We start from the raw sequence: 72,089 nt of genomic DNA, 5'->3' as shown, positions 1-72,089 counted from the left end.
TTTTCCATCAACAGAGTCCTTGCTGTGTCGATCACCCAAGTCGAGGCTGAGCCACGGATCCCCCAGCATCTCCAGGAACTGCACCAGTTTGCCAGACCTTTGTGCCATAATGCAGAGCAGGCTAGAAAGCTGGTTATCCTACTGACCAAGTATGGGTCAGTGGTTAGCACTGGAGATGACGATATGGGTAAGACATCGCTGGTGGAGGACTTTATACTTGTAAAAGACAGGACCCAACCTATTTGTCAACCCCTTCATCGCTTAGGACGTGAAAAAGAAACGAAGGCAAAAAGACAGGTACAGAACTTGTTGGCCAATGGGTTAATTAAGCTGGCTGGAAGAGAGTGGAGCTCGCCTATTGTGTTAGTCAAGAAGAAAGTTGAAAAATGGTGATTCTGTGTAGATTACCAAAGGCTTAATATGGTAACAGAGCAAGACGCTTATCCCCTTCCTTGGATAGACGAAAGTCTGCATGCCTTGGCTGGAAGCCAATATTTCAGTACCCTCGATCTCGTCAGCAGATACTGGCAGGTTCCGCTGGATGAAAATGCCAGGGAAAAATCAGCCTTCATCACTCGCTTGGGATTGTGGAAATGGAGATTATTTCCTTTCGGACTGACTTCTGCCCCAACCACCTTCCAGTGATTGATGGAGAGAGTGTTGCACAGGCCCCACTGGCAAACGTTACTATTGTACCTAGATTATTTGATTGTTATTGCACCTGATTTTAAAGCCCACCTCCAGCAGCTGGAGGAAGTGTTTCAGCGGCTGCGTCAAGCTGGACTCAAGCTCAAACCAGCAAGGTGTGATCTGCTACAGTCTCAAGTGCGGTACTTTGGTCACATAGTAAGTAGCGAAGGGGTTGCCACGGACTCAGCCAAAGTGGAGGTGGTGTAGAAGTGGGCAGTTCTACGTGGAGTCCGAGAATTGCAAGTGTTCTTGGGTACTGTTGAATACTACTGGCAGTACATCCTTAGGTTCGCCACCATTGCAAAACCCCTCCACCGACTGGTGGAGAAGAAAGAGTCCTGGAGATGGACTGGCGAAGATCAGGCAGCATTGAACACCCTGCGCCACAGCCTCACCACAGCACTGGTGCTGGGGTATCTGGATCCAGGGGACGCCTATATCTTAGACACGGATGCCAGCGGTTGCGATGTAGTAGCTGTGCTGTCACCGCAGTATCGAGACTAGGAGCGAGTGATTGCTTACTAAAGCAAAACACTCACCGCTTCGGAGCGAAATTAATGCGTGTCCCGCAGAGAGCTGTTGGCAGGGGTCAAAGCGGTAAAACGCTTTTGCCAGTACTTATATGAACAGGAGTTTTGGCTTTGCACAGACCATGCTTTTCCGCGATGGCTCTGCTGCAAGAAGGAGCCATCCCACCAAGTGGGGCATTGGCTGGAGGTGCTAGCCAAGTTTAAATACAAGCTGGAACACCGCGCAGGGTTAAAGCATGGCAACGCCGATAGATTAAGCAGACAGACCTGCAAAGACTGCCGACAGTGTGCCCAGATAGAACACCGCAATGAGGGTCCAACTTGGCTGGATTTGGACCAAGAATATCAGGATGAGGCTAGGGTGATCGGGAGAAACCATGTTCTGTCAGGGATCGCCAGGCCTGCGTGCGAAGCAGCCGTTTTATGGGTACAATCTCCTGTTTCTACTAAAACAGACAAGGTCAACCTGGAACCGGTCGAAGCCATTCTGGGATCCCCTGACATTGAGCAGGTGATGATTCGAAGCAATACTGGTCACCACCAGGAGCCGCGTAAGAGCTGGGCAGAGGTCGCCAGGCCCGCAGATGAGATGACTGGCCATACGGTCCAGCACCCTGCCCCCACAGGGACACTGGCCGGCTTGAGGTCGGTCAAGGCCACCCTGGGATCCAAGGCATTGGCTCAGCTAACTAACCAGTTGGCTCGGCTGCGGAGTGAGAGTAACAGTGCCATAGCCATAATGTACCGAGCATGCCGGAGCCACACCGGAACAGTTGGAGTTGGGGAGCCAGGAGTTCAAGGTCTTGCATCGCAAGAAGGAGTCCCTGAGAATCAAGAAGGATGGCATGCTGGAAGCCAGGGTGGCCTCTCATGGTCAAACCTGGTGGTGTGTCGTGTGCCCCCTGACTATGAGGGAGCCAGTTATTTGGCAGACACATGCTGTGACCAACTCCGTGGTTGGGAAGGACGGTAAGCCGTCTCAAGCTTACATAGTACTGGCTTAGATGAACAGCCGCTGTCCACAGGTTAGTACGAAGCTGTGAGGTGTGCCAGGCCGCCAAGCACAAAGGGACTAAGCCAGCAGGAAGCTGGCAGCGGTTACACGCTAGCCCACTCTGGCAGAAGGTTGCCGTCCACCTGGTAGGCCCTTCCCCACCACCCCGAGGGGCAATAAGTGGATCTTAGTGCTCTCGGACGACTTTACCCGGTGGCAGGATGCCGTTGTCATTCTGGAAGCCATGGTTCCAGTGGTGGCCAGTGCCCTCGATGAAAGAGTGTAGTGCTACCTGGGGCTTCCAGAGCAAATATATACAGACCAAGGTGCTCAATTTGAGAGCCAACTGATAGAGGAGCTCTGCCAGCTCTGGAAGGTGAGCAAGACAAGAAATACTCCTTACCATCCCTGGGCCAATGGGATCATAGAGAGGAACAATCGATACCTAGGCAACTTTCTGAGGACCATGTTGTTAGAACGAGGCCAGGAGGAACGGAATGAGCTCCTGCCCCAGGTCATGCGGGCGTATCGAGGTACCCCCCTCTCTTCACCGGGACAGGCGAGACGGCCAAATTCATAATGTTCGGCAGGGAGTTGCGTCTTCCTGACCAGTTAGAATGTCACCCTCTTCCCACGGAGATTCAATCTGTCAGCGACTACGTGCTGCAGAAGCGGTAGAGGCTAGAAGAAGCACTTGAGACCCTCAAGGAGGCGCATATGAAGACTAGGCAAGCAGACCAATAAGAGCCACTGCTCTTCACACTTGGGTAGTGGGAGTGGTTGGTCAACAGGCGGCGGCAAAGGGGGCAAATTCTAAGCTACAAGCTAAGTTAGTGGGCCCCTAATAATTCATAACTGCCTTGCCCAACCACAACTATGTGGTGGAAAAACAGGGCCAAACCTCGACTCAACATCAGTCTAGGTTGAAACCGTATCATGCCTACCCAGTGAGTTGTTTAACACTTGAGCCTCAAAGAGGGCCAAATATGAAAGGAGCCAGGAGGGCTCGGCCTCGCGAAGAAACTGGCTGCAGCCTGATAAATAATTAATAGAGTTCCCTTCCCAAATGAGTTCAACTGATAAGCTCGAAAAAATGGGAAAGGCAACTATTTTGACCAATGCCGGAAAAGAAAACTTGCACAAGGGTTCAAACTCTGGAACTCCTGCAGCACCTCCCTAAAGAGAACTTAGAGTGGAAATAAACCCTTTCCCACTAGAAAGCCTCGGTGAATTAGCTATGAACCTGAACTCTGGTCACTTAGCAATGTCTCCCCAGGCCGTGGAAAACCCCATCACCGATACAGAATATCTAAATCATTGTTCATCCTGCACTAGAAAAAAGCCGGAACGATACGGTGATTGGCTCTATCAGACAACAAGAGGGTACGATGACCTAGCCACAGACCAAATGACCCGGGAGCCTAGTCCAGACCACTGGACCACTCTACTAGGACAGCCTCCAGCTGGTCACCCGTATTCAGGCCATGCCGCGATAACTTCAGGAAGAAAAGAAACAGTTCCAAAAGGCAGCCTGCAGTACCAGAAAGAGGATACACCAGCTACTGACGACAAACATTTGATTGATCAAAGAATGAGCCGCCTTGAACACTACGTCAAGCAGCTTGAGATGTTGGCTCTGCTGGTTGCTCCACCTTTTGTGTATTAGTTACATAGGTCTCTAATGGAAGGGAGTGTGTGGTGGACGCCGAGCAATGACATTGTAATTTGCGTAGATATGTTTTTATGTTATATCTTGCAGGCTGTGTTTTTCTTTTTACAATATCGTTATTAATTTGGCCATATATTATATCGCTATTATGTCCTCGTTTATCGCTGTATTATAACCATGCCAACGGATTAGCGATTCTGTTTACTACTAATGTTATATGAGTTTGCTCGGTTTTATTAGGAGGAATGAGCGAGTTTATCTACTATATAAACGGCAATCGTTGTCGGTCCGCCTTAAAGAGCGGTCTTTCCTTTTATCGTCGTTCGAATTTCGGTCGTACGAAGTGAACAGAATTAATATGAGTAATTGAGTATTGACAGTAAATAAATTATGAGAGCGGTCTTTCTTTTTCCATTCGGTCGTACGAAGCCAACTTAATAAATACGAGTAGTAAATATCATAATTTCGGACTATTACCCGCTACTTTTGTCTGACGATCTGAGCCAATCGGCTTATATAGAGGTGCAGCAATTCTGTGGTTTTTCTTTCACCACTAGAGCGCAATAACCGAAATCTCCGGTTAGCACGTTTTTTAAACAGCTAACTTGCTGCCGTGTTAAAAGGCACTGTCCTGAGTTCCGCGGCCTATACAATGGTGTCTATACAGTTATACAAATGTACTACTCATTAAATAAAATAAATTAACGAGTAGTGATTTACATGCAATTAATATTTACTGCCAATGTGTACCGCGAAAGTCACGTAAACATCGGAAAAAACGCAGTTCTCACCTACTAAATTCACACATCAAAAAGGCAAGTACTTTGTATACAATGTTGTATTGCCTATGAATTGCAACATTTTCAATACATAACTCTTTCAATTGCGTTCATGTAAAAATTTAGCTATCGTATACAAATGTATACAATATTTTTTTAAATTTCAAACTCCTTCTAGAACGTTTTTTTGGTTATATATTTCCTTTTGCCAACATATTAACAAGTACTGCTCTGTAAAAAATTAATTGTATCTATACTTTGTGCATTGATAAAGCGATGGGAAGCTACAAAGCTAAAACGATCATCTACAATGTTCCTTATTCTTACAAAACCATTACTTTCTCCACCATCAGAGTCATTGCTGCTATTGCTATTTTAATTAATTGTGTAAACACAAAACTCTGAATTGGCTATACTGTCATTGACATAAGTAGTTAATTGTTTTCTAACTTGGAAGCCTTTGATGAGCTTACACAAAAATGTTCGTTTCAAGTTGGAAGTCCCCTAACAAAGATTAAAATACTAAACTTTAGGCTAATTTTATAGAAAAATCTTAGGACAACACTGTCACTACCATAAAAGCCTTAAAGAACGTTGGTTATGTTATCAATGAATAATAAACTTCAGTTACTAGCAATTGCTGGTAAAATCGCAAAAATGCGTCTACGCGGTCGACCATAGAAAATGAATAAATGAGTCTACTTCAGTGAAAGGGTTAAAAACGTTAGATTTGCTACTGTTTGTGATAGTAAACATGTTCATTTCCTTCCGCAGCCGAGTTACTTTTTCTATTTTTCTAGCTACGAGTACGCAGAACTACAGCTACTACAGAACTTGCACCGGTACTGCTACTGCGTTTTACCTACTAAATTTCTACTTCAAAAAGTAAGTACTTCTCATTCAATGTTGTAGTGTATTGTCTATGAATTGCCACATCTCAACTATTTAATAACGTTGGATTTGCCGCTGTTCGTGATAGTGGGACATGTTCAGTTCCTTCAGCAGCTGAGTTACTGATTTTTTTCCAGCTACGAGTAGGCCTACTGTAACTTACTACTACAGAACTTGCACGAGTACTCCAAGGGTTGCGATAGGCGATGGTAAAAAGTAAGAGAACAGCTGCTATCGACTTACTGTCACCCTGCTTTGGCCATGACCAGCTGTACGTCGCCTGCTCAAAGTAGGCACAAGCCAAAAACTGTTTGTTCATACACCCAACAGAAAAACAAAAAATGTTGTCTACCGCAAGTGTTGCGTTGAACTAACATTGTGTTATTGTTATGTTCTTCATGTTCTGCTATACCACATGCATCATTTTCTAACTTGGCGATTGATTGCGAGGCGATTGGTTGCGAGTGCGAGGCGATTGATTGCAGACGTATTGCAGATTTACATTGTTCTAACATATTTTTCAGTATATATATATATATTTTCATGCATTTGTTTTCCTTATTGTATCTCATACAAAGGCTATCATGTTGGCGCTATGTTTTATTATTGTAAGGTGCTAATGCTGTATCTGCCTTGACATCATACTGTCTGTCCTATTATACATCTAAATTTTACTGACACAACCTCATTACTGTTTGGATATACCATGTCAAAACACAGACGATAGACAAAAAACTGGTGAGCTATGACTAGCGTTTTAAGAATCTAGAAGTCTCCATTCAATAAATGTTAGCGATAGGAAAATATGTTGTATAATTTTTCAAAAGATGCAAAACTTTTCAGTACTGCCAGTTTGAAAAACTTCAGTTTGCCTAGCAATGTCAATTTCATTATCAGTTCTCTGTACACAAATAGGGCAACTCCGATTTGAGTGGTTTGACACTGATGCATTGTTGACTAGCTGTAAAACGTATTGCAGATTTACATTGTTCTCCCCAACATTATTGACATATATGACTGCATATGTGTATGCATAGTGTGATCAGGGCCAAAAATTTCAGTAAACTGCATATTTGGAGTTGTTTTACAGTATGAAAGACAACTCTCAATAAACCTCTTGCTATACATGAATCTGTTCCAGGAACGAGCAATGCATCTAGCGGTTTGGGGCCGTGGTGTCACACGGGGATACGCAGGAAACCTTTTTCGCCCCGTGTGAAGCAAGAGTATCCAGGTGCGGCTTTCCGGATGAATGAGTTGGCGATTGCGAGGCGATTGATTTCGAAGCAATTGATTGCTAGCCAATTGATCGCGAAGCAATTGAGTGCTGGGCGATTGATTGCGAGGCGATTGGTTGCGAGTGCGAGGCGATTGATTGCAAGGCGATTGATTATGAATGCGAGGCAATTGATTGTGAGTGCGAGGCGATTGATTGCAAGTGCCAGGCAATTGATTGCGAGTGTGAGGCGATTGATTGTGAGTGCGAGGCAATTGATAGCGAGTGTGAGGCAATTGATTGCAAGTGCAAGGCAATTTTTTGCGAGTGCGAAGCGATTGATTGCGAGGCAATTGATTGCGAGTGTGAGGCGATTGATTGCAAATGCAAGGCGATTGATTGCAAAGCTATTGAGTGCGAGGGGATTGATTGCGAGGCGAGTGCAAAGCAATTGTTTTTGAGGCAGGTGCGGGCTGGTTAATTGCGAGGCGATTGATTGCGAGGCGAGTGCAAGAGCGCGATGGTCAACTGCTCAACGGGTAAAGACTGGTCAGCCAAGGCCGGGGCTCTGCGGCAGAAGTGCCCGATCGTCAATTGCCAATATAGACGGGTATGAATGGATGCATAAATCTAGACACATGAATCTAGAGTATTTACTAGAATTTACACGCATCTAGCTGTAAAACACATTGCAGATTTCCATTGTTCTCCCCAAAATTTTTGACATGTATACGCTTATGCATATTCAAGGCAACAATTTGTATGAAAGACAACTCTCAATAAACCTTATACTGCACGTGAATCTGTTCCTTTAGGCAGGTAATGCAGGTAGTTGTATATAAAGGAGCGCGATCACTCAGTTAACAGAGCAGATAGCTGTACGCTCATCGGCTAATGGAACTTCAATCTATAACAAACCTGGAACAAAATCATAGGCATTTTATTTTTTCAAGAAATAGTCTAGATCGTGCCAAATAAAGGCCGGCAAATTCCTTCACAATAATAGCTATAGCTGGACAATAAAAACAATGAATACACAAATACATGAATACACATAATTATGACCAATTTTGAGAAATATAGATATATATATATATATTAATATAGCAAAATTGTTGTGTGCAACCTCTACTGAAAAGTGCTTAATGCTAGTTAAAGCCTATGTAAAATGTATTAAACCGTCAAACTAAAAAGTTGGCAGCATTTTATTACTATTTAGCTTTGTACAGTTAAAACGACTGCACTCATCAGATAAAATTTGCCAAATTTGCAAACTTTATCTGATGGGTGCAGTCGTTTTAACTGTACAAATCTAAATAGTAATAAAATGTTGCCAACACTTTAGTTCTACGGTTTAATACATCTTATATATTAATATATATTTTATATATAGACCTATATATGAATATATATATATATATATATATATATATATATATATATATATATATATATATATATATATATATATATATATATATATATTGTTCTTCTGTACTCATCAGGTGAATTGTGTTAAATGACTGATAAAATTGCCTTTCTAGTGTCGTTAGAGTTATTCGTGGCTCCGTCTCTTCCTTGATCGTGTTGGCTAAGAAAGATCTGTAGTTTATCTCACTTATTTTGTTTAAGATGGCTGTTTCCTGGCTGCACATAATGTAATACTTTTCAGTGAGGCCCAAACGGCATTTCTTTGTTTGGTTTGAATAAGTTTTAGCTTTTTGCATAATTTTTCATTAATCCTGTGGCTTGTGTTTTCATTTTTAAGTTTCCAGATGAGCTCATTGAGTTCTGTGCTGTTTTGTTGGTCGCTATGCATGAATGAGGCAATATGTTTCTATATCTATATTTAAAGTCGGTTGCGCATAGTTCTATGTAGGTGCTCTCAGTGACTGTGTCCTCTCTGGTTGTGATGGCTTGGTATATTTTGTTTTTAGTTAGGCAGTTTCCGTCCAGTGGGCACCCGTTGCCTACTCTACAATTGCAGGCCCTACTTGCAGTCGTGCTCTGCTGGTTGTTCAACAAGCATATGTTGTTCACATAGCATCTGAGCTTATGTGCTGTTTCATGTTCGGATTGCAAGAGTAGCTGATTTTCAGTGTATGTCTGTTAAGTACTTGGTGTAGCAAATGAGTAGAGGGAATCATATATCTATAATGTTTATAAGCTTTCTGTCTATGCTAGTCTGTACGTCGACGTTAAAGGTGGGTTGTACCATGTCATATGTTGCTTACGCCTTAAGCCAAATATAACATGGTACATATATGTTTATATATAGTTTTTGTATGTATGTACAAGCATATGTGCGTATATCTCCCAAAATAAATATATATATATATATATAATGTGTTAGGAATTGTAAACTTTCAAAACTATTTACTACTTGAAGTTTCATGATTGTTACCATTATTCAGGTAAAACTGAAATGATCTGAAGCTCATGTGACTGTATGCAACAACATATTAAGTAGCCTAAAGATTAAAGCCTACAATATATAACACGATAACGGTGCATCTTAGGTCGGTACAACACGCATACCAGGCATGTGCAACACACATACAGGGCACTTGCCACGCACAAGCATTGTGGACACAACGCCGACACAAGTAAGTGACAACGCATGCGGCACAACGTGACACTGGTAACACATTAATATTATAAATAATATTGTGTAACTATAATAAAACAATAATAGCAGTAATAACATTATATTATTCAATATTCCATTTATATTTATAATCTGTTAATAAAACAGGTCTAAAACATTACACAAAGTATTATATTTATTTTGAATTGACTGTTGTATGTGCATCGTGATGATAGTGTATGCGCGTTGTATCCACAATGTTTGTGCGTTGCAAGTGCCTTGTATGTGCATTGCACATGCGTTGTATGCGTGTTGTACCGACTTAAGATGCACCATTACCCATAACACTATAATTTTTTGATGTGACAGCATTCCAGATCAAGTGCTTATTAGACTGTGTGCACTTTGACTTTAACTTTTTTTGTGAGTTTAAACTTGCAAGCTCCGGTTTGTTTATATTAAAGTATTTCTCCTCTTGCACAAGTTACAGCCTTTACTGGCTTAATTGTGAAAACTGGTTTTCTTCATCATACTCCACTTGATGTTGTACTGATGGACCAATATTTAAGCTGCCAAATAAAACTACTGAGCTCAGTTGATGCTCGTTTTGATGGATTGTTGAAACTGCAACGATGGTTGTAGTATCTTATCTTGCATAGGCCCTTTGTTAGGCAAACGTATGTTTGACTGGATGCATCAGGTTCATTAGCCACATATGTAGCCTGATAGATTACATAACTGGACATGCATGCATTTGGCAACAGGCATGTATTCTTGTCTCGACAGTTCCATGTTGTTGTTGGCATTTTGGCTAATAGTTGCGCTTTGTTATTCGCAATAATTTGTCCAATATTCCTTTTTCAGCTATAGCTAAGATTTATCTTGTTTCTATCAAATACTGAATGAAGTTTGAGATTTTTGAGAAATTCTTCATTCGGAGCATTGAAGAATAGATTTCCCAGATTAGTGGCATTGTGTTTAGAGAAAGAGAGGTTATACCAGATCACCAATCTTTCTTGAGCTTTTCAGTCTGTTTAGCAGTTGTTCTCACTGCGCCAAGTCCATCATCTCGATATAGTCTGACAGTCTGTTTTGTGATCTGGTTTATTCGATGTAGCATAAAGAAGCCAACTGCTTCCCATATTTCTGTTTCGTCATAAGAACCCATAGCCGCATTGAAGCAGTCTGAATGTCCTGATTTCCCCAATGCTTCATGATCTGATCACTATATAGAAGGGTATTTTTGGTATGCAAGATAATTCTGTGGCCATCATGTATTATAGTCTCTTAATTGGTATGAAAGTCTAAAGCTAGAGCTAGAAGCTCAATAGATATAGAAGGACAGAACTCAACAGCATCAAAAGATAAAAATCTATAATCGCTTTTATTGGGAAAAGCATTGAAGTTATATATATATATATATAAATATATATATATATAAATATATATATATATATATATATATATATATATATATGCGTGTGTGTGTTGTGTGTGCCTGCGCGTGTGCATGCGTGCATGTGTGTTAGTTAGTTGTTTGTAAATCGAAACTAAAAAAAAATACATTTTTGTAAGTCTTAAATACAGGTATTATTTACATATATAATTTTTACTTTGCTAGACCTGCAAGACCTAGAGCTGTGCTAAGGTTATCTGCGTTCTTTTATTTTGTAAGATGTAACTATGCGCTCTGATTGCAAATGATTTTCAACCTCTTTACCTATGAATGCTATAGGAGCTATCCATCCATCCAGTCTATTGTATGTTTTCATATATCCATGATGTTGCAACCATAAATCGATCTATGCAATTGTACCCATTCATCTATCTATGCTATTGTTCCCATTCAGCTATCAGTGTTGCTTTAAAAATTTGTCTATCAAAGCTATGTGATACATTCATATGTTAGTGCTAATCGATTAGCCCAATTCAAAAAGTTAATCTACGACCAACTGAATTATGCATGCTAGTAGCCTATTAAAGAGGAAGTTATGTTAGGAGTGTCTTGCAGCATAATTAGTAGGTTATATTACTCTCTTACACTTTTTGGAGTAGAGACCGATGCTAAATTAAGTTAGAGACAGGTATTTAGCATGTATATTCTTGCTGTCATCACACTAGCGTTAGCTTCCGCAGCACCTCTACAGGGTAAGTCTATGAAAGTCAATCCTATCACCCTTCTTTTTTTGATAATTTGAGGTGTTTGTTAATGAGAATTTTTAGTAATTATCATAGCAAAATCTGGTTAACAAAGTAAAAGATTCTGACATGCAAAGTTATTCATGTTAAGAGAAGTGATCGGCTGTAGCCTCAGTTGTTTGCCGTTGTATCAGAATTAAAGATTATCTAAAGTTGCAGCGGCTAATAAAACAGTTAACACTCAGAAATTGATGAATTAGCCTTGTAGTATACATTGCGCGCATGTTTTGTTTGTACCGTGGTAAATTGCAAGTCTACTTTATGGTTTTTCTTATACTGTTAGACCAAATTTAAAGCATACTAGGTGTAAATATTACTACATGCTATAGCTGTGGAACCCAATAAAAGGACTTCTAAAAGAGGTAGTACCAAGGTGTAATATTATACATGATTATGCAGTAAGAATCTGTTAATGTATTAGTAAATTAATAACTTTTCTGAATACTTTTTATTGTTCTATAAGCATTAAAACACTTTCTGCATAGCAGACAACCACATTTGATTACCATTAAATGTGTGCATGTAACTGCGAATAAAATACAGAGAAAAAAATTAAACAGAAGAAAAATTAAGTAAATATTTTGCCTCGTAACATATTATACGTATTTACTTGATAGTAAGGTGCCTAAAGTTCGTTAATCAACTTTAATCTTGCCGAAAAGAGCTACAATGAAGTGAGTCTCATGTGATAACAAAATGAAATATGTAGCAAAATGCTCAGAATCAATCTGAGTCTGTTATTTTATCTCCTCTTTTACTCAAACCTAATGTCAATTTTTGAGATAAAACACAAAATCAGCTTAATGTGTAGCTAATATGCAATAAAAACCAAGTAGCCCTACTTAGAAAAATGTTCTTTACTTTAAACTTTGTGTTTATTGAGTTATAGATTTCTAAGTTTCAGTTCACTAGAATAACTTACATTTGTTATTAATACTTCTAATGTTAAATATTATTTTAAGTCACGCAAGACATTAAAATATATTTGTTAGCTATGGTGAGAGTTAGAGAGAGAAAAAGCAAATTTGATAATTGCCCCTAAGGCTTATGCTTATTAGGTTTTGCTTAACATTGGCTTGTCTTGGTTGCCACCTGATGTGATTAGTTTCTAGCTAGAAAATATGCTTTTACTAGTGGAATTTTAAAGCATGCGTGACATTGATATGAGGTTTTAGAAAACTTTCTTACTGACTGTGAATTTAACAGTTTTTTGTGGCTGTTCAAACAAGGTGATTTAAGTCTTGATGTTTGAGCATAGATAAGGGGACTCTGAATGTCAGTGTATGTTGTGTATCTAATGCATAGATCTGAATAAGAACTGCAAAAGTGCAGCATCATGGACTTCAAAGAAAAAGTGTGGTACTGCCCAAATCATTCATGAATTGCTTATGTGCTAGTAGAACAAGAGAAATAGCTATCACAAAGCACAAACAGAACATCAAAGGGCCCTCACTGTTTACAAAGGAAATTCAGTGACATTAAACCAAAATAGGTTTTTACCTATAGAATGCTGTATTTTCTAGATCTAAAGAACATTATTCAATCACCTATAAAAATAATGTATATACATGTATATATAGAGATATTCAACTGCCCAAATTTCTTAAACAACCATCTATCGACCAACGTTTGCTTTTATCAACTAACTCTATTATAGTTGAAGATGTGAAATGTTCATTATTTATTGTCTATTAACAAATAAGGTGATTGTATTGTTACATAAACAACTGTCAATCACTTAAAATAAGAAATAATGTTATTATGTAGAACGTTGTGGTTTATCTGACAATTAAAGATGTAGATTTATTGTTGCACTAAACCACACTAACAAAACAGACAATCTTTTTTTAAATTGCTAACATCCTAGAACAGCATGCTAAATGGTAGCACTAAATGACTCTTTGTAGTGTAAAAGTACATACATGTATATAAGCTAGTTTAGCCGGTATGCACTATTGTCAGCTGGCTTAAGATTAGCAGTTTTTTTAAAATAAAATACTTACTTTTCTATTACCTTCCCAAAGTTATCTTGAAAAGCTGTGTAATCGCTTTCCAATTCATCGCAGTAAAGAACCAGCTGAAACGGCTAGCCAAAAATCCTTGAAATTTATTTTCAATTTCAAGCCATGAAATGCAATTACAGCGATGTTTTCCTATTATAAACTAACTTGCATGGCCTTTATAACGTCTTACGTATTATTTAAAACAAACTTTAATCAGTTGTAGCAAGTTAGTATGTAGTAATAGTCTTTGATAACTGTGCAAGTCACATAGTATGTTCATCTAACAACTTTAAAATTCTCTCTTTTTAACAATAAAATGATTGTTACTAGTTAAAATTGCATAATGGAAACGCTTTTTACAATTTAATTACTCTGACTGATGTTGCTTGCCTCAACCAGTTTTGTCACTTCAAACAATCACTTCTACATTTCTCCTGACTCTCAGCAATGTACATGTATGTTGCTAATTAATTTCATCACCCAAAGCAGGCTGCAATCAAATACTCTCCGATGTAAAGCTTGTTTTTAAAAATTTATTAAAATGTACCCTAACACACGAGGATCTTCCTATGACAGGCAAAAAACTGGCGAAAGATGCGTTTTAAAAGGTCATATTGATGAAAGTTTCAATATTGTAAGACAAAATTGCTGTTCCTTTATACAGTATACCACAATTGAAATTTTGACCACTTTAATATTGCTACAGTTTTCATAAAATATTCTGAATTTTTGTTACAGCTAACATCTTTTTCATATCAATAGCAACAATCATAGAAACTAGTTGAACATTTTATCTTGCTATCAGAAGATCACATAGCCTTATTGTTTAGTTTTGTATTGCAATTTTTCGTCTAACTTCTGATTAACTTAATAATAAAAAGCTAGTAGTAAATGCAAGATTCCTTTTGTGTCAAAATACTTATAGTCTAAACATTATAATGAAACGTCCTTGGCTGGTAAACTATAGCTTATAGAACACAATTTCATCCAGGCATCACTTATTCACTGATCGCTTTAATTTTTAGTTGATCAGTCCTTACCAAACTGTCCATATCAGAAAACCTACTTTTATTTCCTAGTAAACTGTTTTTGCAAATTGTTTCAATATAATTGTTTCAGTGGCAGGCACCAAGTGATATTTTAACATATTTTAGTTATTAAGTCCAATATATTACAGCTGCAGCTAACTTAGCTCTGAACCGACCAGCACAACAAAGTAGTAACCAAAGCAGCTACACAGCGGACTTAGCGGTCAATGGAGAAACAGGAGACTTTACACACACATTATCATCAAATGAGGACAAGTGGTGGATGGTGAATCTGCAGGCTAAATACTCTGTTGGTAGAATAATACTCTACAACAGAAATGGTCGTGTATATTGTAAGTGGTGACAAAAATTTAACCTTTTGATCAAAATTCATCTTAATCCATATTTACATAATTACCTTTAACCAGTAATGACCATTCAGCTTCATGAAAATGGCTTAATAATTGATAGTATCTGCGATATCTATTTAAATATGTGCCCAATGTAAATTTACCATCATTGGCTTGTTTAGCACACTTACAATATAGCCTTCAATTTTGCAGCAATTAGATAGATGGGTCATTTTTTGGAAAAAAATGTGCTAAATGGAACTTTGAATTCTTAAACCATCTGTACTACTTGATTGTGTAAGAGATTTTTATTGCGTGACCAAAAATTACACTAATATTCTTTATTTTTACCCTTTTACTGCAATTGTATGCACGTTTATGCGAATTTTCCAGCAATTAGGTAATAACTTAGTTTTATTATTAGAAAACGTAACCAATAATCTTTAGGACCTTTATGGTATTGAAAGTGTAGTCCAAATATTTCTCTATAAATTTAGCTTAAACTCATAAAGGAATTTTTTTTCAGACATTCAACTTATTTAGTGTTATTATGGTTTTCGCACATACCTCCCAAGTTATAAAACAGAAAATTACTTATGTTGATGACATTATGGTCAAAACAGATAATTTAAATACAAGAAAAGACTGTAATAGTGGTGAAAGTAATAGTTATGTAAGAGTAAGGAAAATTATAACGGATCATTTTAGCATTGTAGCAAACGTAGCTTCACGTAGCTTTAGCAGTGCATAAAGTATAGATACATTGATTTTTTTGCATAGCACTGTTTATTAGTATGTTGACAAAATATAATAATTAACAAAACAGTTTTAGAAAAAGTTTGAAGATGATAAATATTGTATACATACCATTAGGCATAATCAGCAATTTTCTGTCAAATGGCTAGCAGTGGGCTGATAGCTAAATTTGTACATAGATGGCAGTGAAAGGGTAAAAATTCCATTCTGGTCACATAATTATAATTTCGCTTATGAATTTTTGAATCACACAGAAACTTCGTATCTATCAGTATCCTTGTGTATGCGCTATCAGCTACTTATAAACATTAACACCAGTGAGTCCTTATTGGACCTTTTGTATTTATTACGTGCAAAATGAATAGCAAAACCGAATTATTTTAAAAATGAACTTACAGAACATTTTTTGCAGATTTATCAGCAAATATGTTTCTATCATTTTCTTTTGATTTTTAAGGCAATCTGATTGCCAGGATCATTCAAGGATAAAATCAACTAAACTTGATCACAAATGAATTGCTTAGATTAATTAAAAGTGTAATTGAATGCCGATAATTGCAAAGAGACGGACAGAATAAAGGCACCTAACGCATCAATTTGAACGTAATATCGGATGTATACTATTGCAGCAATAATAGCAAGTGACGTCACCACATTTTTTAGCATATGAATCATCATCACATTTTATCAAGGTTTATTTAGAAACATCTTTGCAATCAGATCACTTTAAACATAAAAAACAGTCTCAAATGATAAATAAAAACCGATACTTTCAGATGAAATCTACAAAATATGGTGTTAGCCCATTTTAAATCAACTTGCAGAAAGCAGCCAGCGAAAATATTTAATCCCAAAATAAATACTCGGTGGTAAAGTTACTTTAAATTGCTTGCTATAAGAAAATAAAAAACAATTTCCTTCGACAGGTTTTTTTGGTGATCATTTAAAACTTTAAAAAAAGTAAAATAAAAATAACCATTACAAAGTATTGTTAAGTAGTTTAAATTGCTGTAGTGTTTGAAACAAGCAGTATTCATATTTGTTTAGTTTGGGGTCAAATTTCTGTTCCAACCGGTTTGAGTATTGTAATCAGGCTTGATCAGATTGTGCAAAACAATTAGGGCTCCTACCACCTTCATAAATCTTTCAATATAAACTGATCTGTAGATACGGGTATGTTTCAGTTGAGTAGATTATTCAGTAGAAAAACTTAACAATAAGGTAGGCATTTAAAGTGATTTACGTCAACATTTATTAACCTAAACCAGAGTGAGTTAGATAACTTTGATAGCTCTGATAACATCTATTGTTGAAAACTTGAAATGAACACTCTAGTGTGCCCATACTTTTAGACTATCATTATCTTTTACATTGTGTTGTTTCAAATTCTAGTCTTAGAAAAAAACAGTTCCCTACTTCACACTAAAAAATTTAGTTACAAAGTATCTTCATATAAAATATTTTGTTTGGACTAAATGTATAGCATCAGTTGAATAATGATATTAGGCCCTTTGACTTTTTACAATTCCAAAAAGTAATAATTATTTAAAATAATGATTTGACTTTAGCTAATTGCAGCATACAAAAATGTGTGTTTGAATTGCTCTACGACTAAACATGTGTAAAAGTGAATCATTAAGAATTAAAAAACTACCTAACTACTGTGTTTCTACATGCTTTTGTTAAAACCCGAAAATCTATATATCTATAAACCTAAGTGCCTGTCTGTAGTCATATGTCCAGTTAGTAGCGGTTGTTGACAATTTGCACTCTGGAGGTTCAACCATAAATGCCCAGGAATATGCATGAGCCCTTGCACATTTCAAACATAGCAAGGTAGCTGCATGGTTTAGTCCTAGGGCACTTGAATTCACATCCGTGCATCCAAATTAAATGGTTCGATTTCCGTGAGGGCGGATCTTTTCTCTTAACGCTTTTAGCTGAAATACTTCTTATCATACTAAATATTAAAACATTAGCTTAAGTTTAATTAGAAATAAATTTCCTATGCCAAAAACTTTTATTACTCATTTAAAACCAAGCATTCATGAATGCTTAGTTACAGCTAGTTGCAGCTAGTTTATACACAACTGTTGCTCAATTGGCAGTCTGCAGTGAAATATTTCCAATTCCAAAAAATAGAGCATGGTATGCAGTTTAAATATTCAACTGATATTGGTGAGCAGCTGTGTTGATTTGCTCCCATGTCTAACTTCCAGTATCTGTTAGAAGCTTTGAAAAGGTTTGCTAGTGTTTATCAACACTTTGAATTATTAATAAACCTTTTTGTGAGGTTGTGACCTTTACGACTTTAAAAAAGTTGTTACAGTAGCCTATTTGTACCCTTTAACTTTCTTATTCAGATAATCGTTCAGCTGATCAATATCTTCTGATATCTACTAACCAGTCACCAGAAGACCCATCATTGAGCTCTAAACAGTGGACTCACATAGACTACAGAGAGTCAGCATTTAATGCTACTTACATCAAGAAGTTTAACACCCCACTTGAACTACAGCACCTGGCTGTTTACAGTCAACTAAAGGGAAGTCCTCTTAGTCTGGCTGAAGTAGAAGTCTATGGTATGTCTTTAAATTTTGTTATATTTGTTATCTTTTTCTTGGTAGACTCCAGGTTTACCTGATTAGCAGAAATCTTTTCTTGAAGAGCCAGGCTCATAATGCTTATCACATCATTTCTTTATGTATTTGAGGTTGCAGAATTGTTAATTATACAAAAAACCAAAAAAAACATATTTTTGTCAGTCAGCAATAATGGTGAGTACACATTATTGGCTAAAAGTTTGAGCTTCAAAGTATTGCACTTTAAAGAACAAGCTGTTTGTTATGTTAGCCACATTTATAGAGAGCACTCAACACTTGGTTATAAATACTTAAAAAATTAAACATTCATGCCTAAACCTATACACCAGTTATAAACAAACATTATATTTTATGTTTGGTTAAAAGATGTCTAGCAAAAATTCTGCTGTTAAGTTGAAATTAGTAGTAAATATTTTTGCATAAAATGTTTCTGTTTTCAGATTTCAAGCTATATCATTTGAACAAAAACTATAAAATACAAAACCCAAACATTTAGCGGCTAAAGTAATACGTATAAGTCTGCAAATAGCCGAATAAATGTTTTAAAGTACTTGTTTTATGATGTTTTCAACTGATAGCTGAATTAGTTGCAAGCAACTATTTGTAAACTGCTATAAGTAACAAAGTTTTACAAGATTTTTGTGAAATTTTGGGAAGTGGTATTTCATCAAGAGCACATTACTGTTTGTTTAAATATATAAAGGTATCAGATTAGATAATCATGTCTATTGACTCGTATAAAATAATGATGAAGTATGAAGTAAACCAAGAAGTAATGATAACTGTTGAAGCCATTATTTAATATTATTGTTAGAACAACGCAAAGAATGATAGCTTAAGGTAACACAAAAATGTAATATATCAGAATCTCAAATTTTTATTAGACAAAACATTAAGTTTTAATGTATATTTTTTGCAGAACCACGTTTTTTTGCGAATGAACAACTTAAAACAAACTATGTTCAAATTGAATTTCATTATTGAAGTTACATTAAACAAAATGTTTGCTAATAGTTGTAACAAAAAATCTTCTCTGCAAAACATTTCAGTTTAAGGCTTTTTGTTAATATTGCATGCTTGTTTGCAACATCTAATTACTGCGGTAAAATGATATAAAATTAGAAAAAGTTAATTCCATGCTATTTATGTTGTCTTTTGTTATTAAAATAATTGTTTGTTTTTTAAGTTCTAATAAGTTTTGCTGAGCAAATAACGGTTTAAAAAGCTAGCATCTTTTTTCATTCATTCAACACCAGTATTGTGTAGCTTCACATGTACTATAGATATTTAGAAAACGTTAAAAGGAATTATATTGAATTCACTGTTTTAATTTCAATATAATTATATTCCAGTTTAGTTTTATAATAACAAAATACTTACGCATGAACGTGCAATATAAACTTATGCAAAGCTTGACAGTTTTATTACAGAACCAATAAAAAAAATTCTTATGTTAGCAGTAATATAGATGGCTGTCAAAAAAAGTCGTTCTCGGTAAAAAGTCGCGACCTCATTTATCCTACTACATTATACTTCAAGTGGTTTTTAATTTTATGGCAAGCACTGGTCATCATATCATTAATAATAGCTTTAATGAAATATAAAAAAAACCGCAGGTTACGATGGTGTAGTACTACTTTATTATTGTAGAAGAGTTTGTGAGATGATTAAAATCAGCAGTTAATAGTGTCAATGTGTGTAGTATAAGCAAAACAAATATACATTTTACTGCATTGGAATCTTTTTAGGTCTAATACTAGCCATATCCTTTTTCAACAACATTTCACATCTGCTTTTTGCAGAATATTTGAAAATTCTAGCAATGCTGCATTCTTTGGAAAGCCATCTTTGTTAAATGTTTAATTTTATCTCTATATAATGCATTCATTGTTTGCTTAACCAAATAGTTCATCTGTAAAATAGAAGACAACATGACAGTTGTAGTGGTCTCACTATCTTGAAGTTGAAGCTTTGACCTTTTAAATGTAAAAACTACTCAGTTCAATTCAATTTATAAATTTTTTTAAAAGCAATGTCAGAGATCTATCGAATATAAAAATGTTTTTGTTTATCATGCTCTAAAACTATTGGCCACCTAAATGTTATTCTTGTTACTTGCTTAAGCACATGCTATGACTGTATACAAACAAATCTTTTTTAATTAAATGAATAAAACAGTTGGCATACATGCTGCATATGATTTATACAAGAAACATTTTGAGATCAGTTTTTATTTTTATGTATTTGCTACAATACAACACTTATAGGTGTTTTGTTTTATAACAAACACTACTCGTTTGACTAATTTGCTTTTTACCGATCCTAAATCATATATCGTACCCAAACATTTATATGTACATGTATATTGCCAAATTATGAAATTGAAGTTAGAATTAATGAATGAGATAATACTAGGTAGGCAATGTTTTTTCAAAAAATGCTGGCCAACGTTTGTTGGCTTTTCACAATGGTTGGACTACCTTAAAATATTCAGTTTCTAATTATTGTCCTGTGTCTTATTGTCTAAATGCTCCGCCTAAATCTATCTCAAATTGTTGAATGCTCAATAATATCAATTTGCAAATATTTGTTGCTACCGAATTTAATCTAAAACCACTTTACTAGTCTCAGTTTTGGTGAATGACAACCCTTAGTGACACAAGAAACTTACAAACAATAACCAAGACAAAGATAAGTTTTAGTAGACAATATCAGGATTTTGTTATAATTACAAGCTGATTTATATTTGATAGATCTTTCTGAGTACAAAGTACTTTGAAATTGTTTAGTATTTCTTCATTTCATGCAAAAAGATTTCACACAGACAGTAGCATGCCTACTAATTGCAAATACTTCACTCGGTACGACTCTGATTAAATAATGTTATCAAATATGTGGCACATTTGCTAAATTTCTTGCCGCAAACTTCAAAACTCGAAGCCTACTTTTTAAAGAAATAGATTATAATAAAATCAAGTGTTTCCAATTTTTCAATTACATTTCAGTTTGTAAGTATGAATTGAAAAAAAATATTCTTTTTATTGAATGAAGATTTTACCGCATTAGCTTTTCCAGGATGTGAGTGGTGTGACCATGCTGCATCTGCTTTAGAATATATATTTCTTTTTCAAGTATTCATTTGAGCTTTTTTTAAAACCCACTGAGCTAAACTTAAAATTTATCAACAGGTCAAAGGTCAAACAATTACCAAAGGTCTTCTTTTCATGAATATTAATTATCTTTTATACTAAAAATCACTTCAAAATGTTTCAAGAATGCAAAAATGTTATTAGAAATACTAATGATTTTCAAATTAATTGAAGGAAAACGGAAAGATATCCAAACCAAGTAAAACAAAAGACTTGCTTGTTTGCAACAAAAACAAAGTTACTTGTAAAAAACTGTTATAAATATTTACAAAACCTTTTGGTAACAACTTTATTGCTTTGTAAAAACATTGGCACCAAGTTTAAAGTAAGTTTTCAATATTTAAGTTAATTGAGGTAACTTGACATTCTGTTCAAATCAACAAAACTTGCTCATGTGTTTGCTCCAAAATTGTATTAGTACTGCATTATATTATGTTACCACTGATTATAGTTAGTAGAAAAATGTTTAACAGAGTTTACTGCTTGAAGGTTACTGCAGTACATATTCAACTCTAATATTTGTAGATTACAACTATGCTATGAGTAAAATGACTGATCAGTCAAGCAATGCAGGTAATGCTGGTAAAGCAGTTGATGGAGACTTGAGCAGTAGATCTGGCACTATGAGTGAGGCAAAACCTTGGTGGATAGTTGATCTTGGACCAATGATACTCTTTAAAGAAGTTCTTGTTTATGTGAGAAATGGAACCTGCTCTGCCGAACCCTGTGGTATGTTTACCTATATATACAAGCTGTCATGCCTCCTACAAATAATTGGTAAATGCTTAAAACAGACCTCCGCGTTTAGCTCTTGATAATGTGACTTGTACTTTCTGTTGGTTTAAATTTCTAACATAATATAAAAATTTTGCTAAAGAGATTCATTGGCAGAAAAAATGGCTCTATGAAACCTATTAAAAAATAGACATACATCAATCATGTGAGCACTCAAATTCAGTTTCATGAGTACCAGTTTTAAAAATTACAGTGGTCTTTTTGTTAATATAATAAATGGTAGCTTAACATAATCTTATTTTATGCCTTTGATTCAATGCTCTGCTCAGAGACTCATCAAGAAGAACTATTACAATAAATAAAGTTATAGTTTTCCTTAAATAATTTAATATGTATAGCAGTTTTTTGCCAGAAAATCTAGAGTATTAAACAAAGATAAAATGTCTGAAGATCTTAAAAATCATATTTCATGGCCTAACTTCAAAACAGTTTTTAGTCAAATTTAGACTACTCTTTAAATGAACTTTAAAGTTTCAACACAGTCTACTAAAAGTACTTATACATTTTAATAAACAACATTGCATGCAAGCTCCCCATTAGGTACATGTTTAATATTTTGTTGATTGTATTGTCAGGATGATCCAAGATTAAAATTAACAAAATATTGCAAATAAGCTCTCTATTTTGTATAATTTGTCGCTGATTGTATTATAGCGACATGTCAAGTTTCAGTTTATTCACACATTTATAATCTGTACAGCTAACCGATTACGTGATGTCTACTTCCTGACAAACAAGCGGCAAACCTCAGGTGCACCAAACACAGGAGGAGCAAATGGGTGGTCTATTTGTTCCAGTAGTAGATCTGCATTAGGAGAAAAGTACACAATAGTATGTGATAACGGCATCATCAACCCTTTAGCTAAACTTCTCAGCATATACAGTTCAGCCACTACTGAAATAGAGCTCAGAGAAGTTGAAGTCTATGGGTATGGTGAGTTGTTATGCAAAGTGAATGAATGAGCCAGCTATGATTGATTCTTTGAAGTAATTTATTTTTTCTATAGCTTGTTTAGTTCATGGTTCAAAAAGCTTAACACATATTTTTTTGAAATTATTTTCAACATTATAATTTTGTTTTACTTTGACATTTCAGCATTTAAAAATAATGCCACTACTCAAATATTCATCATATTAGCCTGGTTTCTACTGTGTATCTGGTTAATCCACAAACCAACCTGTAGGAATGCCTGGGTCGATATCTTTACCTTAGCTATTATGAAAATGGCACAAGAAAATTCAATTTGCTGGTTTATTTCAAAAACATGACTTGTTTTTTACAAGTTTCTAAATTGATTTGCTATGATAGCTACAAACTTTTTTTTAATGTCTTAGTTTTAATAATATTTGAAAACTGCATAGCCATAGAATTATGTTGTATAATTAAAATCAAAAACTACATATAAATATTTATTGCAAAAAAATTGTGTTTTATTGAAAAGCTTGAAAAAGTTGGCCCATAAAAGCTCACTATTTTTTATTTATAAAAGCCAACAATTGAATCTTAGTTGCTGAACTGTAATTTTTGAATGGAAGGAAAAAGTTTGGACTCATTTTCCTGTTCTTGCTAAAAATTTTAAGATTCTTATATAACTATAAATTACATGACAGCTTCATTGTTTTTCCATTCTTTATAATTAAGTTATGAATAACAAACAGCCATATATATGTTACAAAATGAAATATTATTTCATGTTTTCGTTTTTAGTCTTAGTTTTGAGAAGACAAATCAACAGTGAGTTTAACAACGTTTACTATTGTTTTAGAGTTGCCACAGCTTAATAGTGACATTGACACTAAAGTTATAAATTTAACTTCTTCATCAATCATGTTATCATTTCTACAGTGGAACCAGACAATGCCTGGGGGTCTGCCACCAACAAAGTGAGTTACATCATATTCTTTGCTTTCTGAGGTATTTGATTTTGTTATCTGTGAGTAAAGAAAAAAAATTTCAGCATCTGTTGCTCTTTTTCTCCAAAATTGATTTTACTAGACTTAAGTGAAAACTGCTGTTTTTTTTTAATTCTTGTAATTCTCGTAGTTTAAGAGTAAATACAGTATGTATACAATTTTATGAATTTTATTGTACTGATCCCATGACCAAACACAAGCAGAGCGAATGTTTGAAAGTTTTATGATAAATTCTTGTGCACACAACTCACGAAAATTATTCATCAACAACGTCGCAAACCCTTGTACCAAAATCTCCGCAACAAATTTAACTATTTTTCAGTAGAGTCGTTTGAGTATAATAACGATACCAAACACATAAAAACCTATTTAAATATTTTACCAAGTTTTTGTAAATTGTCGACAATATCCTAAAACTTACCCATATGATCGGATTATACACAAATAGACAGATTAATTTGGCCAAAAATCGTTATTAAAACTCGCCAAGCCTTACTTTTATCAAAATTAGGACCGGCAAACGAAACGCCGAGTGACAGAGAATAGAGCCATTAAGTTGTGCACATTTCACGAAAAAATAACGTTCGCATTTCACCAGTCTATAGCATTGTCAAATTACCGAAGACTTCTGTAATTAACATAGAAGTACTGAAACATAATCGTTTCTTTTTTGCCGATTTCAAAGTAACTGACATTTTGGACAGTGTTGAGTACTTTGGTATTCTAACTGATGTCCAAAGCAGTGAAAGTAAAAGAAATGACAATGATTTTTTTTCTAACGGTTCTTATGAGATTAATACAACATTTAGTTATAAGTTTGAATGACTATTGAAGTGTTATAGTCACACTAACAACATCAATGGTGGGCAATATGTTAATGTTATTATTTTTTCTAAATAGTTGTGTTAAATAGATTTTCTAAAAATCTGTATAAATATCACAACTTCTTGATATCGTTGGCTATGACGTTTTGAAATGTAAACAAAATTGTGCATTGGTTTTCTTTTATTACTGTATTACTATATTAATAATATTGATTATTCTAATAATATCAGTGCATTTTACTTCTAATATTGCATTTCTCCTAATGCAGGGAGAGAGATATAAACGTATATTCTTTTCCTTTCATTATTGTTGTTTGTTGTACATAATAACACCCAGTACATTACAGCTACCATTGCAGCTACCATTGCAATTATCCTATTGCACTCCAGTGCCATTTGACTGCTAATATTGCATTTCTCAACCATCAGCACCCTTTCTTTTTTCCGATATAACTTTGGTTGTGGGCTGTATGACAGGAGAATTTCTAGTAACTGTTTATTTGTGCAATTTTGTACCTTACTCATAAGTTCAAAGCCTTTTTCTTATGTAACACAATCAACGATTTAGGTTCACTTATAGTATAGAGTCATTAGTAAGCATTAGAACAATTTCCTTTAAAATATTTTAAGTGATCAAAATAATTAGGCTTGGAGCAAGTAGGAACCTGAGTCTTGCAATTATATACAGCGTGTAAATATGATTACTTGTTCTTCATCGATTTCTTTTCATTATTTAGCTACTTAGACACCAAATGAGGTTCTACTATCCTTCATATTAGTCTGCATACTGCAAAAAAGCAGTATGCAGGCTTACAGTAGAATTTGCTTTTTTATCAATATTATGTGTTATACATGTAAGTTCCATAAATAGCTTTTTTTTTCGTTTTTGTTATACAAAAGGTCTGGAACTAAAAAATAAAGTTTGGTTTACTAACCTGGTAATATAGTAAACTCTTTTATAACATATAATTCAAGTAATATAACTTCCACATAAAAGTACAAAATTGCATGAAGTTTTTGCTTTTTATTAGGTAAAAAACTTTTATAACCTAAATCGTAAATTTGGTTCAAGTTTTAAATTTTGATTTGAATAATAGGAATCTTGTAGTTAGCCTTAAAATAACTTTTCCTCTCTTACCGCACATGGGAAAAGAACGACATAGTTTATTTTATTAAAGTACAACCTTTGCTTAAACATCATTTCTAGTAAAATGCCACTATAGGATAAGGGTTGAAAAACACTGTGCAACCCTTTTAATGAACACCCCTTCTATTTGACGGGAACTTTTGCATTATTTGATCTTTATGAACCAATAATATAAAAAGATCAGTAGAAAATTGTCCACCAAATTGTACTAATAATTACTCAATTACTTTGAATTATTATTTCATTGTTGCTGTAGTGGCTGCCATAGTATTAGCAGCGGTGTACCTGAGAAGAATGATTGCTACAGTCATCATAATTACACTGATCTGAAGTAGGTAGTGTGCAAATCAGATCTGCTGTATTCAGATGTTTACATATTGTGGTTTACATAATATCCTAAAGATTAATGAGCAATAAGAATACTTTTCAGAAGCACTCTATGATGCAATATCAGCCATTTTTATGGCATATCAAAATTGGTTTTTTCAACTTTAACGCTTCACGGCAGTTTTTTACAGTTTTAAAAGGGACACCATCAAAATAATTAATAACTGTCTACATTTCACTTATATTTTTTATATATATATATAAAATATATATATCTATATATTTTAATCAAAGAAGGTTCTTGTTCAACTCTGTCTATTGTTTCAACGCATTTGAAAAACAGTTTAACAAAAATGCAAGGCCGACGACATTAATATTGCTCTTTCTAAACAGCAGTATGGCTTTGCCCGTAAAATTGCTAAGCTTATCCTTTTCAAAATTTTGATGAGCAGTCAACTATTATAGGGTGACTATGGAAAAGAGGTAAAATACAGCGCCATGGCATAGAAGTAGAGTTTTACATTATGTGAACTAGTATTCTCATTCTCGCTTGCCATGAGAAGTTTTCTACTGTGTTGATAAGCCACCGAAAATCAGTAGCAGCAAAGTTATCGTGGATTAATTGAAGGCAATCAATTAATGCAGATGTTAGAGTGTCAGTCCAATTTGTGACACTCATATTAGTAACAATTATAAATGTCACAAGTTGAAGTTCACCAGTTGGAGTATTGTCAAAGGCTATATTTTACCCTAACTTTGAACCTTGCAACTGATGGATAGACCAAAAAATAAACACCAATTGTATTATAGTAAATTTATATTTTGCTGTCCTATATTTTAGATATGAAAACATTATCCATGTCTGCAAGTAGCATTTAAAATAAAACCTTTCTGCGTAATAGTACTTGCTGCTTAAAAAAAGCATTGAAAGCATGTGCTCTCCGTTATACATTATAGAACTACCAAAATATTGGAAAATAAACTGAGTGAAAGTGATAATAATTTCCTACTACCATTCAAATATAAAGTTGAGTCTAATATTTTCTTTTTCCCAAAAATAAATTCACTGAGTTTTGGGAAATCTTGCAATGGAAGTATAACTTGAATTTTCCTGGAACAAATTATTAACAATGTAAGAGCATTTACTGTATTTAATTTATTTGGCTATACTGTGCATAGTAATAGTATCTTGTTGTTAAAAGTGCCAACCTTTAGTTTCCACCTAATGCATTTGTAACATTTTTAGCTATGGCTATTGATATAGCTTATAAAACACCATCACAAGTTTCTCATTGCTTTATCAATTAAAGAATTTTGGGTGAGTTATCACACACCTTGTTGAACTAGCTTCCAAGCACTATATAACCAAAGTGTTGTATGTAAAATTGTTCATATTGTGAATTATTGTAAAAAAAATTTGGCAAAATAACATTTGAATGTTTTTTATTAGTTTCTGCCTAACAAAAATTGAATGATTTTATTAGGTAGAAAATAATTATGAGTGATATAATTTATTCTAAATGTTTATCAAGTTCTCCTTTTATCTATAGTAGCCTATTTGACTATTTTAACTTCAGAGAATATTGTAAAAAAAAAACTGTGATATTCTTTAAAATCTTTTGCCATAAGAGGCATATTCTAAAAGAAATTCCTCATTAAATCAATTTCTATTCCTCAGTATCAATTCTATCACCGATTTGTTTCTGTATTTTAGATTATCGGTAAATTTCAATTGAAAGCTAATTTAAAATTGCTATAAAGAGCTTAACAATTTTTGCTTTGTTAATCCAATAATTTTTTCCGCAAAGTTTCATCAAACTGTAATTTTAATCATTCTAATCTAATGTTGTTTATTCAGTTAAAAACATATTTTTATCTTATTACTAGAATGCTACAACACACATGCAAAATAAGAATGAAATTTCGACAATTCAAAAATTAACCAAGCTATCTACGATAGCAAAATCCTTTAATTTTTTAAAGGGGTTTATTAAATGCAGCCATCAAACTTTTTTAATTTAATCATTAATTAGACTGATAAGTAACTCTAAATCTACTGATCACAATTCTTTGATTAAAAACTGAATAAATAGAACTAAATTGTTAAGACCACAGTTTTGTTTTGACATCAACTACAAAGAAAGACCATGAAAATGTTAGCTAGTCTTGTGGAAAAAACATAAATTTTAAGCATATATATTTCAACATTGTGTAGTGCTTATTTTAAAATGGGTAGGACCTTATTTATTCAAAAAGAATTCCCTACAGTAAAATATAGACCTTATCACTATCTATGCACTATCTCTGACAATATTCATTTCTTATGTAAAACTACTTTTTTGAGTTACATCTGTTGCAGCTTCATTTTTAAGAAAACATTGTAAGTGTTGATTTTATCAGTCTGTGTTGTGGGATTTATTTCTTTTGTAGCTACGTGGGTACAATCAATACAACAGAAGAACTTAAAACACTAAGTCACAATTCAGACTCTTCACGAGTAAGTTTAGAGTTTGATGGACTAAATGCTGGAGAAACGTATACATTCATTATTTCCTGTTCAATACAAGGAGAAGATTGTTCTGGAAACAAGCAAACCCAAACAGCTACAACACTATGCAAATGTAATATAATTTTAATGGTACACAGAGCAATGCTTTGTTCAAAGGATCTTTTGACTTTGCAAATTTTATTTTGTAACTAACACAAAACAATAAAAAGCATTTGTTTTGATGTTCGTGCTTATACAAATTAATGACCAAAAGAGCATTTGTTTTTTTTTAGTCTTTTAAGTAAGGTATAACAATGAAAAAGCAAAAAGCTGTTATTATGAAGCTAAATATAATGTTGGTTATCATTATAAAAATTGATTAATGAAAATAATCAATGTAAATTTTCAATAACAATCAAAAGGTGTCTAATATATAAATTAAAGAAAATATGTTAATGCATAATGGTTAACAATTGATTATTGAAATTTTGTGAACACAATGTTACTATGTGCAAAGGTGGTTACATCAGAAACAGCTCTTTAAGCATGCAATTCCATGTAATATATATTTTTGGTGTCATGGATGGTTTTTATTGTAGTTGCCATCTTTAATAGTGGTTGGCAAGTCTAACAAACGATTCCATTTTATTACTCGGTTTTGCGTAAGTGGCAAATACTTATGTTGAAAAACGTGAACATACACTGTAATGCTAAGTTCATATTTGAATAATAACTATTGAAAAACTATTTTATTATGTAGCCCAATAAGATTAATGAGTGCAACAGTTTGAAGTTTTAATTTGGTGTTAAAATGGAAACAGCCAATAAGAAATGTTATCTGCCTAACCATATTCTGTTTAAAGTAGCAATACCTATTTTAATTTTAAAACTTTTCACATATAAATTGATTTTTTATGCAACTCTGCTATTTTAGTATTAGTGCTATATACATGTAACTCTGCTTTATCTCTGACAGCTATTCTGCATCTGTCCATTTCATATTGACTACAAGCCTTTATACAGTCTTCAGATTGTTAAAGATAAAATTCAAGTTTATCTTAGTATAGTAAAACATTTAGTATATTAAATTTTAGTACATATCATCAGGAAGTATTGATATTTTTTAGCATTTGCAATTGTTTTTTTATATTTGAGTTGGTCTGACTATCGGGATGCTGCTAAATTAAAGGCATAAAACTTGATCGTGGTTAAAATGTTAAAAGAAAAATATGGGCCGAGACGATGTTACTAGTCTACTTCGTCATTGGTAGTAGTATGCTCAGCAGGCCTGTTTACCATGAGAGGTTGTCATAATTAATCAGCATGCACATAACAAATTATTTCACTACCACATTAATTTCTTCTTTGGGATATACTTGCATATTGTAAAGGTTTTTGTGCCACCTTTACTTATTCCACCAGTATAAGACACGATGCATAAGTCTATACATGTATTTCTGCTTTGTTCATAAGAGTACAAGAATAATCAAGCACATGGAATGAACAGGCCTACAACAGCTGTGCTCTCTAACCCAAACGTTCAAGCTTATATTGCTGCGGGTATGCCCCGGCTCTTGTTTTCCTTGTTTGGACTCAGCTCAGTTTGGCTTGACTTTGGCTCAGCTCGGCTTTGGCTCGACTCGGCTCGGTTTAGTAGATGGAAACGCTCCACCTCAATATTCGATCAATCCTAATATTTGTCAAGAGGCGTATAAATCATTATGGATTTCGAACAAACCAGTCCAAAACAATATTGCGATATCAAATTAATAATTGGAAGATTTTACATTAGCCCTTGCTCTGAAAACTACCACAAATATGTTGCAGAATGAAAACCAGCATTCCATCTGCCGTTTTTGAAAAAACCGTGAGCATGATTTTTCTAGTCAAATGATTTATCAAAATTATTACAGTCTACAGCATTATTGTTACTGAAAAATATGAATAATAACTTTCAGTAATATGATTGTTCTACAACAATTTGTCGGAGTGCACTGATCCGAAATTGGTAAATTTTTTTAGCTGTAATGCATTCTGCACAGCCGACCATTGGTCATGACAAATTAAAATAAGAAATAAAAAGCTCTTTGCACGCGAAATTACCCTTAAACTTGATGGTTAATATAGTTTGTTGGCTCAGTTCATGTAGATGATCGTTTAATTTTGTTTAAGTACAGATGCGATAGGGTAAGTTAGGAATGTAGCGGTTAGTACAAGACTGCAAATTAAAGCACACGAATTCAATTCCCGTGTGAGGTAAGTTTATTCTTAGCGTTCTTGGTGTGGCTTTGGACAGACTGATATAGCTTTAATTAGAGTCCAAGCTGAATGACCTGCAATGAGTAGATAATAAAAACAGCTTATAAAGATCACATTACCTCACCTACTAGAGTGCCTTTACGCTAAAACACTCGCCACTGTTGATAAGCTGTTTTTATTACCTGTGCAAAACTGAGTATTCACCTAGTGAGGACAGCTGATAGTCATTACATATGTTGCAACGTCGTTATGCGTATTTTAATTAATGTAACAAATATCTTCACTTTCAGTGATCACTATTATTATTGATGTTTATTAGTCTAATAGAAAAGCTTAAGGCTTCAATAAATAGAGGTTTCGCATTCAAATCTTTCGCAAATTCCCTTCCAATACTTGACAATAAATCTTCATTGCTTTAACTAGACAGGTAGACAGACGCTGAGACATACATGGGTAAATAGTAGATTAACTATTGTGTTGAAGTTGAAATGCTATACAGCGCTATTCCGTTGGTATATTTGCCGAAGTGTAATTATAGACGCCATGATTGCACTTTGGCTTTAAACTGAGTCCTTTAACTGTGATGAAGATTGATGCCTTTTAGTTTTAAAACATTTTGGCTGTAGGATCATTTTATGAAAAAAGCAACTACAAGAAATAAAAAATCTTGATGCTTTCTGATAAAACCTACTCAAATGTGTGTGTAAGTTTATTTGTAAAATAATAAACTCATTAAAATTTCTTGCTGTCCAAAAGAAAGAATTTACTATCTTTACAATAATAGAAGCTCAATTTGTTTTTCCATTTTTTCACAGCTTAGATTGAGGTTAAAAAGACAGTACATTTGTTGCAGGCTTGCTACCTCCTTTGCCAATCCTTTACCTTCAGGGATTGTTGAACTATAATTTTCGATTTATTGCGAACTTACATTTACAGCTAGTTGCTCTTTGTGCTTTGTTGGCAAAGTTGACAATCCCGAGACTGCCCAATCAATACTCTGTTCATTCGTCTGTCCAAAGCTACATCTGCAGGTTGAGAATAAAGATTGCATCATATGCAATGTAAATCTGTTTTCTATAATTTAGATTCAGTCACACTACAAGATATTAACGCTCTATAGCAACAAAATAGTTTGTTGGTACAGGTTTTTAACGGCAGAATTTACAAGTAAATATTTACAACTCATTAGAACGCAGAATAATTTATCAAAATGCAAGAAAAGTTTTAAAACAAGTGTATGTCTAGCAGCTGCCAGATAACTCAAAAAGTAGATTTCTTACTGAAACAAAAGAACTATTTTTTGACAGGCAATCGATTGTTATGTTGTTTATATTGGTAAATACAGCCTAACAGCGCTATTGAAGCAAAATAAACAAAACCATCCTGTAACCTAATGATGCTTTACAAAAATTTGTAATAGTTGCTAGCCAATTAAATGCATATACATTGTTAACTCAACTATATCTTGTGACAGTACAACATCACAGAAATAAGTAATAAGGACTTCATGGTGTACAAATAAAAAGGCTAATTTCATTGTTTGACGACCATGGCAAAACTTCAAACTAAAAATTTTTAAACACTGTAAGTGTGTTTAGCAACTGTAAGCCAAAATTTGCATGAAAGTGATTTATGTTTGTAAAATCATTGAAGCTTTAAGATAATAAAATTGTCATTACCCTTTTTGAAATTTGAAACGGTTTATTATGCTGCAAAAAACTTTGAAAATTGCCTAAAAAATTGCAAAAATACTATAACGTTAATGGCTATAGTTTTGCATACTTGAAAGCGTAAAATTCACTGTATTAATCCTTTTAATGAAAATCTTAGAAATTTTATTCAATTTATACAATCAGTTTCTAATCCCTAAAATGGGAAATAATTTTTACTTTTTAGACATTTATACACTGGATATATGTAGCTGTATATAAAACAATAGAAACATAGTGTGTGTAGTTTTAGTTTGGCAAGTGAATATCATGAAGGTTGAACATATACATGTATATTATTCTTTGTAGTTAAAAATTATTTTATGAAGGCAAAAATCAAATTGAAATTATCCAAACCTCTTTTATAGAAATTTCAGCTACTATACAAATATAATTTCCTGCTTAACACTGTTATTTATGGACGTACTGTTTTAAAATTTTTGCTTTGCATGAGTATTTGTCTCTTAAACTGTGGTCACGTTTATTTCTTGCTTAATTATTAATTTTCTTTTCAAAGAACAATATCATTAATGGCAAATTATCGAATTTTGGCAAAGCCAGTAACTTGTATGTGACATGTATTTTGCTAGCTCCAAGTGAACCACAGAACCCAGACTTATCTGCCGATGAAAATATCATAGATGGCATACAAAAATGGAAATTTACAGCTACTTGGCAGGTAAGAATCTTTGAAAATTAATTTCATCAATGTTCATATAATAAAATTACCTAAAATTGTGCTGGTCAGGTCAGTCTAAAAATAAGTGGGGTAAGCGTAATAAAAAATTAATATTCTTATTCCCACTGTTATATTTTTTTATTAATGTTACAACACCAAAGCCTACAAACAGCCAAATACAGGATGTTTATAAAATGAAATCAAGAAGCAACAGCAGTATATTATTATAACAGACTTGTCTGATAAAGCAGCGTAAAAAGATTTAGAGCACAGTTGCGCAAGACAAAACAAAATGCTGGGAGGATAAAGATTTTGAAGCAATGATTTGCTGCGAATATTACTTTATTTTTGCAGTTGTGTTTTATTTATGGCTTCAATAGTTTTGTTTAATAACTAGTACAAAAAGTTTTATAAAGGTGATTTTTGCTACAAGCATGAGATTGATGTGTTTTACCAAATAAATCTTTGTCTAATCATTGGTAAGAGATTTACAGCCTTCCCATACTAAGTTTTTCCACTACAATTTATATAAGTATTACTGTCGCGATAGTGCCTGACTTGGCAAATATCAGGTGGTTATTTTTATTATTTATGTGAAACAAGTTTGCTGGTAAACATGAAGGTATATATATGCGCTGTAAACTTGTAAATTAGATTATTCCGTAAAAACCTTTAAACTTTCTACCAAAATCAGCCTTTTCTTCAAGTAGGATTTCTATATATACACATATGTAGTATATATATATATATATATATATATATATATATATATATATATATATATATATATATATATATATATATATATATATATATGTAGTATATATATACACATATGTAGTATATATATACACATATGTAGTATATGTATATATATATATATATACATATTCAGTGTTTTAAAAAACAAATAAGGATTAAATGATGGTAAATTTAAACTTGAAAGTTTACTTGCAATAGACACAAAATGTGAGTTGAGTTTTGATGCTGTCAAACAAGTGTCACAGCTCTGAGGTTTCTTCTTTTTTACATTCAATGCTTGCCAAACTTTACGCGTATCACCAAACTTTGACTGTTTAATAACTTTGTCAATACATTTTGGTTTTCTTTTCTTTTTGTGAGAGTCGTGACAAAATTGTGCTGTTTTTTGTAAGCAGTCCCATATTATGCAGTGTTTCAGTTTTTCTCTCTACTTCATATTTTGCTGTACTTCTTTGTCCAGCCAGATGGGTAAAGAAACTGACTTCAATTTTCTAGTATTAAAAGGTGCCAACATATTGAAAGCCAAAAAAGCTTTTGATTAAACAGATTAATCTTTTCATTAGTGAATTTTTTAATCAGAAAATCATTCAATATGATGGAGGAAAACTCATTTAAAATATTGTCAGAAACAAATCTAGAGTAATCTCTATAAGTGAGTTTATGAGGAAATGAATGATACGTGACACCCAATTTTTCTTAAAATAATTAACAATGATCCATCATTGTCAATTTAAGTACTCCAGAAACCTTGGTGTGATGAGAAAAAAGAGTGTACACATGATCAATTCATGTCGAGGAGTTTTCAATTAATCTCAGGGGTTTGCCAAATAGCTGTTTTAATGACAATGAGTTACATATATAAATTTCCTAATATGAACCCTTTTGTGTGTTCAACCAGTTGACCTTGAAGTCAGTCAGTACTAAACATTTCTACGTTGTATCGGCAATGTTTGTGCGTTGCAAGTGTCTTGTATGTGTGTTGCGCATGCGTTGTATGCACGTTGTACCGACCTAATATGCACCGTTAATGAACATTGTTCTGCTATTTCTTGAACTCATTAGATAATGCTTTTTTGCATGGCTAGTTTGTTATCAAACTGATTTGATGATCATGATGAATACTTGATGACTGCAGCTTTTAGATTTTCTGTGAAAATAGACGTTGGTTGTAACTTGTCAATTGTTGTTTCCATTTCCTCAACTTTGGTCATTAAGAGTTCTACGGTAGTACTCAACATACATGATATAGAATCGGATAAAAACACTTTGTTTTTGTTTGCTCATTAAAAGCCTTCACTTGATCTTCTGTGAAGGTGGTTAGTATCTGTTCATAACTAGAAAAAAGATGTTAAAATTAGTTAGCTTGTTTACAAGTATTCTACCCATAGGGCTGTAAAAATTCACAGTATACAAGGCTGAAACACTTGAGTGTGTGATAAAAAGCGTATGGTCTATATTCTCCTTGATCCATTCCACATTATAGTTGGGTATTAGGTAAATCACAAAACCAAGTTTGAAAACCTCATAACCAGCAGCAGTACAAATTATTATTATCTGAGGCTTTTCAGGCTTACCTAGAATGTCCTAGGTAGTTTTAATACTTTTAATAGAATTTATTTTCTTATGAAGAAAATTTATTCTGGACAAGACATATGACAGCTAATTGGACTTTATTACTCTACTTGTTTCTTCTTCAAAAGTCTGACTGTCCAATTCGTCTATCTGTCTTTTTTATTATTCTAAGAAGATCTTTTTTTCTTGTTCTTTGATTTATTATGCATTGTTTTACATATTATTTTCAAATTTTATAAAAGCAACGGAGAGAGAACAAACTTTGCAGCCTGTCATGATGTTGCACCTAACTCAACTCCATATTAAATAAAGTATAATAACCATAGTGTAATAAAAAGTATGCATATAAATATGAAGTATACAGTAGAGTGTGCAAAAAGGTACAAAAAGGGAAGCTCAACTAGCAGCCTTTCAAAACGTAGCATTAAAAGCCTCAGCACCTGCTACAACCACTTTTAGGGAATTTACAGGTAAACCACACACTTGCGTAAGAAGTTGTTGGTTTAAAAGCAGTCGGATTTGACCTATTGGTTTTTTGGGCTGATATGGTGCAGAGCCAATTTAAATGCAAGCGTTTGATCACTTCTACTTGACTAGCTATCTTCCGCTAAAAAACTGAAAGTTTGATCCATCTACATGTAGCTCCATAGGAAAGCTGGATGCACAGTGAAACCAGTGAGCAAAAAAGTGTTTGGCTGACTTCCTAGAGCCACACAAGATAGAAGAGAGTGATAGCAATGATAATTTGGCTGATGGAACTCGGCTTTCACGAGGTGATCCCATGATTGAATTTATAGAGTTATCCAACTGCTAGCATAGCTACAAGATGTTATGAATGATAAGATCTTTTTGGGGAGCCAAATCAGCAAGAATGCCATAGTTTAGGTACCAATCTTGTTGGATCACCAGTGGTCAATAAAGTTTCATTGGTCTGGTGTTCCTGTTAATGGAAGGCAGATTTCATGCGGGGATAGACAAATAGCACTTTTTGCTGAGCAAGGTGCAGGTGGTGTCAAACTTGCCAACTCAAGCCTGATCAGAGATGAGCATGCTATATTGGGGTGCCATAGAGAATTATTACTTACTAAGGTTAATAGAGGGCTATTTGGTTGGCTGCTAGTTTGGCTAATTAGTTTGCTACTATATTGAGCCAGCATTGGCTGAAGGAAAGCGTAGATATACGCTACCTTAAACTCATCCCACTGAACAGTCTCTGATATTTTGAGCCAGTACTGCAGTAAGGACCTACGCTCAAGTAGAAGTTAACTAAGTGAATCAGGAACCGGCCTTGATGAGGAGCCGCGAGAGCGCAGGAGGCAGTGATATAGGAGACAAGAAGTTCTAGGAGGCTAGAACCACTAGGCTCCTATTCAACTCGTAATTTGAAATAAATTCTCTAGACGAGTTTCTAACCCGCCTGGACGACCGATTCTAAAAAGTCTACAAAAACTGCAGAGAGTCAAATTGGTTGACTTTCTGAAGCTGCACTAAGCCTTTTTTAGCACTAGACAAAGAAAAGGTGCTTAAGGTGAAACAATTCATTCTACTGAAGGAAAAATATGGAACAATTTGAAAACTCCTTCGTTTATCGACTAGAATGCAAGAAAGAGCCGACGCGCAGAACCAACTGCATAGCATCTTGAAAAAACGGCTCATCAAGCCAGCCGGAAGTAGCTAAAACTCCCTGTGGTGATGGCTTGGAAGAAAGAATGCAAAAAGGAGGTTCTTTGTCAACTATCAATGCCTAAACACAGTGACTCAACAAGATGTTTAACTGCTTTCGGTTATCAATGAGAGCATTTAAACTTGGTTTGGTAGCAAGTTTTCAGTTTGGTTTGCTGGGCCCAGCGAGCAGTTGTTGGCATGTCTCATGTCTCTTTGAACATTGATGCACAAAAATGGCAAATACTGTGATACATTCCGGCCTCTGCAAATGAAAAGTTCTGTATTTTGGATCGACTTCAGCTCTAACTACTTTACAGAGGCTGATTAGGAAACTTTTGAGTAGCCTTTGCTGACAATTGCTGATACTCTTTCTAAACAGCATCATAGTCTTTTTATCAGACTTTGTCACTAACAAGCGCAGGCTAAAATAAGTCTTCCCATGTGTGGTTTATTAGAGCAATCACAAAATGTACACCTTGACACTACGCATGCATTCTCATTAATGCTGGCTTGAGGGATTAGTTCTAGCTACATGACAAAGAGGGTGTTACATAATACATTACATAATATGATGCAAACTACATCACCCCTTGATTTATAAATCACAACCAGGGTAATCAGAAAATATTATTATATTACATATTAGCATAACATACATGTATATCTGAACTGACAATACAAATCGTCACAACCCAAACATGGCTCTAGTGTTCATAAAATTCTCCATATCTTTCTGGAGGTCGTCTGTCTCTAATAGGTCTGGTATTGCCCACTGCAGTATTTTCGCTGTCATGATCACTGTCACTCTCAGTATCTGAGTCTACGGAACTATTGTCATTTTTACAGATGTTGAGATTACCAAAATCAAATTCAACTTCCACAGCATCGTCACTTGACACCCTATCACTGCCCGTATCCTCGCCATTACAATCAGCTAACCGTATTTCTGAAATGTGCCTGTTTGTGCCATCAACCTCTAAGACTACATCAGATACCAACGCAGTTACTGTTCCTTTTGCCCATACAGTAGTACATTTAGCATGCACTGGCTTAACATATACTGTGTCACTAATTTTGTACGGGTTTCTTAACGCTCCACGTGAAAATCTTTGTGGCTCTGCAACAACGTCAGGATTTCTTACTGCGTAGGAGTATAGCATTTGCGAAGGTACAATACCTCGCCTGTTTGGGGTATTGTTGTACCAAAATACCATTCTGTTAACCTCGTTTCCTGAACGCGCAGCCATTCTTTTAATTGTCCTATGGTTACGTTCGACAATGCCATTACCAGATGGCCTGTAAGCGCAACTTAACAAATGATTAACGTTCCATGTTTTTAGGATGCTAGACAACTGCGCGCTTTTGAAGCATGGACCATTGTCAGAAAGCAACTCTTGTGGGGGACCCCGCTCCTCAAATATGCGTACCAACTGTGCTATTACAGAGTTGGCTGTCTCATCTCTCAGTTTTAACCATATTGCAAATCTGCTAGGGCCGCAATCCAAGATGGTCAAATAAGGTATTCGGCCCACATGTGTGATGTCAACAGCAAGTCTATGCCACACCTTTTCGACTTCCAAATTTCCTCTCTTCCATCTCACAGGTGAAGGATCAATTTGTTTGCAGATTTGACACTCTTTCACAACCCTTTCAATCACATCTTTTGAGGCTCTGTCACCAAACCTCTGATTAGCTAAGTAACTCATCTTGTCAACTCCTAAATGGTGAACTTGATGCATGTTATATATTTCTTCATCAATACTTGAAACTTCCTCCGCTGCTACGCCCACACATGATACTAGTGGTTTCAGCCACTTTTTGTTCACCCTTGTTAAAACATCAGCACGATTGTCCGCTGACTTGACCAAGGACATTTGTAGAGTGATGCCATATTCTTCTACCAATTGCGCAATAACCCCAAGCCGCCTTTTGACTATCATTTCTGAAAATCCACTGACTTTGGGGCGATGGCTTTCTGTGATAATGGAATTAACCCAGTTATACACTGATAATGAGTCAGTGACAATCGTAGCTTGTTTTACTCCCCACTTTATTGCATGATTTAATCCTTTAAGTACGGCTTCAAGTTCAGCTACATTTATATGCATACTGTCATCAATTTTCCTTAGCCATGATGCATCTTCTACAATGCCACCTTCCATTTCTATGCACACACCAATAGCTATAGAGCTCGCATCACACCAGACCTTGCAACACTCATCTCTATTCACAGACCATTTGCCTTGCACTGGGTCATGTCTTGTTACCCTATTTAGTGTTTCATCTAACATATGCAGCACTTCTTTTGCTATTGCATCATCCCACTTGCCATCAGCAGCACACCGCTTCATGTAGCTGCATGCGACTCGTAGCCAGCCAGCTACTGGGTAGTGACCAATCAGTTTACCACACACAGAAAACAAATCTCTTTTTGTATGAATGCTTTCTACTGTTGGCACAGCTGAGTCACGTTGCCATGTACATATACCTTTTTTACTGATTGTCACGCGAAGCCCTAGAACACGCGCTTCACGTAAATCGACAGGCTCTTTTGTGACTAGACCAAACTTTAACAAATGGCTGCGCACAACTTCGACTGGCACTACTGATTATTTACTAAAATATCATCAATATAATGATCAGTACCAGCAGCAACCGTAGGATCAAGTGACAACACTGTTGACAATATTTTTGACATAATCTTAGGCGCTGCATTGAGACCAAAACCTAATCTAGTCATGACATACAATGTTCCATGGAACAAAACAGCTTGAAATCTCTGCAAACTACCATCAACATGCAGTTGTAAATATGCTTTCTTTAAGTCTAACATGCAAGCATCACTGCCTAACTTACGCCACTTGCGGAGTTTGTCTTGGCATACTGCGGTGTCCAAACCAGGATGACTGCTGACATACCCATTCAGTTCTCTGCTATAATCCATTACAGGTCGTACCTTTGTCTCTTTATTAGGTTGTGTAGCTGCCAACAATGGAATAATGCCAGTTACAGGTCCATGAAGCGCTTCTCGGTGTGGCTGCAGCCATCCGTTTTCTATCCATTGCATAACCTGTTTTTCATATTCTTCTCTGACGGCATCATTTATAGCGTATTCTCCACATGTATTGGACAATATAGGTTCTCTACTTAACCACTTCCAAGCAACTGTCCACTTGTGACCATCAAATTGTGCTTTAAAGTCTCTATCATCTATAACTATCGGCGGCTGCTGGTCATCATTATGACTGACAGGACTAGCTTTGTTACGTAGCATCACGCCAACTGTTCTTAACTGTCTTGCTTCAAAGAGTACACCTCTATTTTTATCTATAGATACCCCGCCTAGCTTTGCAATGCCATCCATTCCCAGTATCATCTGGCAACCGCTTACTAGCTTCGGAGCAATCATACACTGAACTGTAATTTTACAAGAGTGATCCAGTTCTATATCAAGAGTTGTCTCACCCTTGCATGTAGTGATATGTCCATTTAACATCATTATTTGTCGCTGAGGACCTTTCGGCAGCAATCCTAACTGCTGTGCCCACTGTTGTTGTATAATTGATTGCTCACATCCACTATCCACCAATGCTTTTATCTTTGTGCCTTTTATCCATACATAAACAAAGGGTAGCACCGAGTTTTTTACATTGGGGGAAGAGCCGGTGCATACACTTCCCCACTGGCATTTCCCTGCATCTGAAAACAGTTTTTCTGGATGTGACCAAGTTTATTACACCGGTAGCACCTGACCTCACGGCGCTGCCTATGCTGCCTCCTTTTCCCAGCAGCACATGAAGTCGTTTCGCCATTTCCTGCAGTTATCATCATGCGGGCCCTGTTCACTAACTCCGAAAGACCCATGTCTTCTACAGAAGCAATAGATTTTAGTTGTGTAGCCACTTCTGTAGGTAATCCTGCCATGAATGCACATTTAAGCAATGGGTCAGGTTCTGATTGTCCCATCAAAGTTGTTAAACGTTTGAGATCTGCCAGATATACATCTACAGCTTCACCATCTCTTAAAGCTCGGTTTTGCAGCTGAATATAAGCACTGAACCTGTCTACACTAAAAGCTGTCAACAAAGCTGCCTTTAGTTTAGGGTAGTCTTCCTTGATATCATCTTCTAAATGTTTATACACGGCAAATGCTGCTCCTGACAAGAATAATGGTAAGAAGGTTGTGAGATCGTCCACTTTTTGAAGCTTGGCCACTAACTCTAGCTTGTCCACCCAGACACTGAAGTCACCACTTTTACCATCCTCATATGTCTTGATAAGCTCGGATACCTTCACTGACATTTCTAGTGTAGTTTAGAGCCGAAATAGCTTGTGGTTTATTAGAGCAATCACAAAATGTACACCTTGACACTACGCATGTATTCTCATTAATGCTGGCTTGAGGGATTAGTTCTAGCTACATGACAAAGAGGGTGTTACATAATACATTACATAATATGATGCAAACTACACCATGGTTAAAAAAGCAGGACTGAAACACCAACCAGCAAAATATAAACTCGTTCAGTCTAAGGTTTTCTATATGGGTCATGAGATTAGCAAAGAAGGGTTGAAAATTAACCTTGAGAAAGCATTAGCATCTTTGGACTGGCCATTTTCGGAAATATCAGGGAGTTGCAAGGCTTCCTTAGAACAAAAGTGTACTAGCGTCAGAACATACCAAACTTTGCTACTACAGCACAGCCTCCGCACTAGCTGATGACAAAATGAGAAGCCTTGGCTTAGGGAGACAATCAGCAAACAATATTTAAAGCCTCAATGAGCACATCTTCTCTGCTCCAATCCTACGATGTATCAAACCAAGTTAGCCCTATCTACCAGATACAGATGCTAAAGATTACCGGGTGAAAGGCAATGTTGTCCCAATTGCGAGTTGAAGCTGAAATATATTTTTTCTATTTAACAGAAACTCTGGCACCTGCGGAGTGGAATTAATATCTAACCAACAAAAACCTGATGGTAGTAGTCACAACCGTCAATCTCTGCTGGCTCTGCCTCTATGAGCAACAGCTCCTGCCCAGAACAGACCAAACTTCCCTCTCGGGGCTATGAAGGGAGAAATAGTCATTCTACCGAGTAGCCCACTACCAGCAGATGCTAGCAAAATTGCAATGCTGCAGGGCGGATTAGCTAAACCAGCAGACTTGTGAAGACTGCTGGCGATGCAAACTCATTGAGCTGAATAATGGCAGACCCATCTAAATATTGTTAATCAGGGAAAACTAGTCTTCACCGTGTAGATTTTAGGGCAAACCTAAAAAACAATGTAAGAGGTTGCCATAACAATGCATGAGATGGTTGGTCATTCGGGCCGACTTGCTGCTTTAATTGTTGCAGTTTTATGGGCTGTAATGGGGTTGGCTAAGGCTATCCTATGGTTTTTTTGAAATCATTCATTATACACAAAAGAAACAGGCAGAGTTCCAAGCCACCATCCAAAGACATGTGGCCAACGTGCATCAGGAGATCTCAAATGATGTAGAGACAAACTGAGTGCAGCTGGAACTAGAAAACAAGAGCTCTGGAAACTGCATGAAATCGGGCAATGTTTTAGAGTATGGTTGGGTTGAGCACTGAAAGACTGAACATCTTCTCACAATTAACCATGGCCATCGGCTGTCTTAGAAACTTCCTTGTTAAAAACACACACCTTGACCTACTCTGGCATAGACAGGTTGATTGGTTTCTTTTTTCATGCTTGGTTCGGTTCAGGTCTAACAGCTAAAATGACAAAGCTGGTCAAGATTGGAGAGATGCTCCAGGCAGTAAAATACAAAAGGAAAAAGCCAGCTATGAATAGGCTGAGCCTACACACAACCCAGTAATGACAAAAAAGATAATATACTTAGTAGGCTCCCTACCAATGACACAAAAGGGCAATAAAATGATTACTGTGTTGCGAGACTATTTCACCTGGGTATAGGATGAATAAGTTCCTTGATAATAGCCAGTACATTGAAGGAACAGGTGTTATTCTACATCGGTTTGCTAGATCATATCCACACAAACGGGGGCGCAGTTGGAGAACCAATAATAAGAGAGCTCTTCCAACTGTAGTGGCAGTTGAGTTTCACATCACCTACTAATACCCCAAGCAATCAGAATATTTTCTCTAGGTTTTTAGAGTGTTTTGGGATATGATACACTCAGCCACCAAAATGATGGCAAACATGTCAAAGCTATTTTAAAACCTAACACTTTCAGGTCTGTTGCAATATCAACCCCTTCTAACGAACTTCTGCCGGACCCATTATTAAGCGGTGGAAAGGAAGAAGAAGTTGGAGGAACACACAGCTCGCTCCACCAATGGAGACCTGTCAAGGAGAGCATATTTTTTCTGCACCTGATGATTGGGTCTAGATAATATACAAGATAAGATGACAAAGAGACAACCCTAAGCTCCAAGCCAGATTTTATGGACCAAACCAGGTTATGAAACTTAACCCAACAAAATATAACTGGTAGATTTGTGGTGGTTAGATCGGAGAAGGTCCGTCATTCATACAAATCAAGGCCCATCTGAAGCCCTATCAAGCATGCCCACATGAGTTGAACTTGAGAGATTTATTGGCACAAAGAAGCATGAGGAAATGGCCAGAAAAAGTGAAAGAGCTCTCATTTCCAAAGCTGGATTTTTAGGAGTCTATAGAAATATTTTTCAGATCAGGGACAGTAAAAGAAAAAAGAACTATGGCTCTAAAGACTCAAATAAAAAAACTACAAAATTTTAGCACAACACGCCGGCTGGGAAGGCCAGAAGAGCTGGCACTAACCAAAGTGTTGTACAATCTCTGACTGGCCAGACAATCCAAAAACCTGAATGATGTAGGGATTAAACATGCCCAAAAATTACATGCACTGCTTCAATACAACCTGTGAAGAATGATACAATTATGTCAGAAAAGTGCCTAAAGTTCCAAATAGACTCTTTTGCAGGAAATCATCTTCATTATAGACAACTACCGAGCCAGTGCTACTCAATCTATATTATAATGAACAGCTTTCTAATTTTGGAATGTTCGAATCGTTAGCAGCAAAGTAAACATAACAATTTGCTTTAGGTATGTTAAACTAGTTTGAACCACTAATTTCAGACAAAGAATAATGGTCGGAGGACCTCACAGACTCAGACTAAGAGTCTGGTGCCAAATGTGGAAGCAAGCCTCAGCTAACTCAAATGAGGCAGTTTGGCTTCCACAGGAAAATACAGAAACCAAAAATGTTAAATACTAGGCCGGCTTTAAAAACACAGTTCATACCTCATTTAAAGTCCTAGAAAATGTTCCCATTGAGCTACACATTACCAGCTTTCAAACCTTTGCCTAGGCCCACCTAAATCAGCACTTATTGTGCCATACAAATGGCAATGCATTAGGCTGGATGAGACTAACCAAACCGGTCAACTTCCTCTAACTACATCTACATCTCTGGCCAATTAGAAGCATTGGTTCAGATTCTCTTTGGCCACAAACTTGAGCATTGAGGAAAGAATGGCTTGATAAGAATATTTGCTGAATCAAAAATATTGCCACCAAGTTGAAGCCAAAAAGAGGACCAGAAAGTTTTCCGCTGGCAGCTCGAATTAGAAGACATTTAATGTTTAGCTAGGCTGCGTCGACAAGCCAAAAAATAGTACAAAGGTATAATTTTTCTAAAAATACCTGGATTGGGGTGATGGCATTATTAAAAAACAATAGATATCAGTCTAGCATTTGTGGCTATTTTACCAGCAGCCTTAGAGGTTGACATCATATTTTTAGGCCCAAGCCATCTTCCTTGGTCCATTTACATGGCAGCACATTTCAAGGAATTGGGTAATGCAGCACTAAAAACATGAGGGTGGCCTGCATGGTAACATAATGTACTAGATGGAATTTTCTAAAGCGAGCAAGTTTCTGCGAAACAGAGGGAGAAGTCTTAACCTGAAGAATCAACTATGTACCCCATTCTTAATTGACTTTGTAAGGGTTAGCTAAAGTGGCAGAGCGAGAGGACAAGCACAGATATACAGACGAGACCATCACCCTATTAAAATTGAAACTCCAGCCCTCGAGGTGCACGCCAGACCAACTGTGTTGGCAAACCCTTAAGTGGAAATATCAGAATGCCGGTCTATCAGCTAGATCGTCAGTAACCATCAACGAAAAAAAGACCAGCTAGCGGCTCTGTAAAAGAGCCTCTGGGCAGGCATGACCAAGATCACAGCTGACATAGCATATGACTCATATTGAATTAACAGTATAGATAAGTTCCACAGGAAAAAAATTAATATCAAGAACAAGGAGCCTGGCATCACCGCTCCTTGGCCCTGTTGATTGCACACTCAAAGAAATTATTTTAGCTCACCATTACTTTAAATGGAACAGAGTGCTAAAAAACTTAGCCCCATATGTTAACTGAATGATAGATGGGTTGACTAGCTTCAGCACTACTTTGCCAAGAAAAGGACGACTCATGTGTCTCAGCGAAGAATGGGTGGACTGACCCAATTAGCTGAAAGATTAGTCAGACATTGGCTGGCACTGGAAAGACCGGCAGGCTTTGGGGAAAATTAGGTGGGCCAAAACTATAAAAAAGTGCAGCCAGAATTTAGGAAATGTATCAAAGCGGAAAGTCATTATCCTATTGTACTGTATGCTTTACGCTGTATCAGTATAGTTGTGAAAATCTAATCTTGTATCGCTTGAACATGTGGATTGTTTCAAAGTGAGAAGCAAAGGTTTTCGGTAGACTCTGTGACCTTGGTTAGTTGCTACACGCAGAATTCGCTAGATGAAAACATCAAAAACGTCAGTTTGTACTACTTGATTTGTCTTCTAGATTTAAAAGTCCTGCCATTCAGACTAACCTCAGTTCTGGCAAGTTTCGACAAAAATAATGAAGGGCTTCCATTACAGACTACAATGACAGACACCCTGGTTGTATTCAAACAACATACTTGTCAAAGCTGCTAATTTTAAGACACACCTTCGTTAGTGGCAGAAAGGCTTCCAGTAGCTAGAAGAAGCCACTAGAAGATATGGCCTATACATACTACACTCACTCCTTACAACTATACCTTCAACATATAGTCGGAAAAGACAGAGTGACAACGGATCCTAAAAAAGCACAAGTAGTACAATATTGGTCCTCTCCTTAAGCAGCTACATGGGTTTCTGGGTATGGTAGAATATTATTGGCAGTATATCCCCAATTTTGCTACCATTACATGCTACAAAAGAGAGCCTCATATTTTGTTTCAAAGAATGAAAGCAGCCTTTGAACAGCTTAAAACGAGCATCGCCACGTGACCAGTCAGGGGTTATTTAAATCTGGCCTTTAAAAACATGTTTTAGAAATAGATGCAAACAGCTGTGGTACAAGGCTGTGGCCTGTAACATGTGCAGGAAAGCAAAAAAGAGTATCATTGTTTGCTACACTAAGATCTTGGCACTACCAAAGGAAGTTGCTGGCCGCAACCAAGGCCGTAAAACACCAGTGAGCTAATCTTGTGTGGTCGGGAATTTTTGCTACAAACTGATCCTTTCTACAGAGTCCTCTAGCTCTGCATATAAAAAAAACTACATAATCAAGTTGCCAATGGTTGTAGATTCAAGCAGAGCAATGACATATGTTAAAGCACCAGCCGGCTAGAGCCATGGTAAAAACAATGGGTTAAGCCATCAAACCTGCAAAGACTGTCAGAAATGTGAGCTTAAAGAGATAAAAAGGAGCGCCATTGAGCATGAGTCATCTCGGGAAGGTCAAAAGCAGGCAAAAAGATAAAAACTGGCATTTTGAATTTGCTCTAGATACCCTTGAGGAGATACTTGGTTAACCAGACACACACCCTGCCTTAAATGTGCTCAACAAAGAGGCTTTGTCTAATCTATTAAAACCCTATTGCAGTCTTTTTGGGTGCTGCAAAAGTGGCAACCATGAACACTAAAACAAGAAAAAGGCCGATGGTAATGCAAACTGGTGCTCATTGAACCGGTAGCGGGCATGCATAACAATTTTACTAAAGACACCAAATCATTGCCAAAAAACTGGAGTCATGGAGCCAGCAATTTAGGAGAGACAAAATAAGAGATTCTTACACCACTTGACACAATTCAAATTCCCCAGCCAACTTTGGCCAAAGGTGGTCATGGATATGTTTGATCTTTTTCCAAGATTTTGCAAAAAACAAGTTGGTACTGGTTTCAAAATAATACTTTGAACAGCAACAGGCACACCTCACTCTAAAAGAGATCTGCTGCAGTTGTCACTAACAGTTTGAATAATATGTTTTTTCCCACATGATCCTATCCGAGCAGTTACACACTGATCAACGCAAAATGAGAGCTAACTGATGACATAGTTTTGCTAATTGCGTCAGGTGGATAAAACTAAAGTTAACCCTTACTATTTCTACTTTGACAAAATGACAAAAAAAATCTATAAAAGGTAGAAAACTCCTCAGGGTGCTAGGGGTAACAAAGGACTGTTAGGAATGGCATCAACTTCTTTATAAATTGACAAGTGCGTGTTGAGGCAAACTATATTCTGCCACATGACAAACAGCTAGTAAGCTCATGCTAGGGCAAGAACAACAGTTACCAAACTAACCAGAGTGCCAAGGGTACTCAGTGAGTTTCACCCAACAAATGAGTATACAGGTGACAGACAGAAAAAGCTTAATGAAACTTGTAACATTTTCAGGCAGGCACGAATGAAAACTAAAAAAAAGCTCAAGTAAAGCCACTGTGGTACACAACTGATGACTGGGTATGAATGATCAACTAAAGGAGGAGACTGAGACAACCCCAACCTAACTTTATTGAACCAGATCAGGCCATGGAAGTTTTGCAGAACTACACATACTTGATAGAGAGACAAAGCCAGTCAACAGTTCTAAGCGAAGTCTCCTCCACCTGACCTACAAATTCTGGAAAAGGTTGTGCTGAGCAATGGCTACTCTAAGGCCCAGGTGATGCTTGGAAATCTAAAAAAAGGTCACAAAAGACGAAAACAGTGCCTAATCAGCTAGAAATTCTAAGAATTTTATGTTTCTGGCCAGTCCCTAACCCTCGTACCAAGCCAAAAATGAGATTCAAGGCGTTTACGGGGAAAATTGATCAACAATTAGACTTATCAATCGTAACTTCAACACTAATGGGACCAGAGATAGAAGGTTTTGTGGTGATTTAGTCAGAACAATCTGACACTCCAGAACAGTCAAATAAATTTTCATTGCATATGCATAGGCTTAGCAAGAAGCAGAGAGTGAATGACTAATATGCAGAGCAGGTGTGCCATAATTTCATGCAAGCCCTAACAATGGGATACTGGTGAAGAGACTCGGCAGAGGAAAAAACACATTAGTAGGTTAGACCACTTTGCAAAGAAACCTTGTGCTACAACTAGCAAACCCTCAAGATGAACTGAAAAATCTCTATATAAACAACACAAACAAACTTCAAACATGAATAATAATGACTGGATCAGATAAGCTAATTACCTCTATATAGAAAATGCTCTGCATCATCAAACCCTTTATGTTGATGGATGTAGACAAACTACGGTACCTTTTAGAATTCGACAAGGAAGCTGAAGCTGTGTATAAAATTACACTTGGGCCAAAAAACTTGTTCAAATCACCAAGTTAGAAGTTCAGCGCTACAGCAGCTAGTGATTTAACAAAGGAAACTAACAGAGCTATTGATGACAACAAGACCGCCTTGGCTGATATTGCTCCGAATGTTAAAAAGTAGCAGGATATATTTGCACTGAGTCAACCTCAGATGGCATCAAATCTTTGGCTTCAACTAAAACAGATCACAAAGCTGCTTGTGCATCACCATATTAGAGCCAGCAGTTTGGGTGTGGGCTGTCTAGCTTAAATGACACAACTTTTCACCAAACAGGGTCAGCACCACAAAAGCGAGGGGACAAAGGTTTGGCCAAGCTGAAAAACTTGGGCCCTGTCGAGCTAGATACACGCCAACTGCAGGTCATAATAAAAGTTTTTTTTTGTAAAAGTGATTGACCCAACAGCTATAAAAGGGCAGACTTGTTAAACAGATGGAAGATCAACACATAAAATATATTTACCAAGAAGGAAGGTCTAGCTCTTGGCCATTTTACTTCAGGCAATAAAGAAAAGACTGTTAAGGGGGTGAACACACTTGTATACTCAGTGAGGCCACCTTCTACCAACACTGTATGACTAGAATTTAGAAAAATAGGCAAACAGCCAACACAAATGGTAAAAAGGCCATACAGACTTTATTGAATTTTTTCCACAACTCTGTGAAACTGTGACGACAGCCATAAAAGAGTGCAAAAACCAGTGTAGTATTTGCTCCTACATTACTAGCGACCAAAAAACCATCACCATTTTTTACGGCACTTTGCATTTTTTGGTACCACTGTACCTAGCAACTTGAGTCCATGGACCAGATGAACCGGCGTTCAGCAATCCATCAATTGCTAGAGGATCTATCCGATGATAAGTGCCATGGGGCTAATCTTGGCCCATTGGGACTGTAATTGCAAGTTACAGATGTCTCTGTGTAAACCATCCCCAGCTTTCAAAAGGTGCAAAGTAATGATCTCAGCACGCTAAATGCCATTCAGGCTAATGACCCTAAAGGAAACAGAGGGAACCAGGTAAAAATCTCGAAAGATTTATGGGCTGTCAATTGGCTAACTAAGTGCTCTGGGCAAACCAGTAGTGGTGGACATGGCAGCTGAAACAGAATGGAGATCTGGTGGTCGATGCTGCTTCAGCGGCCAGAGACATTTAATTCAAAACACACTTGAGAACAACATAAATTAGCCTTCTACTATGCAAGATGAACTATGCACAAGTTCATCGCCAACTAGACGATGAACTCAGAAGCACCACCTATGGATGCTACTCTCACTTTCCTAAGGCAGTTATTTTTGCCCAAGGCTTTAAAAAAAAGAAAAGTGGAAAGGAAGCCAGTTGGGCTTTGATGGGACCATAGTATAGCAAATATAGTCTTACCCTTGATAGTTGGAATAGCTAGACCCCATAGCTACATAAAGGCGGGCTGCACATCTATTCAGTAGACAGAAGGAGAAAAATTTTAAATTAAAAGATCCACAGACATCTGTCCTACTGATTGTTAATGGCTGGTTGCTAAGCTCTTCCATTATGAGGAGAAATATATCATTGATATCAAAAAGCATGAGTTTTATCAAATAATAGGATAAGTTAAAGATTAGCCTGTGGTGTAACATTCTTTAAAATTTTATAAAAAGTTTTACAGCAGGCTAATTTTTAAAGTTTACCACAAAATTTATGCAGATTTGCAGATTTCTATTGGAAGTTTTGACGTTTTCTATGCTTAGTTTAAAAATACATTTTTTCAAAAAGTGTTTTTTGTCATAAGACTGAAATAGAGTTACAATATGACACTTCCTTTAATAATAATGTTGTGGCTGGTCAGTATTGTCTTGTGATTTATCAGGAGTCATTTTTATTCAAGATAACAGAGCCTATTAAATCATGAAGGAGATTGCATTGAACCAAATTTGTCTCACTCATAAAAATGCTTTCAAAAAGTTTTTAGTTTCATGTTTGCCATGTACAGTCACAAGAAGAACAGTTTTATTTCACATGTCAAGTTTTCTGTGTTAAAAACCATATAACAAGAGTTGTCATTCTAGTTTGTAGCAAGGATTAAGCAAGTATAAAGGTGTACAGCTTTGCAGTGGTTAGGTTAATAAAAATTGAAAACCTTCATAGTATTTGTGTTATTATAGTTTCAAAGGTCACTGACAAAAACAGCACATTTTCTTTTAAACTTCTACTCAATAGCTTGTTCAAATAATTTTTTTTTTCTATTTGCCAACTGTTGTAAGAAAATAGCTTTTAAAAACACTACATTACATTAGATCATTTAGATTGGTACTAAATAGCCCAAAATGTTGGTGGTCTCACTGAGCTATTGTCTCATAATAGTTATGATGTCAAACTGTGAAAACTGCATAACAGTTTGTGGAAATTAAATCTATGAAAATGCAGCCAAACGACAAGCACAAAGTTACAGAAAAAATGAAACACTAATGATAGATTGAAAAAGAAAATGCAATCAAATTACTATGTGTATTTTCACATTGGCCTAACTTTTAGGAATGCTAGTAGTGGAAATATTCCATAATTTGAATGTAAAAACACATATAGTGATGTTTGAAAAGTAAGCACACATTTTGCATATTACCGCAGGTTGTGCTGAAATGAAAAGAATGAGCAGGTGGGACTAGAATGAGCGTAGACGAGACAATTTTTTCAGCTTGAATTCAACTTAAGGTTGGAAATGTACATACGACATGGGAAAGTTTTTAGATATGTGACAAGTTCTACAATGAGTTATATAAGGCAAAACCATCAAGAGGTAGTACTGAGATCAATCAAATTGCTAAACTCCTAAAGACTTGTAGACAACTGAATAACTAATTAAACCGGTAATATCAGGTTTCTTAATAAAATGTCCACATGTTAAAAGGAGATTATCTAGGATATGAAAACAAGAAGCAGATTTAAAGACAAATAATAAACGTACGCTAGTAGTAACTCTAATCCAAAAGTATTTACTAATCAGTGTATTTCCTATTTTAGACCCCAAACAACATAAACTGTAACGAACAACCAGAATACAGATATAATATAACTCCAGGGTATGGATCACGATGGCAGAAAGAATTAACTAGTTTTTTCTACCTTGATGGAGATGTACCATATACCTTCCGTGTTAGAGCTAGGAACAATGCTGGCAACTCAGATTGGGTTGTTATGACAGGCAGATCTTATGCACTGAGTAAGGTTTTACTTAAGTTATAACTTGAATGGTAATAACAATAATAAAAGAGAACTGTCTACAATAATTCTGTAGAAATTTATTTATTCATACACTGGTAAAGCTTATAAAATTATGATGTATTATTTACAAGATACATTCCCACGTTATAGGGTAGGTAGCATTCCAACTTTCTGCACTTACAGATCTCAACCGGCTCAAAGAAGGCAGCTATTAAGTTTGTGAAGATAAAAATCAAAAGTTATTAAAATATGGAATCAATTGCTCACCATTAATAATGAATTTTATATTGTAATCTTTAAAATAGGTGTGACAGAAAGTAGCAGAAAATAAAAGTAACATAGAATAAATTTTAATTGAGTTCAAATGTCAGCTCTCATTTAACTTTTTTGGCTATCTTTGGTTGTCTGACACTCAATTCTTGAGTACATTCTGACTATGCAGCAAAATGGCTGACAATATATAAATTTTATGCCTCCAAATCAATTTTCTACAAACCCACTGAATATGCAAATGTGGTAAGTGCTTACATGCACTAAAAATAATGTCCTTATAACATTTTCCATATTTAAAAACCATGATTTTTGATGGTTAGGTATGTATTAGGGTAAAACTTATGACTAACCTGATAAGCTTAGCTGTTTTAAACAGTACTATCATTGCACTTAGAAGGACTCCTAAATACGTGCATACCGCAGTACATACTGTAGTTGCTATTTTAGTTTACTTTTAAGTAGCATGAATAGGTTAATTTTGATGAAAAACTATTCTTTGATGAGTTTTAGTAGTTAACTCGTTGCTACAGAGCATAGGACCAAATTTATTACTAAACTCATGGTTAAATATTTTTGGAAAATCACAGTTTTTCATGTAAACAATGAGTGTTACCACTGACTAGTTGGTCTGTCAGAGCTGTAAAGAGTCTTCTTGCAGCGATCTGTCAACATAGAACATAGTAGAGTGTCTAGTTCATTAATGAATATCTCTTGTACAATTAAAAAGAGAAACCTTACCGACTGCACATACTGTAGTTTTTTCTAGATTATTTCTAGTGTTTTTAAAACTAGAATTTCTATTTTAAAGCTCTAGAATTGTTTTATTTGTCAAAGATGTTGTGGGTTTGTAAACTATTATTTTCTAACCTATAGATAGTACTGTTATTGAACCCATGGTAGACCTTAATTGTAAATAACGTTTTGAAATTTATATTTACAGTATTCTGATAAAATAACTCTTGTTTCGAGGGTAGAACTTTGCATTGCTTACTCACAGTAACATTTGCCCCGTAAGTCTCGCTATGACTTTTTTAATTTTAAGGTCCGCAGTTTGTCTCTGATGATATACATGTCATAGCAACCAACTCTAGCTGTGTGACAGTATTTTGGTCTAACCCGACATACCCCGGAGGTAACATATCGTCATACGAGGTGAGTAAGCACAATTAATTTATACTAAACATTCTTTGACTGATCTCTGCACTTTTTATTTTACCGTTGTTTCCAAGATGTGACCAATCCATACTAAGATATTCATTACCTGTTATACATGTACGTCTGCTACCAGCATTTTAATGTCATCAATTAAAGTTTAGCATTATTAATTAAAACTACAAACACAACACACCTTAGTCTCTCTCTCTCAAAATCTAAATAATTTTTTTTTTTTAATTTTTTGTACATCCACACTCTATCCTAAAACAACCTTATAATGTTCAGAATTCAAGTTTGTATTTAAAAAAATTATATGGCTTATTGTCAGAATTTTTCTCATTTGAGTCTTTGAAATCTCAAAATTAAACAGGCAACACAAGTTTTTATTCAACTAGTTGTTCTGTACAAAATAATTCTAATTAGTAGTTCTGATGAACTGGTAATTTTGGTGAAGGTAACTTTTCTGAAGCATTATATTTTTGTTGAGTAATAACAGCAGAGCAACAACAATATTGTGTTGATAATCATTTAAATACTTTATTGCACTAATTTCAGTACAAATGTGGAACAAAGGGGTTTGTTATGGCTGCTAATGGACAAATGAGTTATCCATTCTGTGGTTATCAACCTAACACTGATGTTACATGTACAGTACGGGCTACTAACAGTGCTGGAAATGGTGAAACATCTACATCAAACAAGACACTTTGTGCTGGTAAATAAATGTGATCTACGTTCAACAGTTTATGAAATCAAAATTTGCACAATACATGAAGTGCTTGTATACTTTGTATGCATGAGCCCAATAAAGGGTTTTTTGCTCAACTGAATTTTTGCTAGGTGGTGTAATTAAACAAAAAAATCGAATGAAGTTGAAAACTATTAGTGGTATTATTTTATGATGAACAATCGAAAGGTTTTATGATCTTTGAAAAACAAATAAATTTTGGATTCATTAGCTATAGCGCAATAGCTGTTAACTCATAAAAAACAGCAACTGCCCCTTCAATAGTTTTGACATATGATTTTAACACTTGTAAGCTTGTATGTACTATAAAAAATAACATTAAGTTATTGTACCTGTAACACATGCTATCTTGCTTTCACATAAATGTTGAAAGTTAGAAAAAATGGCTATTCGTGTTTTCAAGGAGTTAAAAGTTGTAAAGATAACACAAGTGGTTAATTCCAAAAAATTTGAAAAAGTTTCCACAAGTAAATTTCTCATTCTGTTACATTTATTTTATTTTATTTTGTTGTATCATAACTGGGTGCTTTTGCAGCAGTTTGGGCCATTGGCTGTGTAAAAAGACACATTATGATGAAAGTTAATGTTAATTGTTTAAAAGATTATTCAGTATGCATAGCCGTTTCATCCATATTATGAAAAATTTAAAACAAGGCATTGAATGCTTGACAACCTTAGGTTTTCTTGAGTGTTATTGCAAAATTATTTAGCATTTAAACTAGAATCAAATTGCATATACTCATTTTTTCATCTTTTGCAAAATGCAAAGTAATTCATATGCTAGCTGAGAGCAACCTTCTAAGACTGTTTCACAGTTTAACTCATTTTACTAAAAAATTTCAACTATTTTTTAGGTTCCCTTTGTTGTGCATTTTCATGCTAAAACATTTCTTTACTACTTTTACTTCTTCAATACTATTTCAGCTCATCCCACAGCTGTGTTTAATATACAATGATTAAAGAAATTTTCTGATTGTCTTCATTTGAACTGCTAAAAATTTGATAATTTAGGATCTTACTATTTGCATTTAAATAATATGTCTACGTGTACCTATGTTCTTACAGTTACAAAAAAAAACATTATGAGCTTTATTGACGATTGAATTTTTACTTTATTCAAATTTTACCACGATTACATGAAATTATTTTGCAGTTGTTACAAAATCAATAGCTCTGTTTTTTTTACACAAACAGCTAAAAAATCATATTTCATAACATTCAGCTGATGTGCTTTAGTTCAATTTAAGATTCTTGATCTAACACCTGATACTTGACAATATGGCTCTATAAATTTGGTTCCTGCGACCACCACTTCATCAGTATAAATTTACGTCAAATAACTTCATCATACACTTGTTCAACAGTTAACATAGACCAATTTAATTTTTAGCTCCAAGTTTTACCGAAGAACTGAGTTTGGTTGATGACTTCAACAGTGATACCAATAGCAGAGATGTTGATGTTAAAGTTAATACCGAGGTATTTATTTAATCTCCTTTTTAAAGCAAAGCTGATATAATTAGAAAAAAGGAATCTCATTATCATGTTTGTGAGTATCACTGTGTTACATCAATTTCTTACCCTGCTTACTGTAATATGTTTCAGAGAATAATCATCAACTGTGACAGCCTAACACAAGTTAGATACAAGATTAACAATGAACAGTACAAAGCAAGTTCTGCATTTAATGATCTAAAACCAGTCACCACATACAACTTTACTGTTAAGGCAACCAATGACAAAGGATTTGTTAGCTTCCAATCACATACAATAACTACAGGAGAAGCAAGTAAGTATTAGCTGAAGTAAGAATACACCTTTAAAAAGTAGTCACTTTTTAAATATTGAACTAATTCAGTTTCATTTGGATACACTTTAAAATAAAGCCTATCTAAGCAAATATAAATTTTTTGAAACAAAGAAAAACTATAGCAGTCGACTAGCAAAAATAAGAAACATCACTTACTCCAAGCTTAAAACATAGCAAACTGTAGTCAAGCCATATCATTCTAAAAGGGGTTTATAACTGTTTTAAATCTTTTTAACAAGTATTTTAATTTAGTGACTAAATGTTTCTCACAAATACATGATTCTTTTTCACTGAATAAAATTACCTTCAGCCCTAGGAATTGCTTTTGTCTCATCTAAAACGTTAGTGGATAATCTTTTTAGTGTATAATAAAAATAAAACCTTAAACTAATCAGTGACCAACAAAGCATTAAATACATTTACGTTGTTATATATTTTCTAAGATCTCCTAATTTTTGCAGCATGTATTGAAAACTATTTTTGTATATAAAGCAAACATTTAGTAAGTTTTTTTATTTTCGTAGACCACTTCAAGCAAATACCTTAATCAGCGTTTTCCTGCTGACATAGCAATTTTTCTCTTTCTAAGCCCAAACAGATTTTCTAGTTATGCTGCATTATAGTCAAATGTGGTGAAATAGATACTTCACCAAATCTTACCACATTCCTTAGTGATTCTTTTATTTATTCCACATAGCTAGTTATAATAATATTATAACTAGCTATGTGGAATGAATATTATTTGAGTGATGATAAAATAGTATGAATGTAGCAACAATATTTAGACTTTTTTTCCTTTTAGTTTCACTTTTGATCAAGGAAATGTCTGCTCATATAATAATTCATCAACTTTGTTTGTATTTAACTTTGTCTGTCATGCTCTAATTTAGTGTAAATGTATGCTAAATTGTTTTAATATGTAGTCATTTACTTGTCATGCCTCATACATAAACTACCTAAACTCATTTCTGAGCTCTCTGTACAGTACTGAGAAGTATGAACATGATTAAATTTTGAACAAATATTGATAAAAGTAAGAATAAGGTAAGAATTAATTTATTTATCTATTCAAGTTCATAACTATAGATATGTCATCTAAACGGCTTTTTCACCAGCAACCGGCTTTTTCACCAGCTTTTTCACCAGGTTAATCTCTGAGTTAGGACTGACTATATAGAAAAATAGCCAACACAGCCACTAAAATTAATAATTTTTTACTTAGTTGTCAGTTCTTACCTACAGTGTAATTGGTGTCTGCTATTATGTGTTTTTTGACATTTCATTGAAAAAGTTCACCAGTACTAAAATTGGATTTAGGAAAAGTTTTCTTTTTATCTTAACTTGCCCTGGTAGTTTTAGAACTAGATAGTTTAGTTTTTGCCAGCAAACGTTTTGATATAATCAAAACTCTTAACAAACTTTAGCTTAATTACAAATGCCTAACAGATTAAAATTTTAAAATTGAAGGATTAGCTCTAAAGTTAAACATTAAGGTGAAACATTATAGGTGCGTTAGGCAAAGAAAAATTTGTTACCTACTCTCAAGAATTTCAAAGTAGTAATTTTTGTGATGTAACCAGATTTTGATATTGTAGTTGTTTTACCTTCATGATTGTCAATTTTAATCAGATGAACAGCAAACAATAGTTAGCGTTCAATCACAACTAATTAATGCAACAAACAATAATCTAAGTTATGTGAAACTAAACCCATATACAGTCACAAAACCTTGAATGATATGCTCAATGCAGATCTTATACGGAATTTACTTTTGTCTAAGATAATTGGCTCACCACAAATTATTATTATCTGATATTAAATGTGATATATAATGATATTGTATATTATATATGATATTATAATGTTTTCTTTCAACAACACCAATAGCAGTACTTGATGTACAGCTTCAAAATTTTTAGAAGCATTTGATAAGATGCCTAAAATGCTATTAAACATTATAAATATCCTTGTTTAAAAATGAAGAAGCATCTGTATTTCATTATGTAATCAATTAAAAGGTGTTCACTTGTTTACAAAAAGTTCTTAAATACTAGTGTTGTATTGCAGAGCCTGAGAAACCCAGCAACTTAACACACATAGAAGATACACCATGTGTCACAATAAGGTGGGAGGAGCCTCTTATTCCTAATGGAGTTATTACAAACTATTCAGTAAGTGAAAATTACTTTTTGACTACTATATATAGTCTATAGATCTATGAATTACTCTGTTCAGTCAAACTTCTGAAATGTTATTAGTTCACAAAAATATTGGTATAAAGTAACCTATATACGCTAGTTACATCAGTTCCATGTAGCAGTGAATACTTTAAAATCTTTATTACTATTGAAATTTGTTTATGAGTCCATGCATTTGTAGGCTTGTCTATCAATTTGTTCACGTTTTGCGATTACAAATGGCAAAGGTTATAAGCTGTTGCAACTATTTGGAGGCCTTGCCAAGCCATTGAAGGCTGATGTCACTGATTAGCTTAGCTGGTTACTATGTCAACTTAATAAGCTAAGTTTGATGAGTCTGAGCCCTACAACGACCAAATGTCTAGTTATCCTAATAAATGCATATAGGCCTACTTAATTTTTTGATTGCTGGAAAGTTTGAAGGATTTAAACAACTGCAATTTTAACAAAACATAAAAGGCTTTTTAATACCTTTACTGCTCTGTAGCTTTTTTGAAAATTCTACATTAATTGAAAGGTCACATTTTTTGTGTGAAAATGCTAAATCTTAAAGTCTTTTGTCTATATTTAAAGCACAATTCAAACAAAGCTGATTTCAGGTATCTACAATAATTATTATTATATATTATTACAATTATTATACTATCGATGGATCCTTTTCGTCAGCCTGCTCTTTTTTACTGCCACAAAACAATGTTTAGTATCTGAGTGGCACTAATATAAATGGCTCTGTGTGATAGGCTTAAGCTGTTTCGTGTTTGAGATTTTAATTGCGTCATTAATGGCTTTTCCCCAATTTTGTTATTCTGTGGAAGTTTGAACATTTAAAACAAGCACTGGTGTAACTTAAAATAAAAGGCTTTCAAATTTTTATTACACTTTCTAATTTAAAAATTTTGAGAAGAATTTAAACGTGGGTAATTATTATCGACAGTTCTTTGAGCCATCACAAATAAGTTTCAAATAAAACTGACTTCAAGAAGGTGGAATGACTACAGAACTTTTAAATGTTCAAGAAAAAGCCAACAATTTTAAAGAATGAAATTTAGACAAATTATTTTTTATTTGTCAGCCACGTAGGCTCATAAATAAAGAGAGTAGTGGCTATGATTTAAATGAGTGACAGTAAGATAGAATATTACATTGGATAATTCATTTTACTTTTACTTTACTTACAAAAAAACTGAATGATAGCAGTAGCTGCCATGTAGCCAGCTTGTAATTTATATTCAAAACATATTTTCATATTAATTTGTATGATTGTGTTAGCGGTAGTTCTGATTTTATTTTAGAGTTTATAGGTCACATATAGTTACAGAAAACCTGCTATGCAAACAATAGTTAATTATTAAGGAGTTGCTGTGAGAAGTATAAATGGTTTCTATATTAAAATTTTGAAAACTATTTCACTCCGTTTTTATATAACGCCATAATAAGTTTACGAATAGAATATAATGCTCTAACTATTGGGTAAAAAAGTTCATTTGGTTAGTAAATAAAACTGAAATTTGTTTGCAAAACTGAAAAGTTTGTGCCCTGTAAGTTAAAACACTGGCTGAACAAAGCAAACAAAATGCAGTATTTTTTATCACCAAATCAGTTAAAAAAACGTGTTCTGAGCAAATAAAACAGCTGAATGTATTCAACAAAAATTTCTGGAAATCTTTAATTCTAAATAACAATGACATAATTGCCTATTTTTTCTATTAAGATAAATAGTGCAAAGCAGAAATTACAGATTTATTAAAATTTGCTATAGTTGCTTTCACACAAAAATAATGAACAGTCACTTGGACCTAAAATAAGATTAGGATTTTCATAGCTAGCAGAATGTCTGTCTAGCACTTGAGAGCCTAATTTACTTAATTTTAGTAATCTGCAATAGTGAAAATAGTGAAACAGTCATTCACTAATTTTGTTTGCTGATCAATACATTGTAATACAATTTAAGCAAATGCATTTTATATATTTAAACTAATAATAATGTGTTGAATTCATTCTCACCTAACTTAAACACCTACATGTACATGTACTTATTTAGTTGCATGAAACTAAGAGTTTTTATGTAATTACAGCACCTTTGCCACAAAGTTGAAAATGACAACCAAAACAAAGAATGGATTCAAACTAAAGACAATGAGGCAGTATACTGTGATTATGATGCAGGAGACCGAGTGCAATGCAGAGTTAAAGCATCAACTTCTATAGGAACTGGACCTAAAGCATTGGTAGACCTACAGATGCCTTGTGGCAGTAAGTTGTTATATTTTATTTAGGTAAGTTGCAGCTAGTTTGAATAATATCTAGAAAAAGTGATATCAAGTAAATGTAATGTTTAAAATCAACAGTGGGTACAAAATATAAAACTATTCGAATACTAGCAATTCATGTCAGTAAAACGATTTTAGAGTAAACTGATGCTGCTTTGCTACATATTATAAAAATTTTAACTTTCAGAGTGTTTAGTTTTAATATACCTCTACTTGATAGGAAAATTTCTAAGAAAATTTTCACATCAAGAGAAATCCACATCAGGAAAAACAGTTCCTACATGTAGTGCTTGTAAAGTCATTAGCTATAAAATCTTGTCACTTAGATACTTTCGAGTTTGCTATATACTTTTCTATGCTAATATTGACGTTGTTAATATTAGTTATCAGTTATATTATGCTGGGTTTCTAAACAGAATGTTGGTAGATAACCATATGTAGTTAGTGATACATCCATAGTCAGGTTTTGCTCATATTCAGCATGAATTTACACAATTTCCCTACATTCAATTGTATTACTTAGTTAAGCCTTTGATGACACCTTATACACCATCCTTATTATAGTCTAATAAATGAAAAAAAGATAACTCTTAAAGACATGGTCATATTCTCTTCACGGATATAGAGTTGACTTTTGAAGATTGTATAGCCGTCCACATCAGACTTGCCTGTACATGACTTTGCAACCCATTTTTTCTGTAACAAAAATTAACGAGTCACTGCAGTTGTACCCTTTCAAATAGTTTTCAAACTTTTCTATTGAGTACATTCACATAGTTCTTCAAGATAAACACACAATAAATTTTAAAATACGCGACGTCAAACAAGCTCGGTTGTTGCGTATAAGTCCTTAAAGTAACAAAACAGTTGTGGGATAGCCGGAAAGCATAAGTGGCGAACATTTTTGCAAACTTGTAAGCATGTGCAATTAAGGTTGTAAAGTTTGTTGATTAGAATCTATAAAAAGATATCTTAAATTTTTAGCGAACTCACTCTTATGTAATATTATCACAAGATTGTTTATTTCGCAATAGTTTTGCCAGCATATACCTTTCACAATATTTGGACACTTACAGCTTTGTTTAGCTGATCATATAGCGCATCAACTTCAACCATTTACATTGTTCCAGCATTCTGCACATCATTTGTTTTATAATCATTTTAGGTCCTGAACGTCCCAAATTTAACATTACTCCTTTTCAAAACTCATCAGCATCTCTCAACATTTCTTTTGAGGTAACATATTACTGTACTAAGTTCTTTATAATGCTTGAAATAATTTTGAGATAATTTAGAAAATGGCTAGAAGCTCAATGGCTACTTTTTAATGATTTTAACTCAGAAACATGTTATTTTGCTGTCTTAAAACAACACACTAATAATTTTTATGTAGTAAAACCTGTCACATTGCAACGATTTTGTTCTATTTCATATTTAAGAAGGTTTATCTGCAAAAGCTAATTGATTTTTACTGCAACATAATTTACCTTGACTTTGGCTGATATTCTAGGAGTCCAATTCCTATTGTGATAACATCATCTACTATGTCATCACTGTGAGCCGGGATGGATCACTGACTTACAACGATACTACTGAGACTCATGGGATCATCATCATTAATAATTTGCAAGGTTTCACTAACTATTCAGTGATAATAACAGCTGTCAACAATGCCAACCTAAAGAAAGAAAGCATCCAATATATTCTCACAAGTGAAACAGGTAAGCTTTAGTTCTCATGCACACATTTATACAACTTCATGTTTTTTGCAAATGAAATTCGGAGTATTTACAATAAGCAAGTTTTCAGAAACAATATTTAGCAAAAATGTAGAAATATATAAACAAATTTAAAAAACATATTTAAACAGTCTTTAAGAAGCTTTACACATTGTCAATAATGTTAGATGTTAATTGTGCGTGCTAATATACTATTGATACTACATCAGTCTACAAATTAGGAGCTGCTTCTTTTTGGTCGGCTGATAAACAATGCAGTCAAATATAGCAGCTTGCATTATTTTAGCAGCTGTACAATTTTATACTCAATGTTTTAACATTTAGCATCTACATGTGTGTTTCGATTGAGGGCAACAACATTGTTGTAAAGTTTCATAGATAATTTTAGTTATCAAAATAATTGAGATACGTGTCCATAATCAAATTAAGTAGTTTTTAAATTCAACTTTTGATATACACACAATATGTTTAACAGATGTGTGATTATATAAAAATCCTAAATATTTTTGTTATAATTTAAACAATTGAATATAGTTTATATTATGTTACAGTTACAAATCTAGTGCACATCTATTTTTGTACAGCTACTTATGGATAGCCTCTTTATTTGTATTTAGATCTGCCTGGAAAACCAAATATCATTGCTATACAATCAACTTCAAAAAGCGTCTCTATCAATGTTACTCAACCAGAAGTTCCAAATGGTATCATCAAAGGCCATGTTGTAAGTTTGGCTATTGCTTAATTAGTATTCTAACTGCTTCCAAATTTTGATTGTTTATACATCTAAAGCACATCAGTGAGTCAAAGTGTCCTAATAGCATCAATATGTGTAAACCAATAACATAAAAACCTGAAAATCTATTTATTACAATGATACATTTATCTTTTCAAGCAATCAAGACTTAGAAATGCTCTCAAAGATGCTTTACTGCATGCGGATGTAATTGTTATAGATACTTTATTGTAAGACAAACCTATGTGCAATTTAATTTTATGATTTCCGTCTTTATGCTGAGAGTAGTTGTCATCTGTTGCTTAGTCATGCCTATTTGTTGTTATAGCTGAGCTGCTACACCAGTCAAGAAAAAAGGGTTATGCTGTCAGATGGCACCGCATTTGGCAATTTTTCTGGGTTACCATCTGCAACAAAAATAAATTGTTCGGCTAAGGCTGAAAACTCAGTTGGACTAGGGAATGCTACAACTGTCTACACCTACACCCAGTTAAAATGTAAGTTTTATGGAATCTTTTAGAAATTTTTAACTTTGGTCAGAATTTGTAAGTAATGTGAAAAACCCTTTAACTTGTTTAGTTGAAAGTTGCATTAATTTTGTCTGTAGTGTTTTAATGAAAAGTATTATTTTATTAGTTGAAGAATAAGGGTGAATTTCTGTCCTCGCTCCTTAGTAAATTTTGAAGTCTTATGCCATACTTTTTCGCACACGTTGTTTATCAAAAAATTAACAAGCAACACTGATGAAGTGCAAAAACATTTAACTAGAACATTTTTATAATTCAGGCTGCTTCTCTATTTCATAGAAATTATTATACCTAGATTCTGAAGCTGGCGTATTTATTCTCTGATAAAGCCAGTAGGCAAGCAGCCACTTGCTAACTTTTCTAGGGTTACTACAATTTGGAAGTTGCTTTCAATATGTATAAAATCAGTTTTTTACTAAACCTTTGCGCTGCTTTAAAAACACCCTGGTTTTTGTGAATTAAATTTAAAATGACTTGTAAATTTTTGTTCCAAGTCTAACAATTTATATTTTTTATCAAATATTACTGTAATGTAAAGTAAAGAGCTTAATGGGACAGGATAACGGCATGAACCATTTACCATACTTGGTGTGCATGTTCTGTTTATTCCTATGAGGGGGTTAGTAACTATGTTATTGAAGTTAACCAGTGTACATTGATACATAGAGTATACTTGTCCTAGTTTTGAATATGGAAATGCCTTTGCATTGCAGTCAAAACTAATTTAATTTCTGCTGTCATTTTTTGATGCTGCATGCAATATGCTTTCATACTACGTAAGTTGATAGTTATATATTATACATTGAAACCTAATTATTGGCTATTAAAAAACCCACTTTCAGTTTATGTATGTTGATTCACTGCAGTGAAAAATGCAGGAAACATGCAACCAACTATCAATCAACCTCCGAAAAAAGCTAAGCTTCCAACTGTGACAATAACCATCAGACCTGTACTGGTGGAAAATGTAGATGTCAGGTAAGAAACATTTTTGTAACATGCTTAGATTGGCATCATTTAAATGCAGATGAAATATTTTGTAAAACCAATCATGTTTCAAAACTATGTCAAAACTATATTGATTTTAGCTAGCATCAAATTTATTGAAGCATGGATTTAGGAAACACTTTTAGCTTTCAGCTTTCAGAAAACACCTTTAGTTCAACTGGTGCTTTTTTTGCATAGAATTCCGACACTAACCACATCTTTACTATAAACTGAAAATTCGTAAACCTTTACTGATGTACTAAACATTGTGCATGCAAAACAAAAACTTTAAAAGTTGTAAAATTGAAGCGCATGTTGTTTGCAGTGAATACCTAGTTATGCTGTCAGAACAGTCTCAAGAAAAAAGATCTTCTACTAAATCTACCTGTCCTCAAGTCTCAGCCAAAAATTGTTATGTTGCTAAAACTATTCCTGCATCTGAAATTGGAAGTGGATACAAGTTTATAGCAGGAGACGGATCCGATGGAAATCCTTCTCTTAATTTTGGGGCAATATATGACGTGTATTTGGCAGTACGAGTTTTTGTGGATGTAAGTACTTTAAATTAACAAATTTCTTAAAAGGCTTTATATCTAATGTCAGTTGGTCAGTATTCAGTATACATCAGAGAAGCCTCATCAAAACTATGCTATATATAATCATATCTCATATCTAAAAAAGGCATTTACATGTATTTTGAAATCATTCAAACTTTGGGACATAATATGACTAAATATTGCAGGAAGGATATGAACCACTCATTATGGTCCTTGAACCACAAACAGTTACTGGTATGTTGAATTACATCTGCTAGAACTCGTCTCAGCTTAATCAACCAATTTTATTTGACATTAAATTTGATCTGATTACATGTATTGGTGCTTTATGTAGGTTTGAGAAAAAACTGTCCAACAATCACTAACCATCACACATTTTACTGCAATCAATTTTGTACCAATACAAATTTCAACTTATTTTTTCATCAACCAAAATATAACAAAAATTTGTTTGCAACTATCTTTTGAATTAATTTGCATGGAAAAATAATAGTGCAAAAATTATTTTGCCATAAGTTCATTAAATATATTGTTGGTTTATTTTTACAGTAAAAATGTGTTTAACCTAAATTCTTAACAAGAATTTATTACTTAAAGCCACTAAATTTGATCTAATTAGTAAAATCGTGTTATTGTTACTGGCTGAACTGTTCAGCTCAAACAATAATTCAAGTCTCAACCAGTCATCTAAGGACTCATACAAAAGTGACATGTTTTTTAAACAATATACAGTTTTCAAATCTTTCAAACAGTTACCAAATATTTCAGTAGTAAAGATATCTAGCTTGAAAAACATGTGGAAATTATTGGTGGCACATTCTCGCAAGGCGCTGATAAAATTTAGCAATACTAACGAAAGATTACTTTAAACAATTGTTCATAACTGGTGAAGTATGAAAAAGATTTCACCCTAACAATTAAAAAGACTGGTGCTACTTCCACTGCAAAAAGATTTAGCCAAATCGCATAAAGTTATATCTACATTTTTTTGAAATTATTTATACAACCAGCAAACTACCAAAGGCAACACTGAACATTCTTAACTAAGTTTATTTTTAAAATGAATATTGATAAGACAGATTGTACTTCAATAATACCCAACCATTTTTTTTATTGACTATAAAAAATATTTATTTTTTAGCGCCGTCTGAACCAAATTCAACTGGAACCATTGTTGGAGCCGTAGTCGGAGCTTTAGGTCTCCTTGCTATTGGTGGAACCATCTTGTTAATATGGAGGTAAAAACACATTGTATTTAAATAGATCACTCCAATTTTTGTAAAGTTTGACAAGAAAAAACCCAATCACTTTAATTTGACTTGAATACAAATGTAATTTTGCTTAGCGGTCACATATAAAACTACTCAAGGGTGACAATTATGTAAAATAAAACTTTCAGTATTTGCTTTTGCTATAGCCTTTTTGCCAAATTAGTTCAGCCTATAATATTAAAAGCGTTTCATGAAATTTTTAATCATTAAGTTTGAACCATAAAATAATTGTTTTTCCAATTTTTATATATAATGAATTCTTAGGTACTAGCTCATGTTGCTGTTGTTGCAATTTGCTGGAATTTAAAAAAGTTTTGTCATTACAAATTTTGCTCATTATCGAGCATAAATTCATTGATTAGGATTCATTTTTGAAGAAGGTATTTTTAACAGCCTGATTAGGTGCAATTATTGTAGATATATGTAAAATGTCGTAAGATCAAGAAAGTTCAGCGCTGAACAAAATATTATAAATATGTATCGACACTTTTTCTAGGCATAGAAGACATTCTGCAAACAATGATAAAAATGATTTGAAAAGTTCAACAGAACTTCATTGCTTGGACAAAGGAGAAGGTCTACCTTCTGATGAAGCTTTTGCACCTAGTCAAGTACCGAATCAGCCAATAGCATCACCATCAAATTCTTTACCGTGTGCAGAACCTAACCCGGAACCAAGACATGAACCAGGCAAACAAACTAATTCTACATGTAGATATTAATTTTATGCTATTACTTTTTATTTTGCTCTTGACTGATAATGTAGTATTACAGCTGAAGGTGACCAAGCAAATGATGAGATGTTGTATGAAAACCCTACAAGAAGTGAAGATAGGACTAAGGCTATTGCTATTGATGAGCTGGAGTTTCACATCAAAACTAATATTGAACTTATTGAAGAACAGTATAAATTGGTTGGTTCACAAACTAAGGCAATATTCTAGCATATTTTTTGCACATAAAATTGTAGTGAGTGTCCAAAGATATCTTAACCATAAAAAGTTTAAGGGTTGAGAATTGAGAAACAGATTCCAGTTTTAGCATCAAGCATTTGATCTCAATTTTTATAAGTTTTAACATAGCTAAGATGAGGTGAACAGTTTTTATACTGATAATGCTCAGCAGCTAAGGCAAATAATATTTGAATATGCAGCTCAGAATATTTTAGGAACTTCACAAACTGCCTGCTCCTACAATGAATGTGGCTTTAACAGCTGAGAACAAAGGAAAGTGTAGATACAAGGGACTGTACCCATGTAAGTATAGGGATTCAAGATGTCATTTCAAGTATCTCTAGTAGTATTTCTAGAAGATAAAACATTTTCACATAGGGAAAAATAAAACTGTTAATAATTTCAAAACATAAATTATTTATTGTTTCAGCTGATAAATACAGAGTTTGCTTGGAGAGAACTGATCCAAACGAGTCAGACTTCATAAACGCATCTATTATGAAGGTTAGCTAAATATGAATGTTTATTAGAAATATGTTATGACGCTGTGCTCTGCGATCATCTTTCAAGTTTTCTCATATTACAAATACTTTGTATTCAGCAATTAAAGGCCTTTGCATGCCTGTAGAAGCAGCTTTTATTTCACACTTGGCTGGGAACATGAAAAGTAGCAAAAAATGGTGTAATAGCATTCACCAAAATTGCAATGAAACAAAATACTCAAAAAAATTTCAGATGTCATCAGATTTCATTTTTTCTATCAGAGAAACGAAAAAATCTGATTATTAGAAACCTTGTAAGTTTAGCTTGCTTTATATTACATTTATAGCAATGATATGTAATGATAAGTGTTTATATATGAATGCTGATTTGTAATATTAAAAATTTGGCAACTCAATACTTTGGTAAGTTTTTTCCATCTGCTAATAAATATTGACATTTTGTAGGGCTATGGCAGAGAGGCACAGTACATTGCTGCTCAAGGTATTTACTACCAGGGCTATATTTTATATTATACTAGCTATATCATTCTCAATTCTGCACAGGTATTAAAAACAGCTTATAAACAGTGTCAGGAATGCAGTCGCCTGCTACTTCCCATTAGCCTGGCACATTGCCAATGGCTAATTTGAGCAAACTAGTATTTGTATTACTAAACTTACTAATATAGTGCAAGATTTAGTGGCATTGTACTGTAACATAATGAAGAGTTGCTATGCATATTTTAATCTAGATAACTACTCATATGGCCCAATAAACCCAATACATCTCACATAGCTTGATTGGTTAACTTATTGGCTAGTAAAAGGAATGTTCCGAGGTCAAACCTTACAGATTCTTATTTCAAGATTTTAATAGCTATAGTAAGACAGACCAAGTCACAGAAAAAAGGGTACTGAGAGTTATGTGTAGATTGTTAATTTACTGTTGTGATAATACATACAGCCACATTGTAACATTTTTTTTAAATAGAGATGCTTAACAACTAATTCAATATCAAATGACAAGTAAACAAATGGAAGATATGCTATGCTAAAATCAAGGATTTAGAATTACCAAGAAGTGTAGTTTTTAAAGTAGATGTTTGGCAGCTTTCTGGGTAGAGCTGTTGCATTGATAGACCGGCCAAAATAACTATTTTGATGCAAATGTAACATCAGTCAATTTATGTAGAAATTTGTTTTCTAAATGTGAAAGTATTTATGAATTAGAGCTAAAGACTGCATCTTTGTGAGTATATTTTGACAAATTGCATAAAAGCATGTTTAGAGTTTTGTAATAATTTTATGATGCACTGTTGTTCACATAAAGACCTAATTACATACTTTAGTACTCATTAAGTACTTTGCAGCAACAACTACAACTATTCTAGCTTTGCATAATGTGTTTATTGAAGCTAGCATAACACACCTACATTTAGGTACATTGTATGTTGTTTTCTATTTCAAGCTATTTTAAGAATAGACCGACGTGTTTCTTAAAGTGCATCTACATATATCTTACTATCTGCATTACTACATTATACAATCAGCTATGTATTCAAACTTTTTCTTAGTCATATCTGTTCCAAAACTGCGTAAAAAAGATATGTTTTATTTTAGTTTTATTTCTTATTAGTTGTGAAAACCCTGCTTTTTTATATGTACATGGTTTCTATTTGAAATATAAAATCTTAGAAGGAGTAGTTTTCAAGGCTCAAAGAACTTTTAAAGCTATTAATAATCTGACTCCAAATAGGATGAGGACATTGCTAACAAAAAGTTAGTAATGGCTGAAGATTTATTGTGGCATAAAAATTAAAACATAGTTGGAAAGGTAGTAAAACTACATGTACTCTATACCGAATGTACATTGTAATCTTTGTCAGTTTTTTCTTATTTATAGGACCTTTTACCGATGCCGTGGTTAATGATTTCTGGTTAATGATATGGCAGCAGCAACCAAGTGCTATTGTCATGGTTACTCGGGCAATTGAACAAACAAAGGTACGAGAATTGCAAATTTATTTTAAATTGCTGAACTTATGATGCAGGTTTTTGAAATAAGCAAAAGAGACTACCTTGAATGGATGTTGCAGAGAGTAGAGCCTTTGTTTTACATGCAACCAGAATGACAAAAGTGGGTCAATATTTCAGAAACTGATATGATGAAACTTTTGTTAAATGTGGCAAAACCAAAGTAGGCTGTTCCAATGCAACATCACACACCGATGGCAACTAAATTTTAGTTATCAGATTGTATTTAACTAAATTCAAATTTTGTCTTGAACTTTTAAGTGGAATGCTTTTGTTTCTAATGATAACATAAATAGTGAGACTAGCCACTAGTTTATGGACTCACCCATTTGGCAAACTCATTAGACTGGTAGACTTTACAGATATTGTTGTCTCTAGTTGCAAGAGCCTTTCTATGTGGTACTCATTTGCATGCTTTCAAGTCATACATCAACTATAAAGTGTTAATAATTGTAGATGAAATGCAAGCAGTATTGGCCACTGAGTAAAGGACATGTAGAGGTCTTTGGAGACTTTCAAGTTGAACTAAAAGCGAGTGAGATCTACTCAGACTTCTCTATGAACCAACTAAAAGTTACTTTGGTTAGTAGGTTTTAGTAACTCTTAAGAAGTTAGGTATGCGGGTGCATTTTTTTAATTGGCTTGTTAGCAAAAACTGGAATAAAGAATAAAACACATTGGTAAATTTAAAGTAAATATCACACTGTATGACTTATTTTTTGATCACTTTAACTTAATTAATTTTTACAGGAATTAATATCATGGTTATTGCCCACAAATCAAACAATATTTATTCTTACTTCTTCAGAATGGCAAGTCAAGAGTCATCCCGCATTTCAACTACCTAGCTTGGCCAGACCATGGAGTTCCAGATATTGAGGTTTTTGTGTCCTTCCACCGACTAGTGACAACTACTATCAATCATACAAGTGACAGGCCTCTCCTGGTTCACTGCAGGTCTGACACAGATATTACTCTTGTATCCAATATCAACTCGTGTGCATACATGCCTTTAGTTCTTTGGCATAGTTATGAATGAGAATTTCAAATCATTATCATTATAACTAACGATATGTTGAAGTCTTTTTTTCTCACATCTCATATATGCAAGGTGATTCTTATTCACATGCAGACAAGCATTTTGACAGGCTAACTTTTTCATAAATCATGTATTTGTAAAGTTTTTCATTGGAAAGTCCCACAAATTAATTAAATGAGAACAATTCAGCTTTTAGTTTCTTATCCTTGCTATACTTTATGTTACTCCAGGCTAAATCAAAAATAGTTTTACAGCTAATAGATTTACTGTTTTATGTTTTAGCTCAGCATGAGGCATTATTTCAAAAATCCATTCAAATGGACTTTAGTGGTCATGCTAAATTCATATCTTACAAAGCGGGGTAATGCAAAGGTATTAGCTTAAGATTGTGTTTTTAGTATATGCTAATTAAAAACTACTCTTGGGGAAAACTATTTGCTCAGAATTTGCTGCATGTTACATAAATAGAGCATCTTGTGCTTGAACAGTTTGCAAAAATTTTTAGCTAAACTTGTTTCTCTTTCCCTTACTATTATACGTATAAACATATGCATATATTCATGTTTATGTACATTACCATTTTTATTGATGCTCTCAATATAACAAAAAGTTATTTACATCCTTTGGACCTAAAAAAACATCAATAAAATAAAGTGAGGAAGAAATAGCTAGCAACTAATTGGTGGGATGAAAAGTTAATTCACTTATTTTCTAATTGCCCATTTTCATATTCACTCATATAAAAATGGTTTTGTTTCATGCCTTCGATTGAGCATAAAAATATGGTATACTTTTTAAAAGACTTCAGTACTTTTATTGTTGGCTATCTAAATGTCTACCGTTAAAAAAAAGTTTTGGATCAATATTTAGTTTTTGCATATGTCTTGTCAAT

General features: G+C 34.4%; 2 protein-coding genes across 2 annotated transcripts; both read left to right on the top strand.

The window, feature by feature from the left end:
* Positions 1-648: 648 nt before the first annotated feature.
* LOC137400559 (uncharacterized) lies at positions 649-2,794 on the top strand. Its single transcript, XM_068086885.1, has 5 exons — positions 649-846; positions 967-1,181; positions 1,263-2,189; positions 2,274-2,360; positions 2,557-2,794. The coding sequence occupies exons 1-5, from the start codon at positions 649-651 to the stop codon at positions 2,792-2,794; spliced, it is 1,665 nt and encodes a 554-aa protein (XP_067942986.1).
* A 39,265-nt stretch (positions 2,795-42,059) lies between these two features.
* Positions 42,060-71,197, top strand: LOC137400558 (phosphatidylinositol phosphatase PTPRQ-like). The gene is made up of 21 exons (XM_068086884.1): positions 42,060-42,246; positions 45,573-45,732; positions 50,158-50,239; positions 52,218-52,416; positions 53,734-53,843; positions 56,200-56,383; positions 58,472-58,575; positions 60,678-60,855; positions 62,038-62,108; positions 62,383-62,593; positions 63,229-63,335; positions 63,676-63,844; positions 64,741-64,852; positions 65,187-65,412; positions 65,604-65,652; positions 66,560-66,656; positions 67,456-67,603; positions 68,590-68,626; positions 70,028-70,128; positions 70,615-70,740; positions 70,967-71,197. Exons 1-21 carry the CDS (start codon positions 42,060-42,062, stop codon positions 71,195-71,197), a joined length of 2,889 nt encoding a protein of 962 aa, XP_067942985.1.
* The last annotated feature ends 892 nt before the right edge of the window (positions 71,198-72,089 follow it).

Source organism: Watersipora subatra, chromosome 7 (genome assembly GCF_963576615.1).
Source record: "Watersipora subatra chromosome 7, tzWatSuba1.1, whole genome shotgun sequence".
Lineage (NCBI taxonomy): Eukaryota > Metazoa > Bryozoa > Gymnolaemata > Cheilostomatida > Watersiporidae > Watersipora > Watersipora subatra.
This window is presented reverse-complemented; position numbering and strand designations above follow the sequence as displayed.

Excerpts from the sequence above, each read along its gene's own strand:
- LOC137400559 (XM_068086885.1), top strand. The coding sequence starts at position 649 with ATGGAGAGAGTGTTGCACAGGCCCCACTGGCAAACGTTACTATTGTAC. Across the intron at positions 1,182-1,262 it reads GTAGCTGTGCTGTCACCGCA|AGAGCTGTTGGCAGGGGTCA; the intron begins GTATCGAGACTA and ends CGTGTCCCGCAG. Across the intron at positions 2,361-2,556 it reads AGAAGGTTGCCGTCCACCTG|CCAACTGATAGAGGAGCTCT; the intron begins GTAGGCCCTTCC and ends TCAATTTGAGAG.
- LOC137400558 (XM_068086884.1), top strand. The coding sequence starts at position 42,060 with ATGGTTAAAAAAGCAGGACTGAAACACCAACCAGCAAAATATAAACTC. Across the intron at positions 52,417-53,733 it reads AGGCAGATCTTATGCACTGA|GTCCGCAGTTTGTCTCTGAT; the intron begins GTAAGGTTTTAC and ends TTTAATTTTAAG. Across the intron at positions 62,594-63,228 it reads TATTCTCACAAGTGAAACAG|ATCTGCCTGGAAAACCAAAT; the intron begins GTAAGCTTTAGT and ends ATTTGTATTTAG.